The 72,089-nt window shown below is 40.0% G+C and overlaps 2 long non-coding RNA genes across 2 annotated transcripts in view; both read left to right on the top strand.

Annotated features, from left to right (window-relative positions):
- The window catches only part of LOC140690751 (uncharacterized), an 11,849-nt gene extending 7,630 nt beyond the window's left edge, over positions 1–4,219 (top strand). Inside the window, exons 2-4 of the long non-coding RNA XR_012066030.1 lie at positions 1,889–2,036; positions 3,267–3,326; positions 4,048–4,219. This is a non-coding gene — a long non-coding RNA (uncharacterized lncRNA). The remainder of the gene's footprint in view (positions 1–1,888; positions 2,037–3,266; positions 3,327–4,047) is intronic.
- An 8,110-nt stretch (positions 4,220–12,329) lies between these two features.
- LOC140690752 (uncharacterized) lies at positions 12,330–42,680 on the top strand. The gene is made up of 3 exons (XR_012066031.1): positions 12,330–12,530; positions 12,887–13,021; positions 42,499–42,680. It is a non-coding gene; the product is annotated as an uncharacterized lncRNA (long non-coding RNA).
- Positions 42,681–72,089: the final 29,409 nt, after the last annotated feature.

Genomic DNA, 72,089 nt, shown 5'->3' with positions numbered 1-72,089 from the left:
GTCCTCTCCTCCTGCACAGCCCTTCTCAGAGGCTTCCCTCCTTTCATCTCTGACCCGTTTCGACTAGTCTCACCTGGCAGTCAAGTGAGCCTCGAAAACCTAAGTTAGATTGTGTCGTCCTTCTGCAGTGCCTCCCCATTTCACTCTGGGTAAAAGCCACAGTCCTTACAACGTCCTCCAAGGCCATACAGGATCTGCACTGACCCTTCTCCGCAGCTCCAGCCGTGCCCCCATTCTGGAACATGCGAAGTGCACGCTGGCCTCGGTGATGGTTATTCCGTCCACCTGGGACTTCTCACCTCCAAGTCTTAGTTCTAACCTCAGTCCTCAGTGTGGCCTGCTCTGGTATTTAATACAACATCACCCTCATCCCATACCCTAAACTCTCTTTACCTTGCCCTTTTTTGATTTTTCCATGGTTCCTCTTTCCTAACATGCCACCTCCTCTGCTGCTCTGTTGTGTGAATTGTCATCTCCACCCCCATCCCAGCTAGACTCCAACAAAGCTCCGTGAGGACAGGATTTTGTATTGTTTATTTATCTATTCCAACTGCCTAGACTAGTCCTGGGTACATAGTAGGCAATCAAAAATTATTTGCTGAATAAATTAAAAGACTATTTTAAAAATGAATCATCCTTTCAGGAATGGGTGAGGATAGGAAGCTGCATCAAGGACAATGGTGCAGTAAATAATGATATTTGCCTGTTGTTCTTTGTGTGATTTATATATGTGTTTTAGTCTTAATTTTGTATCCCAGTTTCTTAATTTAATATCTGTATTAAGGTGTAATTTACAGGCCATAAAATTCACACATTATAATTGTACAAGTCAGCCATTTTAGCTATTTCTAGATTTGTGCAACTTTGTCCTCACAAAGTCCCCTTGTGTCCGTCCATATGCAGTTTGCCCCCCCTCAGTGGCACCCTGATTTTATTTCTTTTTTTTTTTTGGCAATCACATCTCAAACGGATAATTTACACAGCAGTACTAATATAGCTTTGCACTTTTAGAAATGACACACTTAAATATGAAATTAGCGGTCATTGCTGAATGTAGGTAGCAGTATCAGACATTGGTGAGAAGAATGGACCTGAGTGTCAGACTGGCTGCAGTCTTACCCAGCTCCACCATTTACCAAGTTACCCAAATTATTTTCTGCCTCAAGCTCTTTATCTCTTATATGGGGGTAATAATAGCAGCTTACAGAGTTGTTGTGAGGATTAAGCAAACAGGGAAACAAAATTTAGTATAGTGGCCTGCTTATGTTATTACCTAAGAAATAGCCTTGCAGGTAGAGGGCAAAATTCAAATCAGTTTCTAAAGTATATGTAAAATATAATCCAGTTCCTGCCTGGTTTGTAAACACTTATGCCTACTGAAGAATTTAAAAGCAGGCTAATTTCCAACAGAAAAGATCATTTCTCAGCATTTCTTTCAAAGAGAGCTGCAAAATCACTTTTACTAACTAAATGTTCCATGCCCAACTCTGACAGAAATTTGACAACAGGGACGTAATAATCTACATTTTTGTTAAAATGATGCTGACCATCAGGAAGTGTTCTCAATTATATTTTAGCCTTTATGTTGAGAAATACTGTGAGACTTCTTCTAAATTAATGGGTGGGGGCATTCATTGTAGCTCTTGTAGCCTGATAAGCCTGCACTAAATTATCTTTTTTAAACTTTTAATTAAAGTAATAAATTAATTTTTTGCTGGGGGGCGGTAATTAGGTTTTTATTTATTTATTTTATTTTTAGAAGAATTACTGGAGATTGAACCCAGGCCCTTGTGCATGCTAAGAACATGATCTTTCACTTGAGCTATACCCTCCCCCCTAAATTATCTTTAATAAGGTCTTTTTCTCTGTTTTGTTACTTTATGTACAGAAGCACAAAGCAGGGTCATCAGAAGCCTCTCAATCACAAAGATGATAGTAGTGAAAAACATTGCGCAGTGACAGTGAATCCTTGGCATATGAAGAAAGATTGTAAAGTCCTGAATGAATTAAGAAGGTATTGTTACCTTAACATACATGTAAGCATGGCTCTCTTACCTTTATTTTTCACTTTATAATGAAAATAATCCCCACCTGTCAAGGTTGCTTTGTTTGATAGAGGGAATATCTAAACCCTTTTCTGCAAGTTTTTTAAATAAGTAAGAGCAGTTAATTTATCAGAAGTGTGAATGGTGTAATCTGGTCTGTGTAGTATGGTAGCCACCAGCCACATGTGGCTATTGTGAATTGAGATGTTCTATAAGTGGAAAATACATAATAGATTTTCAAGACTTTGTACAACAAAAATAATGTAAAATATTATTAATAAGTTTTAAAAGTGTCAATCACACTTTTGAAATGATAGTATATTGGATATTTTGGGATAAATGTAATTATTACTGGAATTAATTTCACTTGTTCCTTTTTATTTTCTAAATGGGATTACTGGAAAATTGTGACTTGCACTATGTTTCTGTTGACAGTGCTGGCTTCTAACTTATTGCAAATAATATGAAAAGAAAACTTTGATTAAAAATTTTGTAATTGAGTAGTTGATTTGCATCATATTAGTTTCAGGTGTACAAAACAGAGGCTCAACATTTTTATAGATTATATTCCATTTAAAGTCACCATAAAATAATGGCTATATTTCCCTGTGCTGTATGATACAGCCCTGTAACCTATCCATTTTATACTTAGTACTTTTTACCTCTCAATCCCCTAACCCCTTCCTGCCTCCCCTCTTCTCCTTCTCCCCATTGGTAACCACCAGTCTGTTCTGTGTACCTGTGAGTCTATTTCTGTTTTATTATAGTCATTAATTTGTTTTATTTTTTAGATATACATATAAGTTAATACATAGAATATTTGTTTTTCTTTCTCTGACTTATTTCACTTAGCATAATACCCTGTAGGTCCATCCATGTTATTGCAAATGTCATTATTTTATTTTTTAGTGGCTGAACAGTATTCCATTTGTGTGTGTGTTCATGTGTATATATGCGTGTGTATATATATGCATACATGTATATATACATATATATATATATATATAATATACCACAACTTCTTTATCCAGTCATCTGTCAGTGAACATTTGGGTTGTTTCAGTGTCTTGGCTATTTTAAATTGTGCTGCTGTGAATATTGGGGTGCATGTGTCTTTTTGAATTAAATTTTTCTCCAAACATATATCCATGAATGGGATTGCTGGATCACACGGAAGTCTATTTTCATTTTTTTATGGAACCTCTTTTCTGTCCTCCATAGAGGCTGCACCAATTTACATTCCCACCAACCGAGTAGGAGGGTTCCTTTTTCTCTTAAAAGGTAAAAAATTCTCTACATTTACCTACTTTCCTTTCAGTTTAGGACACAGTTTGGCAAAAGCAAGATAGAATTTAATAGGAGTAAATACAGTATTTATTTTGAATGTCCATGCATTATGGATAGATATGTTATTGATGAGTTGGTTCCCTATTTTTGTAGGTGCAGATGTTTTTATAGCTTCACAGACATTTCAGTCTTGCAGAGAGAAAAATTTCTTTGTATTTTGCTGAACTTGTCCGGGTGTCTTTATCGGATTTGGTCCAGGCCTGCAGAGGTGAATACACATCCAAACCTGAACCATTTGAATGTCTGCAAGATATTAAGAGTCTAGAATATCAGATCTGGACTGTAACTCTGGTAAATGACATCAGTGACTGGACTCAAGAAAACTCCATTTGAGGGCAAAACCTTTCATAAGCCAAAAAGGCTTTGAAACTGTGGCAAAGCCAGAGACTTTTGTGCGCCACTTATGGCCACAAACCCATGAGGACAACCACAGGCCTTCTGGAGTGCCAAGGAAATTCCATGTGAGGAGTCCAGCACTCACAGGAATCCAACAAGACCCTGTCTGCCAGAGCACCTTCATTGCTACTGTGCTGTTTTGAGTAAATGTCTTTTCATCAGGTTCAAATTGGTTTGTTGTTATTTTTTTGCATAAAAAAACAAATTCTTGTTCCCTGGTGTAAGTAAAAGCCTAACACTTTCTGATTTCTTTTGACAGAGAAAATATGAGCCTGTGGATCTAACCTCATCTGTGATGGTCTGCAGCTGAGAGCAACCAGATCAGTGTCAGTCCCCTTGCAGCCATTGGCTGGGAGCCTGCATGTTCCTTGGAATGGTATTTGAAACATGTCACACTAGCCGTGCCTTTGCTGTGGGCTGGGAGGCGAGTCAGTCAGAATCTGCATTATGGAATGTAAGTTTCAGATCCACAGCTAGGAGATCTTTTTTAATAGCCAGAGAATATAGTCATAAATATATCTATTAATGTATTTATGCAAGAACCTTTTTAAAGATTTTTTTATTATAAAAAGTTACCCCCAAAATTGAAAGTGAAAGAACAGTGGAATTAAAAACCATCTGTACCTTAATTATATATAAAGGATCATAAAATCCTTCTAAACTTTTTTTTGTTCAAATGAAGATATTTTTCCCTTCCAAAAAGGAAAATTATTATTTCACATTTTTTTTTGTTTTCTACTTTTATTATATATTCCATATCAATAAATATAAATCTTTTAAATCCCTTTTAATGGCTGTTTAACAATATATTGAACAGATATGTAAATAGTTCTAGGTTTCAGAAATTTAAAAAATTGTCATTACAATACCACTGCAAAGAATATTTTGGTGTTTCTATTTTTAGTTACTAATTTGGACTAAAAATTAACAAGTTTGCTTTTCTTTATCTAAAACATTGGTTATTTTATGAAGGAACTGTAAGGAATTTAAAAAACTTTTCAGTAATTTCAACAAAGAAATTATCTTTAAGGCAAAAATGTATGATGTATTGCAAATCTATTTTTATTATATCTTCACTTTTACCAGTGTGACATATGTGTGTGTTTGCACAAGTGCTTTAACTACCAGCAACGTAGGAAAAATCTGTATACTAAAAATGTGAAAATATTTTCCTGGTTTGTGTTTTCATTCTCCCAATATAGGTTTTGGATGACAAGCTTGTATTTGCAAAAGTACACCCCCTGTGGGAGGTGTTCTGTACATACGCTGAGATACTGCACATAATATTGCCTCTGAAGCCCAATGATTTGAAAACCCGGTCCTCAGCCTTTGATAACTTCTGCTGTTTGATGAAAGTCCTCCAAGTGGATGAAAGTATCAACAACCGGAACAAGAGTTTTTCATTGCCCTACTTGAGAAGAGCTCCATGAAAGACTTTTATATTCAGGATAGAGATACATTCTTCAATCCAACCACCAGAAACCGCATTGTAAGTCTAAACCGAGTTTAGCTGCTGTCTTGGGGGTGATTTAGAACCTGCTGTTGAATTATCAGTGATTTGGTTTGGTTGGTTTGATTTGGTTTTTAAAAGCTGCCCATAAAAAGGAAAAAAGAGAAAGAAAAGAAATATGCCTACAGATTCCTGTTAGGATAGTAAACAGTGGCTGGTTAGTTACCTTGTATAAGCCACAAGCTCTCTTAGAACATTTTTAGGTTTACTTCATCCTTTCTCAGATCAAGTATCAAGTAAGGGACAGTGTTAAAAAAAATTCAGGATTAACAGGTTTGTGAGCTCCAGGATTTGCAAGGCAGCTTTCCCTCCCCATGGTGTAAGTCAAATGGCAGAATTGAAATAAAGCACCTCATGTATCCTCCGGTGTTAACAGGAAAAGGCTAATCTTCTTGACCTTGTTTCTTCCTGGGTAAAATGAAGATAATATATCAGGAGGCGACAAGCTCATTTAAGGCAGGAAACATGTTGTCTTGTTCACTGCTGAATCTCAGGCACCGGGAAGGCTGAGTTTAACGAGTGAATGAATGAACTGTACTTCCCCCACAGTTACCATGTGGGACAGTGAGGATTAGCAGCTAAGAGCATAGACTCTAGAGGGGAGGGCACAGCTCAAGTGATGGGGCACATGCTTAGCAAGCATAAGGTCCTGGGTTCAGCCCCCATCACGTCCTCTAAAATAGACATATAACCCTAATTACCTCCCCACCCCCCACCAGAATTACCTTATTATCTCCCCACCAACAAAAAAAAAAAAAGAGAAGTGGCCAAGAGCGTAGACTCAAGCTGGAACACCTGTGTTGGTTTCTCGCTGTCGACCTTGTAAATGTCATTTACCCTCTGTGTCTATCAAGTTCCTCACCAATAAAATGGGGATAATTGTAGTACCCACCTCGTAGAGATGCTATGGGGATTAATGAATCTGTGTCAGTGATACAACTGCCCTGGCTTATATTAAGTACTATGCATCTGTCAGCTCTTTTCATAATTACTGACAGATGTTATTATCGACAAAAGACATATTAGTTCTTTGAAAGGGAAATGCATGTTAGACCATTTCATTTATCACTTTCTGTAATTCAGGCTTTTCCCTCTGAAATACCATTTTATGTCTGTACACTAGAAAGCCACAGGGCTTTCCAAATTTCATCTGTCTGGGTTCTTGTCATGATGGCAATACTGCAGATTGCTGACATTTTTTAGGGACTCTGTCTGAGATGACAGCAACCCCTCAAATTTAGGAGCTCTTCTCTAACTGATAACATCTTGCTAGAAATGAAGTTTTTATAATGTAACAGCTTCAGACGCTTAATGATGCCATAAATGCAAGGATGTTATATCTAAGCTCTTTAAATAAATCCTGTCATTGAAATAAAGGAAATACTATATTATAGCCCTCTATGACTTTGTTATCTTTGCTATCCATTTATCTGACTCTCTAAGACCAAAGAAAGCAAATACTAAGATTGATCATTACTACTATGTGGTACACGTATTTGTGGATGAAGACAATATTGAAATGCACTGTTTAAGATATTAAAATGGACACTAAACAGCTTCTTGATGCATATGCATGAACAGAACAGGGAGCTGGGTGCAGGGAGCAGACACTGAGCTTCCTGGATTAGAGACCCAGCTTAGCAGTCCAGCCCAGCAGTCCACATGTTTCATATTTATGTCCCAGCAAAATTAGCAGTGAGAGTCTTAAATGAACTTTGGGGACACTTGCAAACAGCTGTCATGATTACTATTGTGGGACACCAGGAATCTACAGTGTTTAGTTGGTATCTGTGCATAACCAGTTCTTTTCCACTAAAGCTTCTTGTAATTGCTGGTCCCATATCCAGGCTGAGGAATCATCTCATGTGGTGTTTGGGAGGGAGGTAAGTGGAGTCAGGACCCTTGTTAAGGCTGGGTGGGTAATAATCTGGTGCTAGTACAAGACAAAGGAAAGTAGGTCAGGTGGGAAGGAGAATGACTGGATTTAAACTTTGTTTCTTGAGTAAGCTAAATATATAACATCATGTCAAGTTACTTTGTTGTTTATATTCCATGTGCTGTCACCGAATAACTACTGAATTGTGGGGACAAAAATGCCTGGGTTTTAGAATTGACACTGCCCCTAACCTGTCAGGGTCCAAGTTCCTCCGGGTGTCCAAAGAGGGGGCTGGACCATCAGGTGTCCCTCCACTGCAGCAGTTTGGGCACTTGGGTGGACTAGATTTTTGCTGTGGAACACTGGCCCGGTTGTAGAACATTAAGCATCTGCAAGGCTCTCACCAGGTACCCACGGTGGTCCCAGGACTGTGACATCCAAGCGTTCCTTTCCACCCACGTTTGCAAATGACCCTCAAGGGGTTAATATTAATCCTGGGTGAGAATTATGAAAAATTATATGGTACCTCCATCCCTCCTGGCAAGTGAGGGCCCCTTATTTACAAATGACCATGAAGTGTTAGCACCAAATTTTATCAACAGAACATGTGAACATTTTGTGACAGTGACGCTCACCTGTTTGCTTCTGATTCCCAGTGCCACTTCAGCCTCCGTCAGAGGACCTCAGCTGCCCCAGTGATCAGGGCCTTCTGTACAGGGAATGGGCTCCTCCTCGAAGCACAGACAAGCAGCAGCCCTTAGGTCTCATCAGGTGAGCTGTTGTGGAGAGCACCCCAGTGGGAAGGGCTCAGGGTTGTCCTCATGGCATCTGAGTGTGACAGTCCTCCAAGAGTGTTACCAACCAGGAAGCTCACAGGAGCTCTGAGCTTCGTTGCCCCAAGTTTTTACTGCAGGCTTTATTACAAAGCCATGATTTATTGGGTCACTACCGACATGGCTAACCCAAACCCTAACTGTAAGTCAAACCTTTCCTTAGCCCTAAATTTTGAGCCCCTTCCTCTCCTGGTGGCCACTCACTTGTCACAAAGCTCAAAGCCCCACTCCTCTAATCACATGGTTGGTGTCTCTGGCTGGCCAGTCCCCATCCTGAGTCATCTCATGAACACAAGCCATCCAAGGTTCCACCATGAATAGCAAAGACACTCTTATCTTGGGAAATTTCGAGGCTTTAGCGGTTGCTGCCTAGGAACTGGGAACAAAGACCTACCAAATTCTTCATTACATAGGAGTAAATGTTATATTTCATTTAAATTATAAAATAAGAGAGAAATTCTCACTGCTTTTCTGTATCTGCTGTTCGACACCGTTTCACTACACCACGTGATTGTAATGTCACGCTCAGCATGTGTCTTCTCAGAGCACCAGCGCCGGCTGCTCCCTGGGGGCTTATGCTGTTTGGGCAAGGCTGCTGGGGGGATGGAGGCCAAGGACAACCTAGAAAACAAAAATAATCGTGCAAATAAGGAAACAATGTCAGATTGAAATGAAGAAATAACACAGTGTTGAGATGGGAGACTTGGGGGGAAGTGAGTTAAGAAAGCTATCTTTGAGTAGGTTACATGTGAGCTGAGATGGCGATAAGGAGGCTGGAATTTGAAGATCTGGGAAAAGTCACCCATGGAATAGAGGCAGCTTGTCCATTGGCCCCGAGGCACAAATGTGCTCAGCAGGTTTGTGGAGACACTGGAGCCAGTGCTGGTGAGAGTGATGAGACGCGAGGTTTAGAAGGGCATCAGGAGCACGGAAAGGAGTGTAGACTCTAAGCGCAGTGAGAAGCAGTCATGATAGCTTAAGCACTTAAGTAATTTTCTCTCACTCACATTTTGCAAAGAAATGTGGAGAATGTATGGCAGGGACCCAGGAAGCAGGGAGGCCAGGTAGGAGGCTCTTGGATTGGGCCAGTTGAGAGATGGTGGGAGCCAATGAGGAATGCATTTGGGGAGTGGGGCTGACGGGATGCAGTTATGGGCTGGCTGTGGATGGTTAGGAGAAGAGGAGGGTCAAGGTAGCCCCAGGTCGGTCTGGAGCCAGGTGTCTGTTCTTTCTTATCTCAGTGCCCCATGCAGGTGCCCACCTACTTGGGCAAACCTCTTAACCTTCAAAGTGAGGGTTTTAAAACACTGAAGTCTATTTGTTGTTTCACATTTTATGGAAAGATTCAAACATGTACAGAAATAGAGAGAACAGTACAGCCAGCCTGCCTGGGTGTTATCAGTCACCCAGCTCCAGAATTATAAACTCAGAGTCACTGTTGTTGCATCTTTCATCTCCATCTCCTCCCCTCCCCCACTATGGGGTCATTTTGAAGACAATCCTACATAGCTTAACCTTTCATTAGTGAAATGACAAGGTCTCTTTCAAATAAAATTGGAATATTCCTTTTTTTAGTGTTACAAAATAATTCCCTGCTTGTCACAAAAATACACTTTTAAGTAGTTTTGGGGTTGAAATCAAGATCCAGACAAGATTCAGACATTGCAGCTAGCATATCTCTCAAGTGCGTTCTAATCTATAATTTTCCTGTTTCTCATTTTCCTTGAAATTGCTGAGGGGTTTCTCTATTTCCTGTTTGGCTGATTTCATTCTCCCCTATGGTGTTAGACTTGTTTCTCCATCCTATGTATTGGCTTTAGCTAAGTGATTTAATCCTCCCCTAAAAGCTTGATCTGATTGAGGTTCAACTTTGTGCAAAAATAATTGTTATGTGAAGTTTTGTACTCCTGTCATAAGGTACATAATATTACATTCGACTCTCTTTTTTGTGATGACAGCAGCCAATAATGATTGTCACCCGGGATCATTATTTCATAAGGAATTTTATTTCATGTGGTCATACTCTAATTTCCTCCCTCAATTATCAGCAGGATCACAGTCATGAAGAGGTACTTTCTCCTTAACCCGGGTTATCCTTTAGAACACAGTTTTAAAGGAGGATATTTGTTAATATGTAAATATTTAAAATTGATAATTTTTTTTTCTTTTTAATTTTTTTTTCTAATGGAGGTACTGAAGATTGAATCTAGGACCTTAAGCATGCTGAGCACACACTCTGCCACTGAGTGTACCCAATCCCCCTTGAGATTCATATTTATATGATATCTTCCTTCTGTTATTTTTGTTTTATGTTATACAGAATTTGAAGGCAGGGCAATGGGTTTGACCACTCTTTAATCATTCTTTATGGGCTTTTGGGGTTTGTGTGTGTGTTTGTGTTTGTAAAGAAAACAATTTTCCTACTATTTTAAGTATGTATTGCTAAGGCAATTATGTTGATCTTTTCCCTGATCCTGGTCCATGTATTCCCATGTTACTTCCCACTAGTGGCCCCATGAGCTCTGTGACAAGACTAGCATGTCCTTAATCCATGTGGAAGGAGATCTGAAGAGATTTATTCAAGGAGATGAAATTTGTAGACAATGTATTGGAAAGTATTGTGAAAGTTGTTCGTTAAGAGAAGGTCTGAGGTTGAATTATTAAGTGCACAGAAATCTAAGCTATGAAAAACCAAGACAATTATTAACTCCAGGAAAACGAAGTAGGGAAGAAAAGGTAAGACTAGCACAAATTGCTACAGCTTTGAATAGTCTGTACAGAGTAATAATAATGTAAATCAAGGATACTGAGCTGATGAAAATTATAATGTAATTGTATCAAAAGGTTGGAAGAATGAAGGTTTGGGTGTGTAGATGAGATGGGGTTTGAAAGAGAGCTGAATCCTCATTTTCCAAAATAGAAAGTTAAATAGGTGATACATAAAGCTGAAAAAGTCAGTAGGCTGTGTTACAAGGATATTAGTCAGAGAAAGGGAGTAAGTATTCCAAGAGTCAGAAGTAGGAGCTGAACGTGGTTGTTTCTGGCCAGGAAATGGGGTGGTTGATGGGAACTGCTCCTTTTTACAATCGGTGTTCGAGAACTGTTTGACTCTTTATTAAATGTATGGCATTACTTTGATAAAAAGAAATCAAAGCTGAATTTTGAAAAAAAAATTGGGGTGCTTTTGACAGACAGAGATAACAATCAGGCAAAACTACATTTGAAGGGATCCTCATTATTCCTTGCCTTTCAGCAAGGACTAGGAGGCAGATATCTGTTTAAGGTTCAAAAATTCTGTCTGACCTTCCTGCCGACTTGTAACCTTTGGAAGTAATGAACTCCCCGTCACTGTAAATATCCAGGCAGAGGCTGCCTGACCAGCTCTCTAACTGTAGCAGGGTGTGTTTACCATTGGGCAGTTAGAGCAGGCAACTTCTAACATTCTTTCAGTTTTGAATTTGGCATTTTCAGGATGGATAGTTGATAAGAATGTATTACAAAAAGCTTAACAAGAAAGAGTCCAAGACATCTCAAACCCATTGCCAGGGTTTTCTCTGCCAGACACCATCCTGAGCCTGCCACCCGTGAGCCAGGCCACAAAGCCCAGTCACATGAGAATGAACACACTTTTTCGCTCCTATCTGATTTGGCATCGGGCTCAGCCCTTTTCCCCATGGAATGGTCCATGCCCAGGGCTCTGACTATGGAGCTGGTCTCACAGCAGCCCTGTGAGTGCTGGTCCAGCCTCCGGGGTTCCTGCGTGAAGTTTTCCAGGATTCCAGGCTATTCTCGGAGCTGAGTCCCCCCTAGGCTAAGCCCACGGAACTCATCTCAGCTCCAGACTGAGCTGGAAGCCTCAGAGAGAACTCAGAGCTGAGGAAATCCACAGGTTTTACCCAGCACTGCCGAGTCATCAGTGAGCCAGTTGAGGGAAGGTTCAGCAACAGCAAGACACACCTGAGCCGCCGTCTCATTGTTCCGCCTCATCCCTAAACTCTCTGTGTCTGCCTGTCTGTGTCGGTCTCCCTTTTAGGATCAGCCTGGCACCACTTAATGCCCTGCCTCCTTTCTTCTAATCTTGCCTCCCTGGCCTGTTCCATCTACTCCAGGTTAACTGAGAAGAGGTTTTAAAACCTAGGAACAACAGACGTGCTAGATACAAAGAATACAAGGCAGTGCCTTCCTCAGTCACATCCCTCCTGCCCTCTCCCATTCCCACAATGAGTTTTATAAATATTTTGTCAGACAGACATTGCACTCCCAGTTGTTATCATTATCAGCCATTTCCTTATTATCTGTGGTTTACGATGTATTTGCTCCAGGGACATTCCCGAGATAAGGCAGGAGCAGATGACTGAGCCACTTGTTGATGTCCACTTGTGTCAAGCCTGTTAAGAATGATTTTTGGGGGGATTTGTTGAATGTGCCAGACTGTCCAGTGAGTGGTGATGATCCCCTGCATCTGCTCTGGAGTCAGCCTCGTCCTCTCCTTTGCTCTGTTCTCATTTATCTCTCTTCAGCAGGTGAGCCAGTGATCTGTACTTCTATGATACATAAAACACTTCTTATTTCACGGTAGAATTTGGGGGCTGCTATGAAAACGCATATGTTTTAAGAGTGAATTGAGTCGGAGGATTAAACTTAAAGCCCCCTTGATTTAGAATCAGAAATTAATATGATGGAGGGAGGGTATAGCTCAGTGGTAGAGTGCATGTCTAGCATGCATGAAGTCCTGGGTTCAATCCCCAATGCCTCCATTTAAAAACAAATAAATAAACCTAGTTATGCCCCCGAAAAAAGAAAAAAATAAATTAACATGAGGATGAAGCTACAGAGTGATTATTTGTGTCTTCTGAAATTTCCTTCTGTCTTTCTGCAGGAAATTCTAAGGAGAGAAGTTCAGAATCTACTTTGCTTGGCTGGGCTATTACACTCAGATGCTCCTCCTGGCAGCAGTCGTGGGGGTGACTTGCTTTCTGTGTGGATATTTTAATCAAAATAACTGTACCTGTGGGTAATTGTCTTTATTCCTTGTTACCGTTCTTACTTAACTTAGAATGACATTCTCCAGGAGCATCCATGTTGCTGCAAATGGCCCTAAATTGTCAGTTTTTATGGCCGAGTAGTATTCCATTGTATAAATATACCACTTCTTTAGCCAGTCATCTGCTGATGGACATTTAGGCTGTATCCATGTCTTGGCTACTGTAAATAGTGCTGCTATGAACATTGGGATGCAGGTGTCATCCTGAAGTAGGGTTCCTTCAGGATACATGCCCAGGAGCAGGATTCCTGGGTCATATGGCAAGTCTATTCCTAGACATTTGAGGGAACTCAATACTGTTTTCCACAGTGGCTGCACCACACTGCATTCCCACCAGAAGTGTAGGAGGTTCCCCTTTCTCCACAGCCTCTCTAGCATTTGTCATTTGTGGATTTTTGAATGATGGCCATTATGACTGGTTTGAGGTGATACCTCATTGTAGTTTTGATTGGCATTTCTCTGATAATTAGTGACATTGAGCATTTTTTCATGTGCCCATTGATCATTTGTATGTCTTCCTTGGAGAATTGCTTGTTTAGGTCTTCTGCCCATTTTTGGTTTAGGTTATTTGGTTGTTTCTTATTAAGTCATTTGAGCTGCTTATATATTCTGGAGATCAAGCCTTTGTCAGTTTCATTTGCAAAAATATTCTCCCATTCTGTAGGTTGTCTTTTTTTTACATATGGTGTCCTTTGCTGTGCAGAATCTTGTAAGTTTCTTTAGGTCCCATTTGTTTATTCTTGCTTTTATTTCTATTGCTTGGGTAGACTGCCCTAAGGGAACATTTCTGAGATGTATGTCAGATATTTTGCCTGTATTTTCTTCTAGGAGGTTTATTGTATCTTGTCTTATGTTTATCTTGCTGAAGAGACTGTCTTTATTCCATTGTATATTCTTGCCTCCTTTGTCGAAGATTAGTTGACCAAAAGTTTCTGGGTTCATTTCTGGGCTCTCTATTCTGTTCCATTGGTCTATATGTATGTTTTTGTACCAATACCATGCTGTCTTGATGACTGTAACTCTATAGTATTGTCTGAAGTCTGGGAGAGTTATTCCTCCAGGCTCTTTCTTTTTTTTCTTCAGTAATACCCTGGAATTTCTATGTCTTTGATGGTTCCATATAAATTTTATTGTGATTTGTTCTAGTTCTATGAAATATGTCTTGGGTAATTTTACAGGGATTGCATTAAATCTGTATATTGCCCTGGGCAGTGTGACCATTTTAACAATATTGATTCTTGCAATCCAAGAGCTTGGGATACCTTTCCATTTTTTAAAGTCTTCTTCAATTACCTTCGCCAATGGTTTATAGTTTTCTGTGTAAAATTCTCTCACCTCTGTGGTTAGATTTATTCCTAGAAATTTTATTACTTTGGGTGCTATTTTAAAGTGTTTTATTTCTTTACTTCCTTTTTCTGTTGATTCATCATTAGTGTAAAGAAATGCAACTGATTTTTGAACATTAATCTTGTAACCTGCTACCTTGCTAAATTCTTCGATCAGCTCTAGTAGTTTTGGTGTGGACCTTTTAGGGTTTTCTATATATAGTGTCATGTTATCTGCATGTAGTGACACTTTTACCTCTTCTTTTCCAATTTAGACCCCTTTTACTTCTCTTACTTGCCTGATTGCTATGGTCAGGACTTCCAAGTCTATGTTGAATAAGAGTGGTGATAGTGGCATCCTTGTCTTGTCCCAGAATTTAGTGAGAAGCTTTTGAGGTTTTCACCGTTCAGTGCTATGCTGGCTGTAGGTTTGTCATATATAGCTTTCATGATGTTGAGTTATGTTCCCTCAATACCCACTTTGGTGAGAATTTTTATCATAAATGGGTGTTGAATTTTATCAAAAGCTTTTATGCATCTATTGAGATGATCATGTGGTTTTAGTCCTTTCTCTTGTTGATGTGAAGTATTACATTGATTGATTTGCATATGTTGAACCACCCTTGTGTCCCTGAGATGAACCCCATTTGAGCATGTTGTATAATCTTTTTTATGTGCTGTAGAATTCTATTTGCTAGTATTTTGGTAAGGACTTTTTTTGCATCTGTGTTCATCAGTGATATTGTTCTGTAATTCTCTTTTTTGGTGGTGTCTTTGCCTGGTTTTGGTATCAGGGTGATTGTGGCTTCATAGAATGAGTTTGGGAATATTCCTTCTTTTCAATCTTCTGGAAGAGTTTGAGAAGGCCTGGTATGAGTACTTCTTTGTATGTGTGGTAGAATTCCCTGGTGAAGCTGTCCAGTTCTGGATTTTATTTGTAGGGATTTTTTTTATTGTTAATTCGATTTCATTCCTAGTGGTCATTTTGTTCAAGTGGTCAGTTTCTTCTTGATTCAGTTTTAGTGGACTGTATGTTTCCAGAAACGTGTCCATCTCCTCTAGGTTATCCCTTTTTTTATGTAGTTTTTCATGATATTCTCATATGATAGTCTATATTTCTATGTTATTTGTTGTAATTTCTCCATTTTCCTTTCTTATTTTGCAAATTTGTGCTCTCTCTTTTTTCTTCTTTGTGAGTTTGGCCAGAGGTTCTCGATTTTATTTACTCTTTCAAAAGATTGCTTTTGGTTTGATTGATTATTTTCTCTATTTCTTTAATCTCTATTTTATTTATTTCCTCCCAGATCTTAATTATTTCCTTCCTTCTGCTGACTTTTTGGGTGTTTTTACTCTTCAGTATCTAGTTCTTTTAACTGGTGGGTTAGATTGTTTTTTTGAAATTGTTCTTCATTTTTGAGGAAGGCCTGTATCGCCCTAAACTTTCCTCTTAGCACTGCTTTTGCTTTGTCCCATAAGTTTTTTGTGGTTGTTTTCATTTTCATTTGTCTCAATGTATTCCTTAATTTCAACTTTGATTTCATCATTGACCCATTTTTTTTTAATAGCATGTTGTTTAATCTCTGTGCTTTCCTTTTTTTTATGCTTTGTTTCTCTAAAGAGATTTCTAGTTTCAATGGCATTGTGGTCAGTAAGGATACTTGAGATAATTTCTATCTTCTTAAAATTTTTGAGGCTTCTTTTGTGACCAAGTACATGATGAATCCTAGAAAATGTTCCACGCACACTTGAAAAGAATGTATATCCTATTCTGGGGGGTTGTAATGCTCTGAAAATATCCACTAAATCTAATTTTTCTATTGTATCATTTAATTTCTCTGTTGCCTTATTTATTTTTTGTGTGGAAGATCTGTCTTGTGATGTTAATGTGGTGTTAAAACTTCTGACAATGATTGTATTCCCATCAATTTCCCCATTTATCTCTGTTAGTAGTTGTTTTATGTACTTAGGTGCTCATGTTGGATGCATATATATTAATGATTGTAATATCCTCATCTTGTATTGCTCCTTTAATCATTATAAAATGCCTTTATTTATCTTTCTTTATGGCCCTTGTTTTAAAGTCTATTTTGTCTGAAATCAGAACTGCTATACCTGCTTTTTTGGAGTTTCCATTTGCATGGAATATCCTTTTCCGTCCATTCACTCTCAATCTATATGTGTCCTTCTCCCTAAAATGTGTCTCTTGTATGCAGTTTATTGAAGTTTTTTGCTTTATTATCCAGTCTGCCACTCTGTCTTTTGACTGGAGCATTTAGTCCATTATCATTTAGAGTAATTAATGATAAATGAGTGTTTATTGCTATTTGAACTTTTATTTGCAGTTGATTTCATATTTCTTCTTTGTTCCTTTCTTCTTCCTTTTGTGGTATGGTAATTTTCCTTTCTGTTATCTTGGATTGTATTTAGTTTTTGTTACTCACTTGTAAGTTTTTGGCTTGTGGTTGCACTTTTTTGTAAGCCTGTTAAGCAATTACTGTAACTTTGTGTACTAAACAGATAGTAAAGCAATCTCTAACCCATCCTACCTAGAACGAAAAATTTAAGAAAAAAGAAGAAAGAAAAAATACTCTATATTTTCTTGCTTCCCTCTCCCACTCAATGATTTAGATGTCTTCTTTTACAATTTCATGTTCATTCTATTTGTAATTCATGGTAGTTATCACCTTTCCAGTTATGAGCTCTCATTTCTGTATCATCCTGCTTCTTTTTTATTTAGAGTGTACCTTACAATATTTCTTTTATCATGGGTTTAGTGTTGCTAAAGTCTTTTAGTTTTTCTTCTCTGTGAAATTCATTACCTCTCCCTCTGTTCTAAAGGATAGCCTTGCTGCAGAAAGTATCCTAGGCTGCATCTGTTTTTTCATTCAGGACTTTGTATATATCTTTCCACTCCCTTCTGGCCTACAGTGTTTCTGTAGAGAAATCAGCTGAGAGCCATCTCTTGTAACTCACTCTTTGTTTTTCTCTTGCTGCCTTTAGGATCATTTCTTTATCCTTCAGTCTGGCCATCTTGATTTTGTTATGTCTTGGTGTGTGTCTCTTTAGGCTTTTCCTGTTTGGGAACCTCTGAGCCTCCTGTACTTGGGTGTCTGATTCTTTCTTTATGTTTGGGAATTTTTCAGTTATGATTTCTTTAAATACCTTCTCCATCCCCTTTGTTCTTTCTTCCCCTTCTGGAACTCTTATGATGCATAGATTGGCATGCTTTATATTATCCCATAGGTTCCATATATTGTTTTCATGGTTTTTTATTTTTTTCTCTCAACTGTTCTGATTGTGTGCTTTCTGTTGTCCTGTCTTCTAGGTCACTTATTCGTTCCTCTGCATTATCTAGCCTGAGTTGTACTGCCTTTAGGTCAGATCTCATTTCAGCCAATGAATTTACCAATTCTACTTGGCTCTTCTTTATAGCTACTATTTTGTTTTTGACATATTTTATGTCTCTAAATACTATCTCTTTTAGTTCCTTCAGTAATTCGATCACTTCTTTTTAGAAATCTTGATCTAATAGGCCATTAATATCTATTTCATTGATCATTCTTTCAGGGGATTTCTCTTTCTCTTTTAATTGGGAATACTTTCTCTGCTTCTTCAACTGCTCATATCTCTCTGGCACTGTGGCTTAAGGAGTATCAGTTATCTATTGTGGCCCTTAAAGGGGTTTATTTCTTTATCTATCTAAGGCCTATGCTGGAATAAAACTTAAAAATGAGAGAGAGAAATAGAATTTTAAAAGAATGGAGGAAAAGAAGGTTTGAAAACAGTGTATAATCAATAATAGAAGAGCAAGTTGAAGAAGAATAGGAATCGAGTTGAGATGTCTTTTTAAAACCTTAATGCAAAGAAGAAAAAACTCAAAACACAATATTTAAAACCTGTGAATAATCAATAACAGATCAAATCCAAGAGAATTAAAAATGAAATGAGAATTGTAAACATATAGAACTGTTTAAAAAGTAAAGATTAAAAAGCTAATAGAAAATAAAACAGGTATAAAAAGATTTTAAAAACAAAGATGTGTTCTCCTAGAGACTGAACGCTCTTAATGGTTTTATTGAGAGGTCTTTGTGTATTCTCCCTGTTTCATGAACTCAGCTTGCTCTGTTGGCCCCCTCATCTGTGCTGCTCACAGTGTCCATTGGCAAGAAGACTGCACCCCTCCAACACTGGGTCAGGTGCTGCTCTCCTTCGCGGTGGGCGGGTGGGTCACTCCCCGTTCGGATGCCACAGTCAGTGCTGTGTCAGTTGCTCCATAGGTGGGCTCAGCTTCAAGAATAACAGGTTTATGGAGATATAATTCACATACCGTAAAATGCAGCCTTTGAAAGTGTGCATTAGGGTTTTATGTACATTTCAGGGTTGTGTAGCCATCACCCCCAAAAGGAACCAGTACCCTTTAGTAAGTCAGTCCCTAACCTTCCTTTCCCTTAGCCCTCAACAGCCACCACTCTACTTTCTGCCTCTACAGGTTTGCCTGTTCTAGGCATTTCATATAAGTAGAACCATACAGTATGCTGCCTTTTTTGATTATCGTCTTTCATTTAGTGTGACGTTGTCAAGGCTCATCCACAGTGTAGCATATATCAATACCCAAATTCCTTTTTGTATTCAAATAATATGCCGTAGTTATAAATACACCACATTGCTTATTCCATCCATCAGTTGATGCTGAATAATTCTGCTGTAAATGCTCATGGACAAGTTTTTGTGTGAACACATATTTTCACTTCTCTTCAGGATATATCAAAAAATGGAATTGCTGGGATGTATTCTGCTTTTAACATTTTGAGGAATTGCTAATATAGCTTTTAAAGTGACTGAAGCATTGTATATGTCCAGAAGTAATGTATGAGGAGTCCAGTTTCTCCAAATCCTCATCTACACTTTTTATTACTGGGTTTATAGATTCATATTTATATATCATATATCATATATATTTGTCATCCTAGTTGGTATGAAGTGGTATGTCATTGTGATTTTGATTTCTGTTTCCCTAATGCCTACTGATGTTGAACATCTTTTTATGTGCTTAGTTCCCATTCGTATGTCTTCTTTGGAGAAACATATATTCAAATTCTTTGCCCATTTTAATTACATTTGTCTTTGTATTGTCATGTTTTAAGTCTTCTTTGTCTATTCTGGATAAAAGTCCCTTATCAGGGAAAATTTTGGAAATATTTTCATCCATCCTGTGGATTGTCTTCTTACTTTCTTGATGAAGTCCTTTGAAGCACAGAAGTTTTTAATTTCACTGAAGTCCAGTTTACTTGATTTTTTTCTTTTGTTGTTTGTGATTTTGGTGTCATATATTACAAGTATTTGTAATCCAAAGTCCTGAAGATTTCCTCATTGTTCATTTTCTAAATGTTTTATAGTTTCAGGTCTGTGATTTATTTTGAGTTAATTTCCATAAATGATGTTAAGATAAAAGTTCAGTTTTCTTTCTTTCCAGGTGTATGTACAGGTGTCCCAGCATCATTTTTGTAAAGATTATTTTTCCCCATTGGATTGTCATGGCACCTTTGTCAAAAATTAAATGGCTGCATGTAAGACTTTGTTTATGGTCTCTTAGTTCTTTTCTCTCAATCTATTTTTCTGTCCTTTCTGCAAGTACCACACTGTATGGATCACAGTTTTGTTAGTGAGTTTTGAATTTGGAAACTTCAAAACTTTGTTATTTTTCAAGATTGTTTTGACTGTTTTGGGTATCTTGCATTTACATATTAGTTTTAGGATCAGCTTGTTCATTTCTGCCAAAAAGCCAGAGCTGCATTGAATATATAGGTCATTTTGAGGACAATGGCCATCCTAACAATAATAAGGCTTCTGATCCATGAACACAGAAGAGCTTTCCATTTATTTTAGGTCATTTTTAACTTCTATCAGTAGTATTTTAGTTTTCACTATACAAGGTTCAGATATTTTTCTCAGTATTCCACATATTTTTTCTTAATATTACTAATTATTTTATTCTTTTTGATGCTATTGTAAATGAAAAGGTTTCCTTCATTTTATTTTTAGATTATTCACTGCTGTTGAATAGAAATGTAATTACTTTTCATATATTCATCTGTGTCTTACAATTTTGGTCAGACTGGGTTATTAATTCTAAGAGGATTTTTTTTTCTTTTCTATTTTTCCTTTGTGGATTCCTTGTGATTTCAATATATAATATCATGTCATCTGGAATCAAAACAGTTTTATTTCTTTCTTTCTAATCTAGAGGCTTTATTTTCTTTGTCTGATTGATTTGACTAGAACCTCTAGTACAATGTTGATTTTGGGAGGGAATAATTCAGTGCTTCTGCATTATGTATGATCTTTGCTTCAGGTTTTTCATAGATGTTCTCTGTCAAGTTGAGGAAGTTCTATTCCTAGTTTTTATCCATTATTCTATTAATATGGTGTATTACATGAATTGACTTTTGTATGTTGTACTGCCTTTGCATACCTGGATACATCCCACTTAATGGTGGTCTATTTTATATGTTACTGTTTTGGATTTGCTTGTATTCTGTTGAGGATTTTTTGCATTTATATTCATAAGAGATAGTCTTTAGTTTTCTTGTGATCCCTTTGTCTGGTTTTCGTATCAGTGTGATACTAGTCTCATTGAATGAATTGGGAAGTGTGCCCACCTTTTTATTTTCAGACGAATTTGTGAAGCATTTTTTGTTTGTTTTTGTTTTTGTTTTTGTTTTTTCTTTAAGTAATTGATGGAATTCACCAACAAAGCCATACGGGCCTAGCATTTCTTTGTGTGAAAGTTTTGGATTGCTATTTCAGTTACTACTTACTGTAGGATTATTTGAGTTTTCTATTTCTCCTTGAATTAGCTTCAGTCATTTATGTCCTTCTAGGAATTTATCCATTTCATCTACATTATCTCATGTATTGGCTATATAATTATCCATGGTATTCCCTTACATTCCTTGTTATTTTTGTAAGGGCAGTAGTGACATCCTTCCTTTCATTTCTCATTTTAGTAATTTGAATCTTCTCTCTTTTTTTTTCAGTACTAGATAAAATTTGTCAATTTTATTGAACTTTTCAAAGAACCAACTATTCCTTTTGTTGATTATTCTCTATTGTTCATCTATTGTCTATTCCATTTATTTCTGCCTTTAGTATTTTGATTAGAATGTTTAATTCATTTACATTAATGTAATTTCTTATCAGATTGAAGTTACAACTGCTGTCTACTTTCTATATGTCTTTTTTCCCATTCCTCTATTACTACACATTTTTGTACAAAGTAAGCATTTTCAAGTGTGTCATTTTAATTTGTTTATTTTATCTTTTTCTTCTCCTCCTCCTCTTCCTCCTCCTCCTTCTCTTCCATTGCCCTGGAGATTATAATTTACATCTTGTTTTAAAGCAATCTAGTTGACATGAATACCAACTTAATTTCAACAGTACACAAAAACTTTGCTTTGGTATCAGTCTTTTCCCTCCCCCTCCTCATGCTGTCACTGTCATACAAATTGCACCTTTATGCATTTATAAGCTCATCTACACAGTTTCATAAGTATTGTTTTATGCAGTTGTCCTTTACATCAAATAGAACAAAACATTTACATGTAATACTCGATTTATACTGTTTTATTTTTTTACTCATGTAGTAGTGCTCTTTATTTTTCAGGCAAGTGTCCTTTCATTTACACCTGCTGGACTATCCTTAGTATTTCTTGTAGGGCAGGCCTGCTAGCAATGAATTCTTTCAGATTTTGTCTTTGTAGGAGTGTCTTAATTTCTCCTTTAATTTTTTTTAAAGAATCATTTTGCTGGCTATAAAATACTTGGTGACAGTCTTTTCCTTTTATCTCTTTGACGATACCATCCACTGCCTTCTGGTCTCCATGGTTTTTGATGAGAAATCAACTGTCTTACTGAGGAGCCTTTCTATATGTTGAACCACTTTTCTCTTTCAGCTGTCAAGATACTTTATTCTTGTCTTTTGACACACTGAGTCTGATGTGCCTATTTTAGATGTCTCTACGTTTATAGCACTTGGAGTTTGTTGAACTGCTGGGATGTACAAATTAATGCTGTCATCAAATTTGGGAAGTTTTCAGCCATTATTTCTTTATATATTCTTTCTGCCCCTTTTTTTCTCTCCCTCCTTCTGGCGCTCCCATTATGTGTGTATTGATATTGTTGATGGTGTCCCACCTATCTCTGACACAGTGTTCTATTTTTTTTTATTCCTTTTTCTTTCTGTTCCACAGACTGGATAATTTCAGTAGTTTTAATTTAACTGACTTTTTCTCCAACAAGTTCATATCTACAGAGAAACCTCTTATTGAAGTTTTTATTTTAGTCATATTTGTATCTCTAGAATTTCTAGTTGGTTTTTATTATAAATTTTATTTATTGATATTCTCTGTACAATGAGATGTGCACATAATTTAATCCTTTAGGCATGGTTTCTGTTAGTATTTTGAACATGTGTGTAATTGCTTATTTATATCTTTGTCTAGTAAGTCCAGTGTCTGGGCTACCTCAGGGAGTTTCTATTGACTACTTTTTCCCCATCTGTTATGACCAAACTTTTCTGTTTCTTTGTACATCTTCTAATTTTCTGTTGAAAACTGGACATTTAAAATATTACAATGTGGCAGATCTGAAAGCCAGATTTTCCTCATCTCAAGGGTTTATTGTTGCTTCCATTGTCATTGCTGCTGCAGCTATTTATTTAGTTACTTTCCTGAACAAATTCTTTAAAGTCTGTTTTCTTTATCATGCATGACCATGAGATCAGTGTGTGTGAAGAAAGCCTAGTTGTCATCACTGTAGTAATAATTGGACAGTGATTTCTTTCAATGCCTGGAGCCAATCGTTTGAGCTGTTGCCAGGTGGCTGTGTGTCCGCATGCTGAGGGATGCCCTCAGCACCAGCATGCAGTCAGCAGCTCTTCCGTAGCCTTTAGTTCTTGCTTATGCAGAACCTCAAGTTCAGCCAGTGTTGAAGGCTTAGGATTTTCTCAGATCTTTCCTTGCCATGTGCCACACATGTATATTGCCTTCTACAATTCTCAGAATTTTTTGGAGCTTTTTAAACCTACCTTCACCCCCAGAACTTCTCATTACTCAATTTTGCCTTCTAAGTTTCCTAGTCAGCAACTAGTTAGCCTCTACTGGTCCCACTGCCTCAGGCAGTTGTAATGTTAGATACTCACTGCTGATTTTTTCCCACACACACTCTGGGGACAGGCTGTTTGCACAGCATGAGTTTGTGACAGGTCACATAGTGACAGCTCTCTGGGGGCGGATTTTTTGGGTAACTTTAAATCACTTCTGCCCCTACCTTGATTGTGAGACTATTGCTTATAAAGGCCACCATTTAGGTGAGGATACAGGGATGGGGTAGATCAAGTTACAATGCCTCAAAACTCACTATCTTTATGGAGATTTAGCTGTTTTTCTTTCTCAAATAAAGACTCCCCGGATTGCTGGAAGTCTTGGTTTAATTTCCAGAGTTCTACAGAGGTTAATTTTGAGAAATTTTGCCATTGTCATTGCTTCATAGAGGAGTAAGTTTTCCAAGATATTTCCTCAGATATTCTAGAAGTGTATCCCATTTGCATTTGTGTTTAACTGAGTTACTTGCAAGACTAACTAATTCTACAGCTCCAGCCCCATTCACATAAGAGTCCATCTGCATGGATTCTCCTACAGCAGTGTACAACCTGTTGTCAGATTGTTGTTTTTCTTATTAAAGTGTAGGGGTTTTTAAAAATATGCTCATGAATAGCCTTTTGTCATTTTTACACGTTATAAAACTTCCACTAGTCTGTAGCTATTTTTTCCCCTCACTTATCGTTGCTTTAATGAAGTTCTCACTTTTAAGGATTTTCAGTAAAGCAGTATGTGGATGCTGATCACACGGGTGAGGCATTTAACTACTGTCTAAACCTCAGTCTTTGCTCTGATTCACTGTCTGGAATATCTGAACACATCTACTGAACCCCGTATACCAATGGATGCTGACAGACCTAATTAAAAAAATGCTTTTTAAGTAAAGCAAAAAATATTAACTTTGACACTGGAAACGACAAATCTCAAATTCCCTAGCTGATCTTGCTTTCTGTGATCATGAGCTACATCATGTTTTTAGAGCCGACAGGCATATTGAACTACTGATTTTATTTCATCGGATTTTAGAATGCAGAACACATTTCAGGCCCACTTATAGCACCATATGTGTATCTTAAAGGATATGTACATATGATGATGTCTTTAATATAAGTACCTTATTTTATTTTAAGTACCTACTGCTGTGCACCTCATTAAGGAAAGCTTGAAATTGCAGTACTGAAATTTTTCATACCACCATCATCCCATAGCATCTCTTTTGCACTTAGATGTTGTGTGGCAGAGTATTATTCTGCTCCCTAGAAATGATCAATGTTGAAGGGGAAAAAAAAAAAAACCCTCCTCAAATAAATATACTCCAAATCACACTTATCTGAACAATGGCCACCATTTTAGTCCATAGTCCACACAAATCCATCTACTCATACTGACTCAGAGTCCTCAACATAGACAATCCACCCCTGAATTCAGGGTCCTCAACACACATTCTATCCCCTCCCCATTCCTTGTTGATTCTGACCTACTTTTGTCCAACGCGTCCTGCCAGTCTCTTTGCTACCTGACTGCAGTTTTTAATTTTTACCTTTGAGTTCCAGACTGCGCCTAGTGATTTCCAGAGAAACGCCAGACACTTGGCTCATCAGGAGGGGCAGTGAGGATTTCAGAAAGCTGTTAACCTAACTCACTTTCAGATCAGTGAGTGGCTGTTGTGAGCATTCCTTCTAGATCTCTGCCATGCAGGCTGCATCCACCCCAGCAAAATAACGTAGCTCATCCAACCACCTCAGCATCCATTCATCTGGGTTTCTTCTTTCAGTGACACTCAGATGCTGCTGATGGGCATTATATATATATATATATATATATATATATATATATATATTAATTGAAGTATAGTCAGTTACAATGTGTCAAATTCTGATGTACAGCACAATGTTCCAGTCTTTCATATTCACATATATATGTATGAATTCCTTTTCATATTTTTTTACTAAAGTTTATTATAAGATATTAAATATTGTTCCCTGTGCTATACAGAAGAAATTTAGTTTTTTTAGCTATTTTTATATATAGTAGTTAATATTTGCAAATCTCAGTCTCTGATGGGAATTTTTAAAGCCACATCTGGAATCCTTGTTGCGGAAGAGTCTGAGAAATATATTTTCGACCTCATAGCCTTTTGGTTAGGAAGTTGGAATAAAGGCTGACCTGGCTCACCTACTTGTCTGCCTTTGTGAGTAAAGAGGTCTGGAGTTTCAAGTCCCAATGAAATGTCCCAGCCCTTCAGTAGCAAACTCTTAAAGCAACCAAAATGCTCCCATCTACCAGAGCATGACTTGTCCTTAGACACTGCTGGACATAACCACCGACGCTGTCTAAGGCATCGTCTTCATCTGGTGCACACTTTCTTTAGATGTGTAATATCCTGATTAACAGGACAAGCTAGTTTGGATTCCCAAGGCCACAGGCAGCCTTCTGCCTGACTTTGGTGTATATATGTTCATTGACGTGTCCTCTCTCAGATCAGCTAGAGCTGCCTGTTGTGTGGTTTCCCAGAGAATGTGGGTGCAGTGCTCCCCACCAGAGTCCTACCAGTTGTTTTATTGCAGGAAGAGAGAGAGCAAAAGAGACAGAACAGGAAGTTCTTGTCCAGCCTCAAACACAGTCACCCCCGCCGAGGGCTCTTGCTCTGGGACACACAGCAGTGCAGGTCAGCAGCAATGTGGCCCCGGTGTACTCCAAAACATGGTGTGGTTTTACTGGGTTATCTGTGTCTTTCATGGGCCCTGCAAAGTTCTCGGCTTTGTGAAATGGGGAACTAAGGAACTCCCACCCATGGCTGTAACTCCCAGGGTTTGCACCCTTACGGGTTTTGAGGATTTGCTGGCAACTCATTCTTTTTCACTGGGTCATTTCTCGGTTACACCTGCAGTCCTGTGACTTCCTTATCAGAACTGCTCCTTACGTTCGGGATTTAGTGAAAGATGCCATTTTAGCCTGTAAGTTCATGTTCAGGGAGGAGGAGGAAGAAGCACAGATCAGAAATGCTGTTTTGCTTTTTTTATTATTGTTTTCATAAGCCGTCTCCTGTTGTCGAATGGACACTGAGCAAATGAATGACTGTTACACTCCCATTTGAAGGATGAGAAAAACGACACTCAGGGAGAGGAGGCAAACTTCCTGAGGTTCCAAAGACCAAAAGGGATGAGCACAGAATAAGATCCCCGCAAATTTCTTGGCTGTCATTCGCCTTTAGGTCAATGACAGAGTGCCGTGTGTAGTAGTAAAGTTGTAGCGTGCTTTTAAAAGGGTGCAGATGTTCTTGTTTTGTTTATAAAATCACAGCGTTTTGTCTGAGACTCTGAAAAAGAGAAATGGGTTAGAAAATGTTGGTTTCTCATCCTTGGTCCTTCCTCCCCTTCACAGATATGGACCCTTCCATCTGTAGCAGGAATAAGACAGCCCCAGCCTTCCCATCTCATGAGATCAGTTCTCATTCATTTCATTCCTGCCCACCAGTAGGTGATAAAGCACAGCGAGATTTTCATGTCCTGCTTCACTGATTCTTGTGAAATTAGGTGTTTGAAGATAGAAACTCATGAAAGGAAGCTGCCTTTTTTTATATAAAGTGCAGTAATTTTCCTAGCAGAGAAGGAAATTGAGGATTTTCTTCATTGAAAATCAATAGAGATTTCAAGAGCATCTGTATTTCTGATGCATAGATTAAAATGACAAAATCTAGAGGGATTACCGAAACACAAGGAAGATACCAAAAGTGTCTTTAAAGAGCTTTTCTAAGACTGGGCTTGTAAAGAGACTGTTAGTTGACAGAGACCCTCTTCTCACCCATAGTCCCTCTCCTTAGGTTGGAAAGGGCCTGCGCTTCCCATGTGTGCATTCCTGGTGCTTCAAGTGAGTTGTAGGTTAGGGCGGTGCACATGGTGCTCCCTTCAGTTTGTCCATCCTAAGTAACCCCTGGCAGTCAGAGGGCGAGTGTGTTGCAACGACGTGAACCATTCACCATGCTCTCCGTGGTGTGTGCTCATCTCAGCTCATCCAGGCTCAGGTGATGGCAGAGCAGAGAGTGGTGGCAAGAGGTCAGCCATGAGTAGGAGGGAGCAACTGGAGTGAGCTGGGGCCCAAGTGGCTAGGAGTTCCAGGTTGAATTCCCAGGACTTCCCACAGCTCATTCATTCAGCTAATACTTCTTCTGCACCTGTCATGTGCTGGTGCTTCCATTGTGAACAGAACCAAATCCCTGTCCTCATGAAGATGACGTTCTAGTGGACATAAGAAATGATAAACGCAGAAGCAGATCCACGTCAGGACACATGAGTGCCGTCTACTTTGGAGTGCACAAGGTGAGATCCTTTGGGAAGGAATGTATGATACAGGAAAATGTGGGGGAGAGGATGGCCGTATCCCAGGTCTTATTTGGGTCCCTGAGATGCACCTCGTGATGTGTGGGTCCTTGGTTTGCACAGGAACGAATCCAAGAGAGAGCCACAATTCAGTAAATGTAGATTTATTCAGAGAGATATATACTCCACAGACAGAGTGGGCTGTTTCAGAAGGCAACAGAAAGGCCATGAGGCGTGAGGGTTGGGTGCTCCAGTTTAAAGGAAAAGTAGATACACACTCCACAGACAGAGTGTGGGCTGTCTCCCTCAGCAGAGAGAGCAGCCACGAGGTGTGGTTGTTAGTTTTTATGCCCTCAGTATCTTCATATGCTAATAAGTGGGAGGAATATTCCAACCGCTTTGGGGAAGGTGTTGCGATTACCAGAAATTGGGCCACCACTCACCCTTTGACCTTTCATGGTCAGCCTTGAACCTGTCCTGGCACCTGTGGGAGTGCCATATAGCATCCTGCTGTATTTCAGTGAGTGTGTATTGAAGCTCAAGATCTACTGGGAGTTGACTTTTCCACCGTCTCGGTGCTAATGGCTGTGCCATTCTTTTAATGGCAGTGCCCTTCCCCCTTCCCTCCTGTCTCATGAAGGAGCTCTGGACTGATTGCACAATTGCAGAGCAGGGGATAGAGTGGAAAGAACTTCATAAGTGGAAGGTGGAAGGCAGTGTTGGTAGTAGAATTCTCAAGTCAATTATAAAGTAAGGGTCTTCTGTTTGCTGGGATTACCTGGTGTCACATTAGGGAGCTGTGAGCCTTGGGGACTTCAGTGAGTGGGTGGCTCACTGTATATACTGTGTTGCTTCTTAGGCGGCTCAAGAACAGTTGGCTTATAGGTGACCCATTCACTCAAGCAGGGGTCTTTTTGGGGATTTTCTGCACTTGAGGATAACATGGGTCACATGGGGGGCAGGACCAGCCAGTCACAGCTTGGTCCACAGTCACCTAGTGCCCTCGCGGCTTCCATCCCATGGATGCGTCACCTCCCCCTCGATGGGGACAAGGTCACAAGTGGTGGGGCAGCTTCTCAGTGGCGAAGGCATTGCTCTCCAGACCCAACACTCAACAGCATGGACCCCTGGTGTTGGCCACAGTCTTGGCTAGATGAGGCTGTTGAGTAGCTGAGCTCATGAGACGTGGGTGCCATGCTTCCACTCTCACCAAGAGCTCTACTTTTGAAGGTTCTGGTCAGACAGCCATAAATACTCCCTAGCCCATAAACAAAGAACAGTCCGTTTCACTCGGGGAAGGGCACACAGAAGGAGAACGGATCATCCCGAGAGCAGGAGAGGCCAAATCAGTCCTGCCATCAGGGGTCTGACAGACGAGCCAGCTCAGTTCCTCTTACTAGTTGTTTACTTGGAGGATCTGGGGTATTTTGGTGACCTGCAAGTGTCAGGAAATAGTACACGAGGGCTTTGTAGATTTTCTGGTCCGGTGTTAACTCACCCCATTGTAGCTGTTGTGCAAGGAAACAAAACTTGGTGGACAACAGGCCATTGCCTGTGCTCCCTGGTGGAGTCAGGAGATTACAATGTTAAGAACGACTGCGGGGGCATCATTTCTATGTTGAGAGGCCAGATGGCCTTACATATCTCTCATGCTGGATGTCTAAGTTGCAAAGGGAAACTGGATTTCATCCAGCTCTCCAGCCAAGGAGGAGACCACAAGTGGCCTCCCCCACCAACTGTGAGCTCTTTGCCTCCACTGACAGCAGCATGTATAGCAAAAAGCTGGGCTGCCACCTGCGTTTCCGTGTAAACATCCGAGTAGCCACAGCAATGGCCTCGTGAGCGATGGTGTGCCCAAGGAAGTGCTGTGTGGGACAGAGGGAGGAGTGCTGGGGTCAGACACCGGGAGGGCAGGCAGGCAGTGAGGACATCTGTGCAGTGCAGGTGCCATGGAACTGAGCCAAAGGGAGGCTGGTTTTGAAGCAGGGAGCCTGGGCAGTGCCGTGTTGTTCGTAAGAAGATCCTGGGCTCTGGATCCAAGAAGTCATTGGCTTGATTCCTGACCTCAACCCTCATCTTGGGCAAATGTTTGAAGCTTTCTGTGCCTCTGTTTCTTGGTGTCCCAAATGGGGACAATAGTAGCAATTACCTCTGAGAGTCAGGAGCGCCTTTATAGATGTCATTTCATTACGCTCACAGCAGCCCACGAGCACTGTGCTAGGTCCCCCGTTTTACACGTGGCAGACGAGTAATTTTTAATCAGTAATCATGCAACTAAGAATGGTCATAATCAGCATTTGAATTTGATCCCTGTGTCCAGATAATTTCTATTCTCACTCAGTATTACTGGAATACTAGTAAAGTCAGAACAAACACTGCTGGGAAGTGGGTGCTTGAAACATGTTTGACGTCTTTGCCATTGGGGAGTGTTGAGTTCACATTCCTCATAGCCCTTCCGAGGCTCCCTGCATCTCCGGCTGCCCCTGGTGGGGTCTACAGGGCTCTGGGCAGCTTCTCCTTGTTCTCTAACCCCAAGGCTCTCTGCTCTCTGCAGGTTGATTCTCAACCCTAACTGCTGGGTAGAGCTAACGTCTAAAAACAAAAAAAGGTCGGGAGGGTATGGCTTAGTGGTAGAGCACGTGCTTAGCATGCAAGAGGTCCTGGGTTCAATTCCCAGTACCTCCATTAAAATAAATAAAGCTCAATACTCCCCACAAAAATAAAAGAAGTATTTAAAAAATAATAAACAGTACAAAGGCCCCACTCCAGGCTGTGGTGCACTATTTTTTAAAGGCTCCCAAATGCATCCCATATGCAGGAGGGTGAGAGCTATCCCTATACACCTCTTGTGAGCTTGTCCACTCACACCAATTAGCCTCTTGAAACAGGAAAACTACTTGGCTCAGCCTAGAACTTTCTCCCGATTTCTAGACTTTTATTTGCCTACTGCACATCTCTCCTGGAGCCCACAGGCACCCAGCCAGAACTGAATCAGTTGTCTCCTCTCATGACTTGCCCCTCTTCCTGCCCTTCTTTTTTTTTTAACATTTTTTATTCATTTATAATCATTTTACAAGGTTGTGTCAAATTCCAGTGTTCAGCACAATTTTTTAGTCATTCATGGACATATACACACTCATTGTCACATTTATTTCTCTGTGATTTATCATAACATTTTGTGTATATTTCCCTGTGCTATACAGTGTAATCTTGTTTATCTATTCTACAATTTTGAAATCCCAGTCTATCCCTTCCCACCCTCTACCCCCCTGGTAACCACAAGTTTGTATTCTTTATCCATGAGTCTATTTCTGTCCTGTATTTATGCTTTGTTTTTGTTTGTTTTTGTTTTTTAGATTCCACATATGAGTGATCTCGTATGGTATTTTTCTTTCTCTTTCTGGCTTACTTCACTTAGAATGACATTCTCCAGGAGCATCCATGTTGCTGCAAATGGCATTATGTTGTTAGTTTTTATGGCTGAGCAGTATTCCATTGTATAAATATACCACGTCTTCTTTATCCAGTCACCTGTTGATGGACATTTAGGCTGTTTCCATGTTTTGGCTATTGTAAACAGTGCTGCTATGAACATTGGGGTGCAGGTGTCATCCTGAAGTAGATTTCCTTCTGGGTACAAGCCCAGGAGTGGGATTCCTGGGTCATATGGTAAGTCTATTCCTAGTCTTTTGAGGAATCTCCACACTGTTTTCCATAGTGGCTGCACCAAACTGCATTCCCACCAGCAGTGTAGGAGGGTTCCCCTTTCTCCACAGTCTCTCCAGCATTTGTCATTTTTGGATTTTTGAATGACGGCCATTCTGACTGGTGTGAGGTGATACCTCATTGTAGTTTTGATTTGCATTTCTCTGATAATTAGTGATATTGAGCATTTTTTCATGTGCTTTTTGATCATTTGTATGTCTTCCTTGGAGAGTTGCTTGTTTAGGTCTTCTGCTCATTTTTGGATTGGGTTGTTTATTTTTTTCTTATTGAGTCGTATGAGCTGCTTATATATTTTGGAGATCAAGCCTTTGTCGGTTTCACTTGCAAAAATTTTCTCCCATTCCGTAGGTTTTCTTCTTGTTTTATTTCTGGTTTCCTTTGCTCTGCAGAAGCTTGTAAGTTTCATTAGGTCCCATTTGTTTTTTCTTACTTTTATTTTTTCTAGGAGAAAATTTTTGAAATGTATGTCAGATAATGTTTTGCCTATGTTTTCCTCTAGGAGGTTCCTGCCTTTCTTATTTCAGGGAATGGCATTATAAATTAGACACTGCCAAAGCCAGAAAGCTGGTCGGCATCTTTGTCCCCTTCCTGCCCTTCCATCACACCTGTGGCCAATCCGTCCACCTGCTGAAATGTTTTCTTCTCTCTCCTCCTGGCAGGGCCTCAGCAGGCCTTCACATGAACCTGCCAATAGTCCTCCCTGCCTCTATCTTGTCTCTTTCTAGATCACTTTGCATGTCTCCTCTACCTTGGAGGCACACAGAGCCCTTTGTGATGTGCCCCTGTGATCTCTCCACCTGGTTGCCTCACCTGCCTCCCACACCCTGTGCTCGCTTCTAGACTATTTGCAGTTCCTGGAAGGGACCTGGCTCTCTTTGGCCTCCCTCCTTTGCATGTGCAGCTCCCCAGGGAGAAATGGCCTTAACATTATAAGTTCACCTGATCAATTCTAGGGCATCTCAGAGCTCACCACAGTGGTTCTCTCCTCTGGGAGAGCCTTGGCTACAGTTCCGGCTCCCTGCCCCGAGCACCCTCTGCTGACTGTTATCCAAGCCCTCTTAACACGCCTCCTCAGCCATCATTTCACAATGAGTCCTGTGCACCTAGGAGCTCCCGGAAGCAGGGACTGTGTCTTTTTCCTCTTTATTCTCAGAGCATTGTAGAGACTCAGGTACAATGGTGGAGGACACAGTGGTTATTCTGCAATTTCTCTAGAGTTGGGGCCTAGGGGTAACAGTCTGGTGGGAAGAAGGGCTTAGGGGATTCACCCTGAAGCCTCATTTTCAATTAACATTTCATGTTGTTTTTGTCTACTATTTAAAATTACGAGTCTTAAAACAGAATGATGATTTCTAAAAATTACCGATGATTGAGGAAAATGGCAGTTTTCCATATTTAAGAATATTATTTTAAGTTTGTGTGACTGGGGTGGTGGAAAATAGAAATGCAGGGGCTACTAAAGTATTCTCATCCCCTTCCCCACCCTCAGATCCTTTGGACAGAAGAGACAGAGTGATGTGAGGAGAAGGCTTGGAGGGTGCACCGTGCATTGCTTTTAAATTGTGACAGTTACTTGTGCTTTTTTTAAATTTTTTTAATGGAGGTAATGGGACTTGAACCCAGGACCTTGTGCATGCTTAGAACGTGCTTTACCACTGAGATATACCCACCCTTCCCCCCAATATTTGTGTTTTTAGTGGGCATAATATGCTGGAAGCAGGTACTTTAGCATCAGACAGTCACCTGCCTCTGACCATCACGTTAATACCTTTCCCTTGAGCTAGAGAGCTTGTCTGTTTCCAAAAGTTCAATAAATTATCTTCATTTTCTTTTTTCTTAAAAAAAGGTATTAACTCATTTTTCTCTTTAGTATCACCTATAAATAAAATGTGATTTTATTAACCATTTACCAAAGTGTTAAGTGTAATAAATATTAAGTACAGATTTCTGAAGCATCAGTCATCACTGAAGATCCACATTCTGCTGTTCTCTCTCTCTGTTAGTCACCTTACTTCTGGAGTTCTGGAATCGGCGCCAGGCAGTGCTTGAGTACAAATGGGACACGGTTGAGCAGGAAGAACAAGTCTGGCCAGAATAGGAGGCACGTTGTCCCCACGTGGAGATAGATGAGATTACCCAGGAAAAGCGGGTGCTGTTTAGATGCACTTTAGTGTGTTTACTTCTGGACTTGTCAGCCTTGGCTGCATGTTGGAATCACCAGGGGACCTTAAAAAATGTTGGTGCCTGGATTCCATCACTGCAAACTCTGATGGTACTCAGTGGCCTGGGGTGCATTCTGGCATAGGGAAGTTTTTAAAGCTCCTCTGGTTATTCTAATGTGCAGCCAAGTTGAAGGAGCACTGCCTGGAATGGTGGACACAGAAGGGAAGTGAGGTCCTTCCTTCATAATAACAGAAAAAAGGGGAAAAGAAAAAGACTGGTATAAGTGTATATGAAAAGAGGCATTGATCTGTATCCTTTCATAACACCAATAAAAAAATGCAAAATATAAATTAGCTGCAATGACACAGATGTAGAAGGAAAGACAAATTGGTTTTTATAGTTGACTCCCATTTTTTCACATGCACCTTCATTATTGCGGCCTCCTTTTCATCGTAGACTAGGTGCCCCTTTGTCTTGAACTAAGTCCCGGTCACTGCTCCCCCTTCCTATTGGGATGTGCACAAAGAAGCATGACTCTCATCCTAAAGTCAGAGAAAGGGTAGAAGAAGCAGGGAAACATTTGTTGAGGTGCCATCAGTATTTGAGCAGTGTTTGAGCTAGGCATTTTACATAATTGGAAATGTAAATTTATTGCTGCCACTCCTGCTGCAAAATTAAAAAAAATAAAACTATATATCTTTGTATCAACATTCCAGAGCTATGAAAAGATGATTTTTGAGTCATCTGTATTATTGCTTCTTTCCATCAGCTGAGATAATTTAGAGCTGATGGTGCTTGCGGTCAGCAGCAACAGGACAGTAGGTTGTGAGCATGAATAACTCTTGGGAAAAAAATGCTTTTACTAGGATCATCTGAAAATGTCTCCAAATATTGATTTAATAAATTGAATCACAGATCTACAGAATGTTGGCACTGAAAAGATATGGAGGGAGTAGGTCAAACTCCTCTTTTTATAAATGAACAAAAATGAGGTTCAGCTACCAATAGAAAGTGACATTGGTCTTTTACAATGTAATAAGCTTCTAATAATCCCCATTATGAATAGTTCCCATTGTTTACAACTGAAGATGTGGGTAAAAGCGTATGTTGGTGAAAGACTGTACATTCAGAGATGAAAGCTGAAACTAAGACAAAATTAGATGTTCATAATGCTTTTGAGTCCTGAAAAACAAAAACTTATCATATTGGCAGCATACAAAAAATACTGAAGAAAAGTTTTTTGGTCATTTAAACTGCCAAGTTTAAATTTAAAATTGCCAACTAATAAGTTTAAATTTTCATTGAAACATGCTTGTTGAAAAATTGAAGATGAAGACTCATTTAACTTTATCATTCTTCCTTATTTAAAAAATTGCCTTATTTTTTTTTAGTTTTTTACTTGAAGTATTTTACTTTACTTGCGAAAGCATGCTCCATTGTTTAGAGAGGCCAGCGTCGTGGTAGTGAGATCTTGCGAATGAAGTTGCCTAAATTCATATTTGAACACAGCAGCTTACTTCCTGAGTGATCTTGGACAACTTAACTTCTCTGTGCCATTGGTTCCTATAAAATAAGAATAAGAGAGTTGCTTCTTCATGACAGTGGTAAAGACGGGTCGAAGTAATGTACAGAATCTACTTGGAAGGCCTCCTGGCAGAGAGGAAGGGCCATGTACTTAGTTACAGCTATTATTATACTATATCTGGTTTTATAATCCAGGTAAATCTTGAGTCTTACTGATTTCATCTCTTAAAAAATTCTAAATATAAACTCTAAAATGGAAATTCTTAAACTTCATAGTTGTAGCTAATTAACACATAAAGTTCAACCAAGAAACACACAGTAGAGACCAGTTAGCTGCAGACAGCTGTGATATTTTCTGTCCTGCACAGACTCTAAGCTGTAACTACCGTCACTTCTGAAATCAAAGGCAAGCTAAGGAATAGAGCTTTAAAGCTTGGCCTGGTCAGGTGTTCAGACCATGGCAGGGAAACAGTTTACTGTTCACATGTGAATTTTCAAAAAATAGTATTAAAACGAACACTGTACATATTTTGTTGTGCGTTTGACATCGTTAACAGAAAAGAAAAAGAAAAAAAAACAGAAAAAAACCCATGTATTTACAAACAATGAGGCTATGTCTGAAAATTATTATTTTTTTATATTATGTTTAGGATTTAGTGACCAGTTAGGAAAAATATCATTTCATTGGTGTAATCCCTTGATTGACTAAACTTGTTTTTTTAATTAGGAAGAAGAGCGTGTTCCCTTTACCACCTGGGGAAAGTGTATACATATAACCCTTTGTGCAAGTGCTCTATTTCTGGGTAAGAACCTGCCACAGACTTTTAAAATCTAATGTGAAATGCTGAGAAAACTGAAAGTCAAGCTGGGAACTATGTAGTCTCATAGAGAAAACTTTTTCCAGAGAACATCTGAGCCAATGCAGCGTGCCACTCTGGAGGTTCCACAGTCTCTTCTGCTCACAGTGCTTCACCCAATTCTTTTCACCTCATTTGTTCAAATCAGATCAGTGGTTTAGGATTCTCCAGGGTCTGATTAAGAGACCAGTTGGAGGCATTAAGATTTCTAAAATTTTCCAAGTGTAACAGCCAAGGTAAAATATCCAAAAATAGCCTAACAAAAGGATAGTAGGAACTATCAAAAAATAAAAGTAAAAATTACTGAAAGGTATAAAAGGTGCTTTAATCACATGATTCTAGATTAAAAGATCATATCTCCAAAGTATCAGAAATTATAAAATTCTTTTGGGTTTATTGTGAATAAAATAATATTAGTAATATAATAATTAATAAGATAATGAGAGTTTTACTTGTTCAAGAATAGCCAGATTAGAAAATAGGGCAGGAAGTCCAGATATGGGCTCTGATATCAATAATAATTTAATATAAGAGATGGAAGGCATTACAAATCAGGGAGATAAATAAAGGTTATTCAGTGAATAGAACACTTGTTAGCTACTTGGGGGGAAAAGAAAAGATTGAAATCATACAGTGAACCATATATTGTGATAAATTCCAGAAACACTTAAAAAGTAACACAATTAGAAAAAAAAACTAGAAATAAATATGGATGAGTATACAGCCTCTAGATGAACAGTAAGTTTCAGAGGAAAGTATACAAAGATTTCCATGCATCAGAAGCATCCTAATTTTAAACAAAACACCAGAGGATGTTATTTGTTTACAAATCCGACCAGGGGCTAATTCCTTCAATACATAGAGAGTTCAGATCACTTCAAAGGTAACATCAAAAAATCTCAGGAGCGCAGAAGGCCGAAAAGATGAACACACATTCACAAAGGAAAAAATAGATATCACACTTCAATGGTAATTCACTCAGTGCACATCAAAATGAAATAGTTTTCCACCTCTCAAGTGACACAGCTCTGTTTATGAGGATGAAATGCCAATGATCACCAATATCATGCCTAGTTACTGGATAATTTTTGTGAAGTATGGTTGATTTACAATGCTGTGTTAAATTCTGGTGTACTCCTCAAGCCTTCTTAGAAAGCAGTCTAGCAGTTGATATCAAGAGTCAAAAATACTCATATGTTTTAATCCACTAATTCAGCTTTGAAAAACTTTTAATCAGGAATTATTTCAAAATGGCAGGGAAAAGTCAGTATGGATGCAAGTCACAGACATACTTTTATATGTATGTGTATAAATATATATATAAAATCTCAGCCAAAATATTCTTCCAACCCTTCACAAAGTAGAATAGTATGCAGTCATGAAAAAGTGTGTCCATGAAAATATTTTATGACATGTCAAAGTGTTATGATAGATTTGAGGATAAAATTAATATATAAAATGATTTGTAATATACAAACAATGCACCGTTCTGAAGGAATTATGTCTAAAGGTCGAAGCAATTATTCTTATTTTATTTTTTATTCATTTTCAGAGTTGGGGTCTTTTGATTGCAGGTGACAAAATCAATCTCCAATGTGTTTAAATAACAACCAAAAAATGGGGATGCATGGAATTTATTGGTTCCTGTAAATGAAAACCTCCAGTCTGAGGTCTGGCTTCAGTCAAGGAGAGATACTCTAGCCCAGATGATGTCAAGGGCTGCTTTTGTCCTGTCTTCATTCTGTGTCCAAAGATGTCTCAGCATGATGCTTCTAGGCACGCAGCATCCCAGATCATCCATCCAAACCAAGACAGGTCCCTTTTGGCCCCTTTCTCTCTTGATAGAGGAAGCTTATGATTCACATGGGCACCAGCACATATCTCCTCACATAATAGTGGCTCTTCCTGGGTTATTTGCCAATTCTCCAATCATGTGCGAGGCCAATACAATGAGGGGTATTATTTGTCTTAAACCAACTGAGATCTACTTCTGGTGCTTCAGAAAGAGTGGGTCAATCGAGGTTAAATCACAGGACTAAAAACGAAAGGGAGGTTACTTATCCTAAAGCAAGTTCTGGGTCCTCTTCTAAGACTGGGGACAGATACAGGACAGAAGTTCTGTCCATTACTGAGTGCTTTCAAATTTTCTTTAATGAGCAAATGTTAAATTTATGATCAGAAAAGATGATAAATAAGAAACTTAAGGAAGGAGAATGGAAAGCTTTCCTGTTTCTTAAGAAATATTGAACCCATTAAGTGCTTGGAAGAAAAATGGAAATGTTTCAAGTTTGTAAAAGTTCTGAAATGAATTAGAATTGATTTTACAGACCATGTAGGAGACAGTGCTATACAGTTAGTGTGTCTTTGGGCTCTTTGAGTATTTCAGTACTTTCACATAAAAGTTGCTTCATTTGGGGCAAATTGCATCATTTCCACGTGGCTCTATTTCCTCATCTGTAAAAGAGATATAATATTACTTTCCCCACAGGGTAATTGTGAGGATTTTGAAAAATAGATGTGTGCTGAGGCAATAGTAAGCATTTAAGGATTCTTAACTTTTATGTTTACTTAATACATAATTAAAAAATTATTATGCAGACTTTTAAAAAATGCATACTATTTAAATGGCCTATATGTGCTGTACAAGAGAGGAAGGCTTAATATACCTTCTATAATACATTTTTCTCAGCCTTAACTAATTTTCACATTTAATCACACACACACCAAAAAGTTATTCCTTTCACAAGCATGAAGACTTAACTGTGAAGGAAAGGATGATGAAAGAGAGTAGAGGAGAAAATAAAATGCTTTCTCTACAAACTGATGGCTTAAAAACTAAGAAGAACGCCTTTTTAAGACTTTGGTCCATCAACTGGTGACTGGATAAAGAAGATGTGGTATATTTATACAATGGAATACTACTCAGCCATAAAAACCGACAACATAATGCCATTTGCAGCAACATGGATGATCCTAGAGAATGTCATTCTAAGTGAAGTAAGCCAGAAAGAGAAAGAAAAATACCATATGAGATCGCTCATATGTGGAATCTAAAAAACAAAAACAAACAAAAACAAAGCATAAATACAGGACAGAAATAGACTCATGGACAGAGAATACAGACATGTGGTTACGGGGGGGGTAGAGGGTGGGAAGGGATAGACTGGGATTTCAAAATTGTAGAATAGATAAACAAGATAACATTGTATAGCACAGGGAAATATACACAAAATGTTATGATAAATCACAGAGAAAAAAATGTGACAATGAGTGTGTATATGTCCATGAATGACTGAAAAATTGTGCTGAAAACTGGAATTTGACACAACACTGTAAAATGATTATGAATCAATAAAAAATGTAAAAAAAAAATAATAATTAAAAAAAGACTTTGGTCACCATATTCATAGCTAATACTTAGGTAGAGTTTTTCACATGCCTGCGGTTAATGTTCCAATTGTTTTCACAATTAGTAACTAATTGACTCATCACAATGGTCCTATAAATTGCTATTATTATCCTCCCATTATATGGGTGAGGAGATTGAAGCCCCTAGAGGTTAAGAAATTTCCACAAGTCCTCACAGCTAGCATCGGAGCTGGGATCCAGATGCAGGAGTGTGGCTCCAGGGGGGGCTTGTAAACACTCCCTCTGCTCTCCCCTGCAGGTGCAAGCCAGCCACCCGCTGTTACTGTAAATAACATGATGTGGTTCACTTAGTCCTGAAATTCACATTCTTTGTAGCTTTCTATCTGGGGCAGTCATCAGGAGCAGCCAGGGACACTGAGTACATGCTTCTGGACTATGACCAAGAAGGTAGATGGAAGGAAAACAGTTTAAAAATGGGATCTTTAATGTGCATTCTTCAATGGGCAGGAAAAAACCTGCCAAGTGAGGAACTGAAACCCTATCAGCCACGTGCAAATTATGCTTCAGACACCCCCGCTGCCCTTGGGTCCACACAGTCAGAACTACAGGGGATCAGGGACATGAAACTTATGTAAATGCAGGGAGTAGGAATACCTGCCATTTTAGGATCTCAAGGAGTATGAAAAGCATGTGAAGCTTTCATCAGCAGAGACCTGCTGTCACTTCCACTGTTTCCCTCAGGGCATGTCCACAGCTTCACTGGTTTTATTCAGAATGAAGACGATAGCTAGCACCTGCTGACCCCTGAATCAGTGATAGGTTCTTCCTTGAAAGGAAGCATATCCCCTTCATGGGTTACAACTAGTTCATAACCTAAGTAATTCTACAGATGTAGAAGGGATACTTTCATTGGTTCTGCTATCACAGACTTCCCTCCAAAATATCATGCCACCAGTTACCCCATTTTCACCCATTAAAATATACTTAACAGGCTTCCTTCTTTAGTGCAGTTTTAGGTTTACAGAAAAATTCACAGAAAGTGGAGTTCCCATATATTCCCTATGCCCTGCACACAGCTGCTCCTGCTGTCAGCATGTTACATTACTGGATGCACTCATTCTTTTTGACATCTTTCATTCCTCCTCCCCTAAAATTTAACATGCCTGATATTCACGTCTCATGGCATTTACCTGCGATTTATATCACTTCTCACGTTTATGTGGGGTTTACAACACATGCATGTTTTCTGTTTAAGCTGGGTTGGGGGCAAGTTTTCTGTGTAAAAATATGATCATTAGTGAGTCTTATGCTGCTGGGTTTTTGGGTTGTCAGATCCTGTTGACCATTGCTTCAGTTATTGGGATCATTGTCTAAGGACTTTCAGTGTTCATTGTATTTTCTGCAAAACTTCCCAAGAACCTGAATGGAACAGACCCAATCCAAAAGTACCTGACTGTGCAGGTGGGCCACACCCATCACTGCTTCCCTCATCAGTTTTATCATCATGGTGACCCTGAACGCCATATATGAGAAAGTGGCAATCATGATGACTGACTCTGGTAAGGTCCTCCTGCAGCTGAGATAATTTCTACACTAGTTTTAGAACCAGGTCAAAACAGAGACTATCTTTTAAGCACTTCAATTGCAGTACATTACAGTCTTTAGTTAACTTCAAGTGTAAACGTATTTTCTCTAGCCTATGTGAGAAGTGAATTAGCTCCATTTTTGCATTAGTAAAAGGGACAAAGGAAGCTTTAGAATGTCCAAACTCTGTGTAAATATGTCAGTGCTTAATAATAATTTCAATTACGTTAGATAATGTACCCTATTGTTGAAAGTAAATAGTCTCTGTATTGCAAATAAGTGGAAGAGGGTCGTGGTTCCAGTGGCAGATTTGCTTGTGCGTTACGGAGAGGACAAGTAATCACACTGTTATATGTCTTCCCCCCATGCTGTTCCCGTTAGTGTAGCTCTAGTCTCATCAGCTGCGACTTCTATAATAAATGTTTCTTCTCTCTGGCTTGTATCCCACCCAGCGGCTTAGCGGCCTAAGTTAAGTGCTTCCCACACGTTGCATGTGGCTGGGTGGTTCTCCCAGTGGTCTGCTCAGTTGTCATCTTCTGAAAATACTAAGACCAATTCAAATTCTGAACTAGAAGGATGACCCGTTTTATGTTCCCCAAATGCTTCTAGCAAGTTGCCCCGTGTTTTGTTTGTCTTCTTCAATAGTCCTACCTTACTGCCGTTCAGGGAGACAAGAGAATATTATTTAGCAGGATGTTTAGAAGTAGCTTTCTTTCAAATTACACCTGACAAAGGAAATTTCTTGCCCATTAGATACTTTTGTGCTTATAAATTTTAAGGAACGGGTGACTTTTTTTTTTGCCTTGTGGGATATTTCGTTCTTAGTGGGAGAAACTCTTACAACAGTGTGTACAGTTGGAATTAACATAGTGGATATGTTAAGAAATTCAAAAGAGCTGATATGAAAACAGTGTGAATTGTGTGTGTATATATATATATATATATATATATATATATATATATATATATATATATATATACATATTTAGCGTGTTAACTCATGTGTCCGTGGCTTTGATTAGGGTCTCAAAGCCGTTCACAATTTTGCAGACTTAACTTTTCTTTATTCTAGCTGCAGAGCTCCCAAGGACCAGACTGACTATGAGAACAACCCAGCCATGAAGGTGTTCTTGTTCCACTTTGTCAACTACTACTCCTCGTGTTTCTACAACACATTCTTTAAGGGCAGATTTGTGACTTATCTGTGAGATCTGGTGTATTGGCTGTAAAAATACAGAAATGAAGAGGTGTGAATACAGCTTTGTGTTCTGAAAGTCTAACCTGTTTCAGGTTTTCTCTTAGTTGCCCAATGAAGAGTGTCTTTACTCTCTGTTCCTTAGATATTTTAGGCATAAAATAATGACTTTATTTCATGTTAGAGCTATCCAAAATTTAAATGAGATTTTCTTTCTAATATTCCAGTGTGACTCAAGTGGCTGTCTCCTTGAACTGATGACACAGCTGACAATAATCATGGGAGGACAGTCCATCTGGAATAACATACAAGAGGTGTTACTTCCGTGAGTACTCAGTCATGTGATCTTGGGGTGAGAACGGCCCACCCACCCACGTCATTTTCCTGCGTGGCCATCTCTAGAACAGGGGAGACTCTCTGCTTATTAAAGCTCTCCAGATAAGATGATCCAGCCAACATTATAAATGTACCTGCTGTTTAATAATTATGTTTAAATACCTTCCTTTTTATGTTTAACATAAATCCTCAAGTGCTATAGTCTCTGCTTATTAGCACAGCACTGGGGACTGACTGATCAGAGCCCTTTTTGGGGCCATGAACTAAGTTTTCCTACAACTTCCTGCAAATTTCTCCTCCTTTTATATATGCACTTAAAAATCCATAACAGGAATTTGTTGAGTGCCTAGTATGTGCTAGTCACTGTATTAAATGTTGTACATATATGTATGTGTGCATGTGTGTGTGTGTATAATTTAATCACCCAAACAATCCTTATTCTTATCTTCCTTTTGCAAATGAAGATCCTGTGGCTTAAAGAGGGTAACTGATTTGCCCAAGCTCTCATTGCTAATAAGAGACCACTGTGGGACTCAGATGTAAGACCCTATCTCTCTGAATCCAGGTTCTTCTAAGAACAGAGACTCTCTTAGGGTCCTAAGGCACAGGGTTACATAATGTTTTAAGAGACACTGTCTAAAATAATAACAACAGAGGTTTTGACTTACTGTTCTCTTCCTAAAAATGAGAAAAGCAGATGTTAGCAAAGGTCACACTGTCCTTTTGATTTTCACATAAGCCCAATCCCACATCAAAGTGGACAGTCCAGTGTTATCTGCAATTTCTGAACATTTCAAGGAGCTTACTGTATTTGCTTTCTGTTGCTGTTGTAACTAGTATCCCCAAACATCATGGTAGTAGGAAGAAAAAAGAAAAAGTCTCCACTAAACAACACAAATTTAACCTTGTAGGGTTCTTGAACGCAGAAGCCTGATGAAGTCAAAGTGTTGACACGGCTGTTTCTGAAGGCCTCAGGGGAAACTGTATCTTTGACTTTTCTGTCTTCCAGAGGCCACCTGCGTCTCTTGGCCTGTGACCTCTTTTCTCTGTCTCAAGGTCAGCATGGTTGTGTGCCTCTGACTCTGAACCTGTGGTCAGATCTCCTCTCCTCTCTCCCCTCTTCTGCCTCTTTCTTCCTCCTTTAACGACCCTGGTGATTACACTGAGCCCAAATCTATAATCCAGCTGGTCTCTCTTAGAGTCGACTGGTTAGCAACCTTAACCACATCTGCAACCATAGGCCCCTTTGCCAGGGAATCTGACCTCTTCCTATGTTCTGTGGATGAGGACATAGACATATTGGCGGGGAACATTTTTCTGCCTACCACACTAACCTTTTTAAGATAATTTCTGGCTTTGAGTATCTGTTTTCATGAAACTGTTGATCTCTCTTCTGTCTTGCCTTCCACACCAGCATTATGCTCCTGGCCAACCTAACTGCAGAGCTCGTCCCTCTCTGTGGTGTCCCCCAAAACCACTTACACAAGCAGGTGTTATTGTTGTTTGTAGCATGGGGGAGAAACTCAAACAACTTGAATTTTGAAATAAAAAACCTCCATCATTTTAAAATCTTCCATGCCACTATAAAATTTTATTTTTTAACTTTGTTTTTTAATTTTTAAACTATTTTAAACTTTGTAACTTTTTTTAAACTGTACTTTTTTTCTTATCATCCTTCATTGTAGGCTCCAGAAACCTGGTATTCTGCCCACCGCATCCAAGTTTCCTTTCATTGTTTCTCCTCCCTTTCTTAACCTTCCTTCTCTCTCCCTTATTACCAAGTTTCTGTCCATTCTCTTTATAGGGCAGTTAAATTATTTTTTCTTTCTTTCTTTCTGTTTTTGCAGAGTGAACACATTTTCGTGTCAGTGTGTCCTTCCACATTTCTTCACAAGGGCTTCATCTTTCAGCTTCAGTGTGGATTCCTGGGGTCTGTCTCGAAACAAAGGCATTTCCCTTGTCCCCCAGCTCACCATGCCCCTCAAAAAAATGATTCTGATCTCCGCTGTGAAATGAAACTTTTTTTTCCCTACTGTGCAGTAGACAACCCTTAACCTGAGCTCACAGTCAGATATTTCCAGAGGAGTAAAAGTAGGTCATGTGCAAATAATACTACTTTTCTCTGTGAAAAGTAATAGATCAGATAGAGGAAACACTTAACTCAGATTACTCAAAAGAATTTCCTGAAGGAAATAAGTAAATTATTTAATACTAAATTTTGTTGAATCTGGTAATCCATGAGCTATTTTTACCAATCAAGAAGGATATATTTCCAAAACTGTTACTTAGCAATTTATGTGAAATGAAACTTGCTCACATGAACTAGTTTAAAATAAAGGATGCATTATAGTATCTGTGGTCTGTTTATACCTTCGCTTAAGTAAGCACATTGTTCTAGGTTCCAGTGAGCTGAACTTTGCCTCCATGTATTTCTACTATGGGCTAAAATATTTAGGGAATTTATTTTGAATTATGTTTCCCTTTTTTGAAAACCAGGAATTCTGAATTGTAGCCAAGTTCGAGGGTGGCTTGTTTTTTCCTCACTGCCTCTTCTCTTTGTATAAGTGCAGTTTCCTTCTTAATTTTTCATATAAAATCCTAACAAACCAAAGATCTATCAATTACTCTTGCTGCACCAAAACTATACCCATCCTCAAAAATACATAGGAAAGGAAAAGAAAACTTACCAAAATTAGCGACTATTTTCATGCTTTTTAAATATGTCTAAAGGAACATAATGAAATGAATTTCACCATATCTCACCTGCCTCCGCCCCCCCATCCCATGTAGGGTTCTTGAGTAGGATTCTGGGAGCAAATTAAGGACAGTGATGCCGTGATCCAGGCTCCCTCTGGGGTCTCCCCAGCACTTGGATCGGCACCTGGTATAAAGTAGGTCTCAGTCCGAGCCAGCTGAGTGAGTGAATGACTCACAGGCATCGAATGCGTAACATCAGTGAATTAACAGCATTCTTTGTAGGACTCAGACAATAAGCTGAGTGCCCTGTGGCCTTCCCAGCCTCACATACTATTTTGATGTTGGGGTCATTTCTGGGAATGTTATTCTGTACTGGACAAAAGGCTAGTACAATTCCAGGGTTAAGCAACTTTCCTAGGGAAATTTTATGATAAAATATAAAGAAAAATAGTTAAATGCCCAAAATGACATAGCATAGTCCTTTGGTGTTTAGATAATGTATGGCTGTAATTTTCTTACTTTATATGTTTCTACATTTTCCACTGTGTGTATGCACTACTATATAATAAGAAAAAGCAAATGTTTAAAAGAGAAAATTTCTCTTCTCCAGATATGATTTGGTTAGAGGATGAGTCAGATACATATAATAAGAGAATCTTAAATACATGCGTCCATAATTCACTCTTTAAATTCAGGAACAGGAAACTCAGGAATGAAATAGTTTAAGAGAATCAAAGATACTTGTATTCAAGATTAGCAAGTAGGAGTGTCCTCAACAGAAATGGTGATAATCTATAATGCAGGGATTAAATGTGATAATGAAGGTACAAAGACAACATGAAGTAGAAAATGCCACGTGGCAAGCACAGAGTAAAGGGCAATATACTATGATTATGCCAATATGTGTGGTCAATTCCCAAGCAAATGATTGTGTAACCCCTGCTAGAGGGAGAAAGCTTCCAGCCTTGGCAGGAGAGGGGGGAGGATCCAGTGTCTGTATTTTTTAAAATGTGTACAGTTGCTTCTCATGTGCAAATTGATATCCCTGCACAAGAACCTTAAACCAACAGAAAGCCCAAAAGACCGTGGACAATGATGGGTAGACGACAGCCCAAGCTTTTCTGCCACAGATGAGTGATTCCACTCAGAAACACTGAGCAAGAGGCTCAGAGTCTTAGCTAAGGACAAGCAAGTCGGGACTTCTAATATGACCTAATGCCATCGACGGGGGAGGGCAGTTCAGCACAAGAAGGGAGCGCCAGGTGAGTTAACATGGAAGTTTCATTCTGGATCCAAACCGTGATGGATTTGGGTCCCAGAGGGTAAAAGCCCTTCTTCCCTGGGGCATGGACCGGATTCCACAAGTGGCTGAGACAGGAAGTATGAGGCAGAGAAAAATTCCCCCAGGAGAATCCCGAGTCTGGGTGCCAGGGAGGGTAATGGACGAGTGCGGTCCCAGCGCCACCCGCACTGCAGGGCTCCGAGGGGCTGTGGAGCTGTGCGCCCCCGGCCGGACCACAGACCTGCCTGCAGCGCTCTGGGCTGCAGCCTGGGGAGTGGCCTCAGCAGCAGGCTGGCCCCGTCATTTTCGTAGGTGCTACAGTGACCCCCACCCCTGTGGCCACGGTGATCCCAAGCCAAGGGTCTAAGTGACTTCAACCTTATTTACAGTTGACCACAGCCGGTTAGCCTGTGCTGCTCAAAAGGAAGACCCCACATGGGGTTTTGCTGTGTCAGGGGGGTTGCTAATACCTGGCCTGCTTTGAATTTTTTCATCCTCATAGCAGCCTGGGCAGTGGAAGTTTCATCTCTCAATTTTATTTCAACTTTTTTTGTTGAAACTATAGTTGGTTTACAATATTGTGTTAATTCTCGTTTAATTCTTGGACTATATATATATATTCCTTGTCATATACTTTTCCACTAAAGGCTATTAAAAGTTATTGAGTGTAGATCCCTGTGCTATACAGAAGGATCTTGTTGTTTGAAACAAAAATTACTAAACAAAGTAACAAAGTAAGCAGACTAAACCTAGCCATGTATATGACACAGTTGAGTTTATCTCAGGATTTAAATGTGGTTTTGATCTCCAGGATCTCTTTATCAAATTATCATATGTAAAGTGCCTGTGGAACACTTCTCAGAAAAATGTTTTAAAACCATAAGATTTAGAGAATAAAGAAGGAAGATAATTATACTCAAAAGCAGATATCAAAATATAGAAATGGGCATTTGTGATACAGTAATATCTGAAATATTGGAAGAACGTGTTGAATAAGAGGATCCAGTGGTGAGTCTACTAACCACAACATTCTGCCATAGCAGTGAGTGTAAATCATCTTCTGAGATCTGCAACAATTGCATTTTGAATGTAAATAAAGTTAAATAACAAATAAGCCATGAAGTGTGGATTCAGATTCAGCGGTATCTCGATTCCATATCCCCAGCATTTCCCAGGGCTCCCTGCTCTTCCCCTAATGTCATTGAAAGAAGTGGGGAAAGATTGTGAAGCGAAGGGCATGTTCCATTGCAAAGAAATCTCGTAGCAGACCTGGGAGCATGGCCAATGAAAGGTTAATGCTGAAATTAGAGGCCGTGGGAAACCAAGCAGAGGCAGCTCTTTACAAGTCACATCATATGCTCTGTGTGTGTCTACATGTGTATGCATACAGACGTGTGGGCATGTATGATGTATACACCTGCCTTTCGTGTGAAGCTGCCTCACTGTCCAAATTTGAAATCCATCCAAACGTGCAGTGCTGTCAGCCGAAGCTCAGCCAGATGCTAAGTTGTCTGTTGTTGCTCTGTCTCTTCTGCTGAACTCCACGAGTAAACCAGGTGCCACCTGTTGCTTTCAGAGACAACAGCTCTGTAGGCTACAGGTCCATGCCTTGTTTCACTGCCAACTCTGATTTCCTTTCAGGACAAATTGCCATTTGAAAAAGGGGGAAGCATTCAGTTGGCCCACAAGCCTCTGAGTGAGGAAAAAACATAATGTTAGAGACAGCTCTGTGGGACAGCATCCAGAAGGGGGCAGAGCATTGGGCTGCGAGTCGAGGCTGTGTTTCTTTCAAGCTCTGCACTGAATTTGAGGTGGCATGTCACTTCTTTGGCCCTTGATTTGTTCAGCTTATATTAGGGTCTTGGACCTGTTCTATCCAAATTAGAGTATCACTTTTTTGCTCGGTGACCCTCCAGGGCTCCGCAATTCCTTCAAAGGGAAAAATGCCCACATCCTCACGGCAGCCTCTAAGGCTCCACCCCCAAAACCACCACTTATTTCCTATTCACTGTGGCCCACACCAGTCTCCATGCTGTCTGTCCAGCGTGAGGGACCTCCAGGCCTGTGATCACTGTTTCCTCTGCCCATTCTCTGCAAACCCCTTTGCTCCCGTCTTTGCCTTATTCAAAGGTCACTGACCCATCCCCACTCCTCCCTAGCACACATTCTTCACTCTCCTTTATTTTCCTCCACAGCACTTATCACCAGCTCACAGAACCTGTATTTCTTTCTTTTACTTATTTTCTCTGACGATTTTCAGACTGGAAAGGCCATGGTGGATAATAGCAGAAAAGTGGGGGTAAAAAAGACAAATGAGGGAAGGCATCTTCTAAAAGCTAAAATGTCCACCTGAAAAGGAGGTAGGAGATAAAGTAGTAGTAGTCGTTACAATTTTGGTAAACCCAAGGCACGTAGTCAGGACTAGTTTTCACAATATTTGAGGGTAGGGAGGCAGCAATAAAAAGAAATTTATCCTGAAAACAAGAAATTAAATTCTTGGGAAGATGATGTGTTCAGCTTGAGATATCAGTAATACTTTTATGACCTTGGTCTGATAATATCCTGCCTTATAATTTGATCTGTTTGACAGCTGGATCATGAATCTAATGATGCCACAATTTCGGGAGCAGAACAGACCAACCCACGATGGGAACGGGAAAACCATCTGTATCCCATGAGCTAACTGGGGTTATTTTATGAATACCCTGAAATGAGTAAGTCATCAGTGGAGATTTCTGTGCTGTCGGTTATACTAGAGTATGCTTTGGGTCTCAGAAGCATCGGTTACCAAGCCAAACAATGTCCTAGCATACCGAAACGGAGCCCGCTTTTTTCCATTAGATGCAATTATGCAGTCAGGCTTTCAAATAGGGTGCCTGTGTATATCTTTGTCAATATTTATGTTGTACAAAGCTGAAGATTTACTGCCAAGGAATGAAATGGAATACTTATTCAGATATGTCTCCACCATTGATTCTCAGATCCTTCTGTTCATGTCGTCTAAGGATGAACTCAGAACCGTTACTAGATGTGACTCAGCTCAGGCTGTAGCCCGTGTGGCACAGCTGTTGGCTGATATCCTTCTAAACAGAGTCATGTGAGCCAGTCAGCCTGTACAGAAAGCCCGCAAGCGCATCCTGCCTCATTGCAGCAAGGTGCACCGGGTCACCCCTTCCACATCTCACACCTGCCTTTGATATTGTTCCTATTTCTTCTGACTGATGGTTACTGCCTGGTTCCTTGAGTGACCTCATGACACATCACTGGCTTGAATTCAGGATGAATTTGCTGATCTGGAGTATCGGTAGAACACAGATCCCCTCCTTCTCCAATGTCTTTGTCCATTTCCGTACATTTGCTTGGGCTCTGTTCCTCTTGGTTGAACTTGGTTTTGAGCTCTCAGTTGCCTTTAAATTGTTGCATCTCAAAATAGATTTCCATAGGAAACGTTATCTTTTCTATTATGCATGGTGCACTTTTATCTACTAGAAGGCTGTTGATGTGCACGTTTTGTATCTGAAACCTTTCAGCTCACCACTGCCTTGAAGTAGTTTTTTTTTTTTTAAACTTAGGAGACAGGAAAGGATTTTTGTCAATAGGCTTTGCATTTATGCATGCAGGTTCTTGTCTGCAAAGGCACCCTTTGTGCTTCCTGTTTATAAGTCTACAGATGGAGTTTTCTTTTTCCTAAATTACATTCTATATATAAAATAATTGCTTTTAAAAATATACATTATACATAGAAATGCATCTGGTTCCCTCGGTGAATGAAAGGTCATATTGTGGCATCTTCAGTCAGCTATGCTTTGTGGCCTGGTGTCTGATTTGAGTTTCATCTTTGATTTTGCTGTGTTTAGTGACCAGGTTCCATGAAGGGTGCAGCTGCTGTCCCTGGTGTAGAAATTATGTTCGTTTATTCTTCTTATTTTCAAAAGGACTTTAAGCCAATGACCTGTTATTCCAAAATGAGTCATAATGGTAAATATGTCTTATTGGGGGTATTATCAGCATTAATAATAACAACAACATTCTGGGAGCAGCATATCATTAGGTATTTTAACACACACAAAAAAAAGCCTTGGAAAAAAGTTATTGTTCTAATTAAGTCAAATAAATGTCATGAAAGGAAAAATTGTACGCTTTTGGGAGAAATTGATAGGGCTTTTAGAACTTTATAGTCTCAATAAAATACCAATTAAATAATTCAGCCTAACTCTACCCTACATAACAGGATGGAGTAACAGCTATTCTAGAGAGATTTTTCAGATTTATTCGTTTTCCTATTATCTAAATAATCCCTGACGAATTAGAAAATTCAATCCTTTTCTGAGAGTAGGAAGTCTGTTATTCTGTATTCAATGCTGGAGTGAAACTTATTTTGTGTTCTTTTCATTCATGGGAGATAGAATTTCCAAGTGCTTTTTGAATTATTTTTGTTCCTCTAAAATAAATTGCCTTTGGTGGTGATCTCCTGACCTCAGTTTCCTCCTCCCAGTTTTCCCCATGATCATTAATGACACCCCACCTGCCTTTTAGTTATGCCTCTTAGCTGCTGAAGGGGAACAGCTACTGATAGATGACCCTGGAGCCCTCCACCCGTGCTTCGTTAGGCCTTGCACGCAGCCACCAACCCTAGTCTCCTTCGCCTGAATTACCTTTCTCTGCTTTTCTGCCTGGAAGGACTCTTGCCAAGCCTTGACAGGGACCCCTCCACTTTTTAGAGATTATCTGCTCTCCTGTCTAGGCATGAATTGTACTTGATTCTTGTCTTGATGTTGCATGATCGTGTCCATGTCCATTGTGCTCCCCGACTGTAGTGATCCTGTCGGAGGCAGTAGTCAGACTTTTCATCTTCCCGTCCATGTCTGGAGCACCACAGCCTGGACCCTGGTTCTCCTACGTGTTTAAGTGACTTGAGCTTGGAGTTTCAACACACTCACATACAACTATTAGATGAGGTGGCGGTAACATTGCCCCCAATGCCCCCACAAGGTTCTATATGGCAAATGGTTTTTTCTGAGTGAAATTTCTCTTCTATTTGTTTTCATGAATTCCCCACTGTCCTTTGAGATTATTAGAGTAACCCTGAGTTGTTAACCACAATATCTCTCCCCCCACCAGTGAATGATCCTGCTGCCTGAGAACTCAGACATGGGACATAAGAGAAATAATCTATCAGTCTTAAAATCTGGAAGCCATAAGATACCGTTTTGTACTTAGAGCACCCACAGCACAAACACCAGTCTCTCAAGAATTTGACGCTGCCTTCCCAGAGGGCGGGTGCCATAAGTGGAATGCTGTGAGGGATGAAGTGAGAGCTCTGCATCTCTGGTACTGCCTTTTCCACCCTTGCTGTGTTAACTTGATCTTCCCTTCATATATTATGTTCTCCATTTAATTTACTGCATTTAATATCAGTTGTTCTTCAACATCTCCTTGCACCCGCCCCCTCCTTTCCCTATCTCTCCAGTGCTCTCCCACCCACTCCTCTCCTGCACTCTCCAGGAACAGGCCTGTCTCCCCCACGCCCTCACCTCTGTTCTGACTGCCCACCACCTGCACTGACATTTCCTTAACTGCGCAGAATAAACTTTCCAAAATGGCAGCTGAGTAACTGGGGGCGATTTTAGACCTCTCATCTCTTTACTGATTCATTCATTTATCCAACCAACAAACATTGAGTACTGCTATGCCAAACACTGCATCAACTGCTGGGGAGACCAAGACAGGTAAGACTTGGTGTCTGCACTTCCCAGGCCAGGCGAGGCATGGCAAGTAGTTAATGGATTGCTAAGCAGGTGAACACAAATTGGACTTCCTAGAGCTGGAAATATTTGAACTGAATCTTGAAAGGTGAAAGGAAGTTAGCTCTCAATTTTGTGGTAGAGGGAGTGGACACTTCATGCAGAGAGGTAGAGACATATATGTGTACACAGCATGAAGTGGCTTGGCCAGACTGAAGAACAACAAGTAGAGCTAGAACAAAGGATCCATAGGTGGGAATATCAGGTGCACAAGGCCTCTGTCACGATGGGCCTTGTGTGCTTAGACTTCAATATATCCTTAAGGAAGCAGGGATATATTGGAATATTTGTAAGAGAATTGCATAATGTTTATGTTGCAGAATATCTGGTTATTCTGGCAGCAGAATGGAAGATACTATTTTTGGGGGGAGGCCCATATTTTGGGGGAAAGGATATTTCGGGGACCAACCCAGGTAACCCAGACAACAATTGGAACATGCCTGCAGAGAGGCCGTGGGCAGAAGGAGAGAGACATGGGCGGCATAAGTGGTGACTGCTGCAGTGGGGACTGCAGGACCGGGGCGGCGGGCCGCAGAGCTGCTGAGTTGACTTTCAGTGACCCATCCAGAGAGCAGATCTGCAGGGGGAGTGTAAGGGGAGGAGCTGGTTTCGAGGAGATGGTTCTGTGTGTGACATTTGGAGTGTGAAGTGTCTATGGGACATCTAAGGGGTGATGTCCATTGTTAAGCTGGTTTCACCAGTCAGGAGCTCAGAGGAGCTGTGGGTGAGGCTGTGGGGGCGATTCAGTCCTGCCAGGTGGAGGACTGAAGACGAGGCCTTGGGGAAAAGGGCCATGTACATGGCAAATGGGAGAAGAGAGGTCCACCAAGAGAAAGAAGAATAGCAGTGCAGTTGAGAGAAAACGAGTTGAGGCAACACAGAGAAGGCTGTAACCTGGCTTAAGAGGGATTTGAACACTGAATAAAAGGAGCGTAGTGAGAAAGGGGGTTGTGTGGGGCATAAAAGCAAGGGCTAAAGCCCACCTCTAATTGTCTGAACTGAGGAAAAGGCGGAGGAGGACTACACTTAGGTAGCTTTTAAAAAACAGATCTGTGTGTATCTGTGTGTGTGCATATGTGCACACACACTTTTCTGCCTGGGCTTTTAATATTTATTTAATTAAAACAAAAATTAAGGGGGGAAAACATTCCACTGAGAGGAAAATATTTGTCCACGGCAAAAGCTACCTGGTAATCAAATAAACAGGAGCTGAAAATGCCCACTGGTTTGAAACACGCAGCCACAGGCAGTGCAACTCCTTTCTCAGTGCCGCGGTGAGGGCCGTGGGGGATGCAGGGCTCTGAGCCCTGGAGGAGTCATCAGCGCAGGCACTTCTCCAAGATACTGGACTTTAAAGGGAAGAAGAAAGTATAGAAAGTATCAGAGAGCAATACAGGGCAGTGAGAGAGGGTTGGGCAAGGGTCGGTTTTGTTTTACAGGGGGCGTTTCTGGCCTTGCTGTGTTGCTAGGCCTTTGCTCTTGTTGGTATTTGTTCCAAAAGCTTTTTAGAAAGTTCTTCTCGCTTGACTATCTGAACAGATTAAATCATGTTGGGTTATTTCTAGTGTTTTATTTTTAATTAAAAAATTTTCTGGAATTTATTTTAATGTCAAAATTGCGGACAATGTACCAGGCCTTCTAATGATTTAGTTAATTACACCAGTACCTGAATCCACTGATTTTAAGTGTCAGTTTTATAATATTACTAAAATCTCTTAAATATCCACATCTATTCTTGAAATGTATTCTATTTCATTCATACTCTCAGTGCACTATTTCTATACTGTTTCCATGACCATAGATTAATATCTCCTACAGTTGGTCCTATTTTATCCTTTTCCAGAGTGTGCCTAATATTACAAATTCAAACATCTCTCCTCATTATTTTATTTGTATATTTGTGTATATTTCTGGAAGTAATTTAGGATCACCTTTCAGAAATTTTTCTTAAATCCATTCGGGTTTATTAAATAAATTTGCATTCAGATACTAAATTTATTTTGGAGAAAAAATGTTCTATGTCCCCCAAATTTGAGTCTGCCAACTGAAGAGGATGGTGCATTCTATTGTTCATTCAATCATCATTTTTTTTCTTTTTTAAGTCATTTATCAGAATCATTTTAACATTTTTCATTAATTTATTTCTGAATAGTCTGTGCCTTGGTTGTCATTATAAATGATATCTTTTCTGGGTTTGAACAGGGATGATTGCTAATGAAGTCTTAATTTCTAGTTTCTCTTGAATTAGAAAGGGATCTGACAGTGTGGGGCCCTCTTTCCAATATGGTGACTGTGAGCAGTGCATTTCATTAAGATGTCCACTTGCCAATTTGCCAGTGGCTGCACCTACTCCACATTTTTCTGATACTTACCCGCCCCCTGTAGGCAGACTTGTTCATGTAGGGTTAGGTGGGTTATGGAAACAGATACTGACATCACTGCTGCCACGCTGCTGACCCTGTGGCATCACTAACTCTGGTTCTTTCTCTGTGACTTCCCTGAATATGACATCTCCTTTTAGGCTGGGGACATGAGGCTTCTTTCCAGCACTGTCGGTTTTTCGGCAACACACCCCTGCCTCTCAGGTCAGAAGCAAATGTCAGCTCCTCCTACTCATCCACCCAATCCACGGTCTTGCCGTTCCTGGCCAGAGTGGTCCCTATCCCTTGACTGAGCAGTAACACTAAAGGGACTACAAACTTGCCTTTCATCCACTGTCTTAGTTACATACCTGTGGTAGTTTACTTAAAAGTCTGCCAGTTAGGGTCTAAAAGTCTTTTAGATCTCTGGCCTTATCATTTCTAACTGCTCCCCCACCCCATGGAACAGCTTACCGCAGATCTCTGCTGCCCCATCTGTAGCAATGCCCTGTAAATTACAGACAGAGAGAAAAGAACTTCTAAGCCACCACCATAACTTTGACTTCCTGTGACCACACAGACCATAGAAATATCAAGATAAAAATTACCAAAGAAGGATATTTTGCTTAGGAAGACACTTTAATTGCATACCTTTCTGTGACTTGTAATAACTTCATAGACTCTCTGAATGTGCTGCACTCACCTTCCCAGACTCAAGGGAGCTTGCTCACTTGCCTATTTTCAGTGCATTTCCTCCAACATTCTCTATGCAGAGCTTTCCCAAAAGTACATTCCTTATTCCTTTTTAAATTCTTATATACAACCACAATATTCTTTTTCTTAATCCTCAATGACAAATCATCTTCCAAGATTGTATTATTTCAACACTGAGAGTGAATAATATGCTTCAAGATTCCCAAGTTTGTTACCAGAAAATAACTATGATTGGTTGAAGATTTTTAAGTATGTTATTCCTACTAAGGGTATATACGTGAAAGAAACAGGTTGTAATGTGTCTTCTTCCGAGAGATTTTATATTTGCCTTTTGTTTGGATTCTTTCACTGTTGAACATTATTATTACCATGAATGTCTTTTCTCTTTGGGATTTAGTTCACCATTTGCCCCTCTCTCTTTACAGGAGTAAAGGAATTGATGCTGTCCTTCCATCCATCCACCACTCCATGTTGTGTGTCCATTCCTTCAACAGGTATTCAGTTTGGGTTCACCACCTTATCTGTGGCCTCTTTCCAGTGGCCAATCTGTTGGCTCTGGAGAACAATATATTGCAAATCAGAGTGGGTATGTGGAAACTTGACTACCCTGTATAGACGCATGGTACCAGAAAAAGCCCAGGACATCGCAGCATGGCAGCCCACCATGCAAGGAACAGCAATTCTGGCTGTGGTGGACCAATGTGAGTAAAAAGTCTTCATGGGCTGAAGACTTTGAAAAGTCCAAACATGCATTGGCATTACTTCCTAAGGAATCCAGTGTTGGGCATTGTTTAATATGAGAGGCAGATGCTAACACTGACATCGCTATAAACAACATATATGTTGTAACTGTAATTGTTATTATTTTAATATATTTTCTTTATAAATATTATTTATGACTTACAAGAGCTCTTACAGAGGCAGTTGTTAAGAAGCGTGGCCATTATACTGTTGCAGAAGTGTTAATTCAGTAGAAGCATGGTAATAGTATTAATAAGTACTCACTCGTTTGATCCTCACATGGCTCTAAAGTTTACCCAGCAGTGCTTGTATAATGGAGATAGAAATCCATCTGTTTAAGTTTTTGCAGAATCTAAAATAAGAGCAGTCATTCCACCGTATTTTACCATATATTCCAGACTCTCAGTTTAAAGTAGGAACTACCTGATGAGGTCATATAAACCCTTTATGAATCCCCAATCATTCATTACATTCCTGGACCCCTGGGGCAGAGGTTCTTCTAGAAGGTGGTCCCATCTCTCCTCCCCACCCCACTCTTGGCCTTTGCTACCCACTGTTGGTCATTAGCTAAGCAGCCTCATGTCCTGCATGTGTCTGAGCTGTGAGGGAACAGAACTCAGCTGTTTACAAACTGTAGTGACTATGACCAGTTTGAACAGTCTCTCTCCTTCCCTGCCCACACCCCCACAGGGCAACAGGGGGCTCACAACCACAGCGATTCCCATGCCAGCCCATCAGGGAGCCTTCTTCCCTAGAAATGTTCTTACAACCAGGGCTGTTTCCTCCCTTACTTCACTGCCAGTTTCACTCCCAGGTTGCAGTCCCAAACAAAAGGCTATCCCAGTTTGAATTTCTTAATCAAGTCATATTTACGCTAAGTCCCTGGCACTTTCCCATGAGCACTCATAGAAACAGAACAGGACCTGGCAGTGGCTGTGGGCCAGGTTCCTGGGTGAGGGGACTTGCTGGGCCCTTCAGGTTCTGTAGTCTGGCTCGAGCTTAGCTCCCAGCACCGCGTCTTCCCAACTGCATGATTTCGGGCAAGGCTTCAACACTTCAGAGCTTCATTTTATCCCTGCTTCATATTTTAAGACTGTTATGTACCAAAAAGTGTGCTTAGGGAATTCAGTGAGACAATGAATGGATTTCACATAAGATGGTCCTCAGGGAAGGTTAGTTATTTTCATTATGCACCATCGATAAAATTGGCTGCACAGACTTGGCCAGGTATCACAGCTACAGGCACAAGAATTTGACAATGTGTCACTGTGGCTCATAGTCACTATTTTACACAGTAAAACAGCTACATGAGACCACCCAGCTGTCAGCCCACCCGACTCCCCACCCCAAGATCCCTGAATTAATCTGATTTGCTTGCTACCCCTTCTTTTTGGAGAAAGTTGGCAGATCACACACAGTGAATGACTGCTAGGTTATGTCCATTCCCATTCACTCAAATTGCCCCATTTTCAGTATCCACTGTGCTGCAAAACATAGACTAATATTCAGAATAGGACAGCAAGGCCTTTCCCATTCCACAGTCAGAGAAGCATGAATCTGTCATGTTTAATATGGCATATGACACTAAGCAAGGCAGGAAAACAGGCTCCTGTGCTTTAACAAAATTTTTAATAATGACGTTTGAAACTAAAAGTGTTTTTGTTTGACCTACAGCTAACCAGAAAATTTAATTGACTCCTATGACCCATTCCTCAGGTGTCCTGGTTTGATTGTATTAGGCACTTTTTCCTCATCTCCCCAGCATGACTTTGCTCCATCAGCACAGATGGAGTGTCTCCAAGGCTGCTCTGTGTGCATGGGCGTGTGTGTGCACACATGTGCCCCCACTGATTGGTGCCACTGTTTCATATCCAGGGGTTGTTCTGTCTTATAACTCAGGCATTGCTTTATTATATCCTAGAAAACTGCTTTTAGACCATTGATTGAACTATAGACCATCCTCTTGCCCATATTAGGAAGTGACGTCTTCCAAGACACAGGTCCTGTGTGTGTGTATTTATGTATAAGTAAGAATTAAATATGCATGTCATCCCCTCCTATATTTAATTTGTGTCTTCTCAATTGAATGTGCACAGTAAAGGCTAACTTCCCATAACAGGAGAACTTTTAGGAAGACAGAAGAAGGAATTAGCCACCAGGGAGAAGACAGGACATCAAGCAGGATTTGGTATAAAATTATTTACTCTAAAGCTGCTCTGGCTCAATATGTGGAATTGACATTGTTGTATCATGCCAGAGCATCTGCTATTGAAGACTGATTTTAATTTACTTTGATATAACTGGAAAATTGTGTTGGAACAACATGGGAAATGAAGCACACTGCATCTATCTGTACTCCTGAATTGTGTCTCACAGCTACTCAGTTTTGAGGAAAAGTATCTTGTCTGGAGACAATACAATTATTTTCATTGTTGGAATTTTTCTAGCTTCCAGAAGCACATCTGCAGGTGATTCTGTAAAAGTCTAGAGTTGACTTAAATAGCAGGAAATTTTAGCCTATTGAAATCAGGAGAAGTGAAATATTTTTGCCTACTACCACCACCACCACCAGGCAAGCACGTGTACACCCAGAGAGATTTCACATCAGACGAAATGACAAAGCTGGTTCTGTTACCGAGGCCAAACTTGTTCTGCTCGCTACACAACAGCGATAAAAAAATAAATCAGGAGACAAGGTTTTGGAGCAAGGTATAGTAACTTTATTCAGAAAGCTGGCAGACCAAGAAGATGGGGGACTAATGTCCTGGAGAATCATCTTGCCCAAGTCAGAATTCAGGCCCCTTTTAAGCTAAAAAGGGGAGGGAGTGTGGTTGGCTGTGCAAACTTCTTGCTGCAGGCATTCTTTGTTCTTGCAGTCATCCATGTGTGTCAGGCTGTGGTGTCCCTGTAAATCTCCAACAAAACAAAGGTTATTCTCTATTTTGCAACTTGCCATCCCTGCATAAGTGCAGAAGTGCTAACATCATTAAAGGTCAGAGCCCCAAGAATAGGCTTTCCTGTAGGTATTAGGCTAAAGGCAACGTTGTTTTACAAAAGGTGCAGAGCCAGCAAGATTAAGCCTGGAAAACAGGGCACAGTGCTTCAAACTAAAGGAACAGATCCAATGTGGCGTCAGATTTGTTCTCTATTACAGTTCGAGTTAGGGGAAATTTTGCAGTAGAAAATCCCCTCAGTTGTTTTTCTTGCTTTACCTGACATCTTGTTTGTTGGCTTGTGGTCTCATGGTGTCTATACCGTATGTTCAGATGAATAATATTAAAATCATATGGTGCAGAAAACATATCTGTTCTGCTTCAAATAATGACTGAAACATTTAGCTTTGTTTATTCCCATAGAATTTGGATTGAATCATTTCTCAACTTTCTTCTTCCTTCAAACCAGTATTTTACTGGAGGGTTTAAAGCCCAAATTAAAGAATTTTTCAGGGAAATATACACAAAATGTTATGATAACTCACAGAGAAAAAATGTGATAATGAGTGTGTTATTGTCCATGAATGACTGAAAAATTGTGCTGAACACTGGAATTAGACACAACATTGTAAAATGATTATAAATCAATAAAAAATGTTTAAAAAAAGAATTTTGGAGAAGACTCATGTAATTCATAACAGTTTTACATCCGAATTTAAGGCTGACCCATATTTATACTTTTAATCAAGGAACACAATAAACTTTCTTAGTAGATCATTAATGGCGTTTTTAACTTTGTCCATGTAATCTTTTGGAAGTTGAGAGACCTAGACACCTGATCTAACAAAACAGGAATCATTGCTTGACTCTGTGAATGAAAGAATCCCAGTATAGTTTCCTGCAAGTATATTTTATTAAAAATAATAAGGAATTCTTGCTCTCTAATAAAGCAACATACATAAGAACATTCTGAGTGTTTAAAATAAATCAGACTATGGGTTAACTTATCTAAACAAGTCAAGATAGTTTTGGGAAAAATGTATGAACTTGAAGGAAAATACATATTGTGTAATTAATATCCTATTTTTAATAAGCAAATGATAAAAAACCCAAAATTTAATCATTTATTTAAAAAGTAGTTATATAAAGCCAACTTATTTTTCATAAGTTACATAAATAAAAGGGCTATCAAAATTTACATTATTAAAGATTAAATTATACCAAATAGATCACCAAGGTTGATTGATTTTCATGATATTAATAATTTTTGAAAATATAACTTACATATAACATATCCAAGCAGCCCTTCAGTTATCCACAGTACTCTAGTATACAGTTATTCTTACTGTACTTAAAACAAGTAATAGGCAAGTTTCAGGCCCTTGCTTTGAACTGCCACTGGAATTCTGGATATTCCCTTAGGTTAAAGACCAGAAGCAAAGTAACAATTCTAGTTTAAAGCAGTTGCTCAAAGACTTTAAAACATTCACTATCTATATCCAGTTACAGGAAAGAACTAAGTTTTCTGAACGTTAAAAAAAGAAATTTATGCTGAAAATGAAATTCTGTCATGTATGCTGATCATAACTATACAGGCTCTAAATTAATCCTCCCTTTACTGTTTTAATACCAACATAGGTCATTATAATCGCTTTCAAATTCCATTTATGCTAGATGAACGAACGCCTCTCCACATGCTCAATTCTGACAGCTGAGTGTGTGTGAAAGCCGTCAATCACCTAGCTAGTTGAGAACACACAGTTTCTTTTCAGTGGGAAAATACACGACATAAATATATATGGGGAGGTACTAGCTCCAACTCGGTTTAACAGAGAAAAGTGCATGAACTTGAAACTCACACTAAGAAGCATACTGAGAAATCACATTAAGTGTTTCTATGGCTCCTCAATCCCTTTATGCGACATTAACGAACGCGTCTCCACATGCTCAATTCTGAGAGTTGAATGTGCGTGTAATCGGTCAATGACCTATCTTGTTGTGAACACACAGTTTCTTTAGAGTGTGGAACTAAACTAAATATATATATATATATATATATATATATATATATATATATATATATATATGGATAGCTAGTAGCTCCAACACGATTTTACACTGAAAACTGCATGAACTTCAAACCAGCACTAGAAAACATACGTACAAATCGCAGTGTTTCTAAAGTTACAAAATCCATTTATGCTACATGAACGAATGCCTCTACACATGTTCAATTCTGAGAGTTGAATGTGTGTGAAAGCCATCAAACAACTAGCTTGTTGGGAAAACACAGTTTCTTTTCTATTGGAAACTACACAATATCTATATGGTGAGATACTAGCACCAACTTGGTTTTACAGTGGAAATTGCATGAAATTCAAACCGGACCTAGGAAAAATAATGAGAACCCAGACTAAGTGATTCTACTGCAACCCATTGCCCTCATCCTAGATGAATGAAAGCCTCTCTCCATGCTCAGTTCTGAGAGATGAATGTGTTCAAAAGCCATCTATCAGTTAGCTTGTAGGGAACACACAGATCCTTTTGAGTGGAGAAAAACAATATACACATATATATGGGAGGTAATATTTCCAAGTCAACTTTACAGTGAAAACTGCATGAAATTCAAACCAGCACTAGGAACGAAACTGAGAAACCAGAGTAAGTCTTTCTAATGCAACCCATTCCCTTTATGGTAGATGAATGAACATATCTTAAAATGCTCTATTCTGAGACTTAAGTGTGCGTGAATGCCGTCAATCACCTAACTTTTTGGGAACACACAGTTTCTTTTGAGTTGGGAATGACACTATATAAATATATATGGGGAGGTACTAGCTCCAACTCTGTTTTACAGTTAAAAATGCATGAAATTCAAACCAGCACGAGGAAATATACTGAGAAACCACAGTAAGTGCTTCTACAGCAAATCATTCCCTTCATCATAGATGAACGAACGTCTCTCCACAGGCTCAGTTCTGAGGGTTGAATGTGTGCAAAATCATCTATCACTAGTCTTGTAGGGAACACACAGTTTCTTTTGACTGGGGAACTACACTACATATATATATGGGGAGGTACTAGCTCCAAGTCGATTTTACAGTGAAAACTGCATGAACTTCAAACCGGCAATAGGAAACATACTGAGAAATCAGAGTAAGTGTTTCTTATGCTACCCATTCCCTTTATGCTAGATGAACGAACCAGACTCCACATGCTCAATTCTGAGAGTTAAGTGTGTGTGAAAGCCGACAGTCACCTAGCTTGTTGGAAACAAACATATTCTTTTGAGTGGAAAACTACAATATATTCATATATATGGAGAGGTACTAGGTCCAAGTGTTTCACCGTGAAACCTGCAGCAAATTTACCGACACTAGGAAACATACTAAGAAACAAGAGTAATTATTTCTAGTGCAACCCATTCCCTTTATACTAGATGAACGATAGCCTGTCCACATGCTCTGTTTTGAGTTTAATGCTAGCGAATACCATCTATCACTTAGCTTGTAGGGAACACAGTGTCTTTTGAGTGCCGAACTAACTACATACATATATACGGGGAGGTACTAGCCCGAAGTCGATTTTACAATGAAAACTGAATGAACTTCAAACTGGCACTAGGAAACAACTGAGAATCCAGATAAGTGGTTCAACTGCAACCCATTCCCTTCATCCTAGATGAACTAACGCTTCACCCCATGCTCAGTTCTGAGAGCAGACTCTGTGCGAAAGCCATCTATCACTTAGCTTGTAGGGAACACACAGTTACTTTTGATTGGGGGAAATACACTACATACATATAAATGAGGAGGTACTAGTTCCAAGTCGGTTCAAAAGTGCAAAATGCATGAAGTTCAGACCAGCACTAGTTAATATACTAAGAAACCAGAGTAAGTGTTTCTATTACTAACTATCCCCTTTATGCTATATGAATGAACGTCTCTACACATGCTCAATTCTGAGAGTTAAATGAGTGTGAGACCCGTTAGGAAGCTAACTTTTGGGAACACACAAATTCTTTTCAGTGGGAAACAACACTAAATACCTATATATGGGGAGGTACTAGTTCCAAATTGGTTTTACAGTTAAAACTGCATGAAGTGCAAACTCGAATTAGGAAACATACTGAGAAAACAAAGTAAGTGTTTCTACTGCAAATCATTCCCTTTAAGCTAGTTGAAAGAATACCTCTCCACATGCTCAGTTCTGAGTGTTGAATAAGGGTGAATGTAAACTATAACTTAGCTTGTAGGGAAAACATAGTTTCCTTTGAGTGGGGAAATACACTACATATATCTATATTGGAAGGTAATAGCTCCAAGTCGTTTTTACACTGAAAACTGCATGAATTTCAAACCGCCACTAGGAAACATACTGAGAAAACAGAGTAAATATTTCAAGTGCTACCTCTTCTCTTTATGCAAGATGAAAGAACGTATCTTAACATGTTCAATTCTGAGAGTAAGTGAGTGTGAAAGCCGTCAAACACCTAGCTTGTTGGGGAAACACAATCTTTTTCATGGGGAAAATACATGACATGATTTTATATGGGGAGGTACTAGCCCCAACACGGTTTTACAGTGAAAACTGCATGAACTTCAAACCGGCATGAGGAAACAGACTGAGAAACCCGTGTAAGTGTTTCAATTGCAAAGAATTCCCTTTATCGTAATTGAACGAAAGCGTCTACACATGCTCAGTTATGAGGGATGAATGTGTGCAAATGTAAAACATCACTTAGCTTGAAGGGAAAACATAGTTTCTAAAGAGTGAAGAACGACACTACATATATACATATATATTGGCGTACTACCTCCAACTCGGGTTTACACTGAAAAATATATGAACTTTAAAAGGACACTAGGAAACATCCTGAGAAACCAGGGTAATTCTTTCTACTGCAAACCATTATCTTTTTGCTAAAAGAATGAACGTCTCTCTACATGCTCAATTCTGAGAATTAATTGTGTGTGAAAGCCGTCAATCATCAAGCAACTTGGGAACACTCAGATTCTATCCAGTGGGAAACTAATCTCTCTCTCTATATATATAGGGAGATACAAGCTCCAACTCGTGTCTAAAGTGAAAAGTGTATGAACTTCAAAACGGCAATAGGAAACATACTGAGAAACCAGAGTAAATGTTTCAACTGCAACACATTCCCTTCATGTTAGATGAAAAAATTCACACCTCATGCTCAATTCTGAGAGTTAAGTGTGTGTGAAAGCCGTCAACCAACTAGCTTGTTTGGAACACACACTTTCTTTACACTGGAAAACTACACTATATAAATACATATGGGAAGGTAATATTTCCAACTCGGTTTTACAGTGAAAACTGCATGAAATTAAAACCGGCACTAGGAAACATACTGAGAAACCAAGTTAGCGTTTCTACTGCAAGACATTCCCTTAAGGTTAGATGAACGAATATCTCTCCACATGTTAATTCTGAGATTTAGGTCAGTGTAAAAGTCATCAATTAGCTAGTTTTTTGGGAAAACAAAGTTTTATTCAGCAGGAAACTACACTGTATATATATATATACGGGATGGTACTAGCTCCAAATTGGTTTTAAAGTGAAAAATGCATCAATTTCAAACCGGAATTAGGAAACATATTCAGACCCCACAGTAAGTGTATTTACAGGAATCCATTCTGTTTAGTTTAGATGAACGAATCCCACCTCATATACTCAGTTTCAAAAATTGAATGTGTGTGAAAGCCGAAAATCACAAATCTTCTCGGGATCAAATACTTTGTTTACAGTGAGGAACACACTGCATAAATATACATTGGCAGGTACAGTTTTCAACTAGGTTATACAGTGAAAACATCATGAAATTCAAACCAAAAATATTAAATATACTGTGACAACAGAGTATGAGTTTCTACTGGTACCTAATCTTTTTATCCTATATGAACAAACGTAACTCCATTTGCTCAGTACTGAGAGTTCAGACTGTGTGGAAGCCATCAATAAACTAGCTTGAAGGGAACACAGAGTTTAATTCACTGGGAAAACAATCTACATACATATATATGGGGGAAATAGCTCAACCCTGTTTTACAGTGAAAATTGCATGAACTTCAAATTGACACAAAAAACATACTGAGAAACCAGAGTAAGTGAATCAACTGCAACCCAGTCACTTTAGGTTAGATGAAAGGACGTCTGCTCAAATGCTAAACTCTCAGAATAAATTTTGTGTGAAATCCGTGAATCACAAAGCATGTTGTGAACACATAGTTTCTTCTACTGGAAAAAAACTATATAGATATGTATTGGGAGGTAATAACTCGAAATCGATTTAACAGTGAAAACTGCATGAACGTCTAAGCAGTTTTGGAAACATAATCAGAACAAGAGTAAGTGTTAAAATTGACAAAAATTCACTTAATGCTAGATAGACGAATGACAATAAACATGCTCAATTATTACAGAGAAGTGTGTGTGAAAAAAAAAAAACACACCAAGCTTTGTGGGAAAAAAGATGCTATTCATTTGGAAACCCGACTACAAACATATATAAGGGGAGGTAAAAGCTCCAACTCTGTTTAATATTGAAAATCGCAGGAATTTAAAATCGGTACTAAGAAAAAGTCTGAGAAAGCAGGGTGAGGGTTCCACCAGAAACAAGTTTCAACTGTGCTAGATCTACGAAAGTCACTCCAAATGTGTAGCTTTAAACTGAAAAGAAAGTTTGTGTTCCCAAAAAGCAAGTTGAAGGACGGGTTTCATAAATACTTAAATTTCAGAACTGAGCATGTGGAGAGACGTTCTTTCATCCAGCACAAAGGGAACGGGTTGCAGGAGAAACACTTACTCTGGTTTCTCAGTCGGCTTCCTAGTGCCGGATTGAAGTTCCTGCGGTTTGCACTGTAAAACCGAGTTGGAGTTTGTTCCTCCCCATATATATGTATGGAGTGGAGTTTGCAACTGAAAAGAAACTTTGTGTTCCCTTCAAGCTAGGTGAAGGACGGCTTTCACACTCACTCATCTCTCAGAACTGAGCATGTGGAGAGACGTTCGTTCATCCAGCACAAAGGGAACGGGTTGCAGGAGAAACAGTTACTCTAGTTTCTCAGTCTGTTTCCTAGTGCCGGTTTGAAGTTCCAGCGGTTTGCACTGTAAAACCGAGTTGCAGCTTGTTCCACCCCATATATATGTATGGAGTGGAGTTTGCAACTGGAAAGGAATTATGTGTTCCCTTCAAGCTAGTTGAAGGACGGCATTCACACACACTTATCTCTCAGAACTGAGAATGTGGAGAGACGTTCGTTCATCCAGCCCAAAGGGAATGGTTTGCAGGAGAAACAGATACTCTGGATCCTCAGTCTGTTTCCTAGTGCCGGTTTGAAGTTCCTGCGGTTTGCACTGTAAAACAAAGTTGAAGCATGTTCCTCAGAATATATATGTATGGAGTGGAGTTTGCAATTGACAGGAAATTTTGTGTTCCCTTCAAGCTAGGTGAAGGACGGCTTTCACACACAATTGTCTCTCCGAACTGAGCATGTGGACAGACGTTCGTTCATCCAACACAAAGGGAACGGGTTGCAGGAGAAACACTTACTCTGGTTTCTCAGTCTGTTTCCTAGTGCCGGTTTAAAGTGCCTGCCGTTTTCACTGTAAAACCGAGTTGGAGCTTGTACCTCCCCATATATATGTATGGAGTGGAGTTTGCAACTGAAAAGAAACTTTGTGTTCCCTTCAAGCTAGGTGAAGGACGGCTTTCACACACACTTATCTCTAAGAACTGAACATGTGGAGAGACGTTCGTTCATCCAGCACAAAGGGAACGGGTTGCAGGAGAAACCCTTACTCTGGATTCTCAGTCTGTTTCCTAGTGCCGGTTTGAAGTGCCTGCCGTTTTCACTGTAAAACCGAGTTGGAGCATGTACATACCCATATATATGTATGGAGTGGAGTTTGCAACTGAAAAGAAAGTGTGTGTTCCCTTCAAGATGGGTTAAGGACGGCTTTCACACACACTTATCTCTCAGAACTGAGCATGTGGAGAGACGTTCGTTCATCCAGCACAAAGGGAACGGGTTGCAGGAGAAACCCTTACTCTGGTTTCTCAGTCTGTTTCCTAGTGCCGGTTTGAAGTGTCTGCCGTTTTCACTGTAAAACCGAGTTGGAGCTTGTACCTTCCCATATATATGTATGGAGTGGAGTTGGCAACTGAAAAGAAAGTGTGTATTCCCTTCAAGCTAGGTGAAGGACGGCTTTCACACAAACTTATCTCTCAGAAATGAGCATGTGGAGAGACGTTCGTTCATCCAGCACAAGGGATCGGGTTGCAGGAGAAACCATTACTCTGGTTTCTCAGTCTGTTTACTAGTGCCGGTTTGAAGTGCCTGCCGTTTTCACTGTAAAACCGAGTTGGAGCTTGTACCTCCCCATATATATGTATGGAGTGGAGTTTGCAACTGAAAAGAAAGTGTGTGTTCCCTTCAAGATGGGTTAAGGACGGCTTTCACACACACATATCTCTCAAAACTGAGCATGTGGAGAGACTATCATTCATCTAGCACTAAGTGAACGTGTAGTAGGAGAAACACTTACTCTGGATTCTCAGTCTGTTTCCTAGTGCCGGTTTGAAGTGCCTGCCGTTTTCACTTTAAAACCGAGTTGGAGCTTGTACATACCCATATATATGTATGGAGTGGAGTTTGCAACTGAGAAGAAACTTTGTGTTCCCTTCAAGCAAGGTGAAGGACGGCTTTCACACACACTTATCTCTCAGAACTGAGCATGTGGAGAGACGTTCGTTCATCCAGCACAAGGGAACGGGTTGCAGGGGAAACACTTACTCTGGTTTCTCAGTCTGTTTCCTAGTGCCGGTTTGAAGTGCCTGCCGTTTTCACTGTAAAACCGAGTTGGAGCTTGTACCTCCCCATATATATGTATGGATTGGAGTTGGCAACTGAAAAGAAACTTTGTGTTCCCTTCAAGCTAGGTGAAGGACGACTTTCACACACACTGATCTCTCAGAACTGAGCATGTGGAGAGACGTTCGTTCATCCAGCACAAAGGGAACGGTTTGCAGGAGAAACCCTTACTCTGGTTTCTCAGTCTGTTTCCTAGTGCCAGTTTGAAGTGCCTGCCGTTTTCTCTGTAAAACCGAGTTGGAGCTTGTACCTCCCCATATATATGTATGGAGTGGAGTTGGCAACTGAAAAGAAACTTTGTGTTCCCTTCAAGCTAGGTGAAGGACGGCTTTCACACACACTTATCTCTCAGAACTGAGCATGTGGAGAGACGTTCGTTCATCCAGCACAGAGGGAACGGGTTGCAGGAGAAACCCTTACTCTGGTTTCTCAGTCTGTTTCCTAGTGCCGGTTGGAAGTGCCTGCCGTTTTCACTGTAAAACCGAGTTGGAGCTTGTACCTCCCCATATATATGTATGGAGTGGAGTTGGCAACTGGAAAGAAACTTTGTGTTCCCTTCAAGCTAGGTGAAGGACGGCTTTCACACACACTTATCTCTCAGAACTGAGCATGTGGAGAGACGTTCGTTCATCCAGCAAAAAGGGAACGGGTTGCAGGAGAAACCCTTACTCTGGTTTCTCAGTCTGTTTCCTAGTGCCGGTTTGAAGTGCCTGCCGTTTTCACTGTAAAACCGAGTTGGAGCTTGTACCTCCCCATATATATGTATGGAGTGAAGTTGGCAACTGAAAAGAAACTTTGTGTTCCCTTCAAGCTAGGTGAAGGACGGCTTTCACACACACTTATCTCTCAGAACTGAGCATGTGGAGAGACGTTCGTTCATCCAGCACAAAGGGAACGGGTTGCAGGAGAAACCCTCACTCTGGTTTCTCAGTCTGTTTCCTAGTGCCGGTTTGAAGTGCCTGCCGTTTTCACTGTAAAACAGAGATAGAGCTTGTTCCTCCCCATATATATGTATGGAGTGGATTTGGCAAATGAAAATAAAGTGTGTGTTCCCGTCAAGCTAGGTGAAGACGGCTTTCACACACTCTTATCTCTCAGAACTGAGCATGTGGAGAGACGTTCGTTCATCCAGCACAAAGGGAACGGGTTGCAGGAAAAACCCTTACTCTGGTTTCTCAGTCTGTTTCCTAGTGCCGGTTTGAAGTGCCTGCCGTTTTCACTGTAAAACCGAGTTGGAGCTTGTACCTCCCCATATATATGTATGGAGTGGAGTTGGCAACTGAAAAGAAACTTTGTGTTCCCTTCAAGCTAGGTGAAGGACGGCATTCACACACAATTATCTCTCAGAACTGAGCATGTGGAGAGACGTTCGTTCATCCAGCACAAAGGGAACGGGTTGCAGGAGAAACCCTTACTCTGGTTTCTCAGTCTGTTTCCTAGTGCCGGTTTGAAGTGCCTGCCGTTTTCACTGTAAAACCGAGTTGGAGCTTGTACCTCCCCATATATATATATGGAGTGGAGTTGGCAACTGAAAAGAAACTTTGTGTTCCCTTCAAGCTAGGTGAAGAACGGCTTTCACACACACTTATCTCTCAGACCTGAGCATGTGGAGAGACGTTCGTTCATCCAGCACAAAGGGAACGGGTTGCAGGAGAAACCCTTACTCTGGTTTCTCAGTCTGTTTCCTAGTGCCGGTTTGAAGTGCCTGCCGTTTTCACTGTAAAACCGAGTTGGAGCTTGTACCTCCCCATATATATGTATGGAGTGGATTTGGCAACTGAAAAGAAACTTTGTGTTCCCTTCAATCTAGGTGAAGGACGGCTTTCACACACACTTATCTCTCAGAACTGAGCATGTGGAGAGACGTTCGTTCATCCAGCACAAAGGGATCGGGTTGCAGGAGAAACCCTTACTCTGGTTTCTCAGTCTGTTTCCTAGTGCCGGTTTGAAGTGCCTGCCGTTTTCACTGTAAAACCGAGTTGGAACTTGTACCTCCCCATATATATGTATGGAGTGGAGTTGGCAACTGAAAAGAAAATTTGTGTTCCCTTCAAGCTAGGTGAAGGACGGCTTTCACACACACTTATCTCTCAGAACTGAGCATGTGGAGAGACGTTCGTTCATCCAGCACAAAGGGAACGGGTTGCAGGAGAAACCCTTACTCTGGTTTCTCAGTCTGTTTCCTAGTGCCGGTTTGAAGTGCCTGCCGTTTTCACTGTAAAACCGAGTTGGAGCTTGTACCTCCCCATATATATGTATGGAGTTGATTTGGCAACTGAAAAGAAACTTTGTGTTCCCTTCAAGCTAGGTGAAGGACGGCTTTCACACACACTTATCTCTCAGAACTGAGCATGTGGAGAGACGTTCGTTCATCCAGCACAAAGGGAACGGGTTGCAGGAGAAACCATTACTCTGGTTTCTCAGACTGTTTCCTAGTGCCGGTTTGAAGTGCCTGCCGTTTTCACTGTAAAACCGAGTTGGAGCTTGTACCTCCCCATATATATGTAAAGAGTGGATTTGGCAACTGAAAAGAAACTTTGTGTTCCCTTCAAGCTAGGTGAAGGACGGCTTTCACACACACTTATCTCTCAGAACTGAGCATGTGGAGAGACGTTCGTTCATCCAGCACAAAGGGAACGGGTTGCAGGAGAAACCCTTACTCTGGTTTCTCAGTCTGTTTCCTAGTGCCGGTTTGAAGTGCCTGCCGTTTTCACTGTAAAACCGAGTTGGAGCTTGTACCTCCCCATATATATGTATGGAGTGGAGTTGGCAACTGAAAAGAAACTTTGTGTTCCCTTCAAGCTAGGTGAAGGACGGCTTTCACACACACTTATCTCTCAGAACTGAGCATGTGGAGAGACGTTCGTTCATCCATCACAGAGGGAACGGGTTGCAGGAGAAACCCTTACTCTGGTTTCTCAGTCTGTTTCCTAGTGCCGGTTTGAAGTGCCTGCCGTTTTCACTGTAAAACCGAGTTGGAGCTTGTACCTCCCCATATATATGTATGGAGTGGAGTTGGCAAATGTAAAGAAACTTTGTGTTCCCTTCAAGCTAGGTGAAGGACGGCTTTCACACACACTTATCTCTCAGAACTGAGCATGTTGAGAGACGTTCTTACATCCAGCACAAAGGGAACGGGTTGCAGGGAAACCCTTACTCTGGTTTCTCAGTCTGTTTCCTAGTGCCGGTTTGAAGTGCCTGCCGTTTTCACTGTAAAACCGAGTTGGAGCTTGTACCTCCCCATATATATGTATGGAGTGAAGTTGGCAACTGAAAAGAAACTTTGTGTTCCCTTCAAGCTAGGTGAAGGACGGCTTTCACACACACTTATCTCTCAGAACTGAGCATGTGGAGAGACGTTCGTTCATCCAGCACAAAGGGAACGGGTTGCAGGAGAAACCCTCACTCTGGTTTCTCAGTCTGTTTCCTAGTGCCGGTTTGAAGTGCCTGCCGTTTTCACTGTAAAACAGAGATAGAGCTTGTTCCTCCCCATATATATGTATGGAGTGGATTTGGCAACTGAAAATAAAGTGTGTGTTCCCGTCAAGCTAGGTGAAGACGGCTTTCACACACTCTTATCTCTCAGAACTGAGCATGTTGAGAGACGTTCGTTCATCCAGCACAAAGGGAACGGGTTGCAGGAAAAACCCTTACTCTGGTTTCTCAGTCTGTTTCCTAGTGCCGGTTTGAAGTGCCTGCCGTTTTCACTGTAAAACCGAGTTGGAGCTTGTACCTCCCCATATATATGTATGGAGTGGAGTTGGCAACTGAAAAGAAACTTTGTGTTCCCTTCAAGCTAGGTGAAGGACGGCATTCACACACAATTATCTCTCAGAACTGAGCATGTGGAGAGACGTTCGTTCATCCAGCACAAAGGGAACGGGTTGCAGGAGAAACCCTTACTCTGGTTTCTCAGTCTGTTTCCTAGTGCCGGTTTGAAGTGCCTGCCGTTTTCACTGTAAAACCGAGTTGGAGCTTGTACCTCCCCATATATATGTATGGAGTTGATTTGGCAACTGAAAAGAAACTTTGTGTTCCCTTCAAGCTAGGTGAA

This window comes from Vicugna pacos, chromosome 31 (genome assembly GCF_048564905.1).
Source record: "Vicugna pacos chromosome 31, VicPac4, whole genome shotgun sequence".
In the NCBI taxonomy this organism is placed as follows: Eukaryota; Metazoa; Chordata; class Mammalia; order Artiodactyla; family Camelidae; genus Vicugna; species Vicugna pacos.
The sequence above is the reverse complement of the archived record's forward strand: the minus strand, read 5'-3'. Positions and strand labels throughout refer to the sequence as shown.